Below are 72,089 nucleotides of genomic sequence, written 5' to 3'. Positions count from 1 at the left end.
TTCCCTTTAGTCTGCATCGTAGTAGTTCTCGAGCCACCGTGAGCGTGGCCTTCATGTTCGCCTACTCCCGCCGGGTGTGCGGCGCCGTGGCCGCGGCATGGCTTGAGGCCCTTGCTGCTGATCGTACCTGCCGCGAGGTAAGGGCAGGCGGTGCTTGGCCGCGTCGCCCGAGCCCTGCAGTGTTGTGCGGAGCGCGGGCTACCTGAGGTGCGGGGTTGAGGTCACCTTGGGCAGGCGGCACGATGTGGGTGGGCCGCGCCGCCCAGCGGTCGTCATTGGCCGTCGGGTCGCCGGACATGGAGACAATGAAGCGACGGAACACAGAATGGTGGAAGAAAGATTCCGGCGCACCCCTACCTGGCGTGCCAAATGTATATGGGGTTCTGGCAAAACCCTTAAGGTTTGAACTCTGGGATGCACGCGAAGATCTTTCGCCTACCGATCCACGTCCAAATGCCTCACTAAGGATCTAAGCTACGCCTCGTCACATTCCAAATGCCTCACTAAGGATCCATGGCATATGCTACACCACGGCCGAGAACACGTGCCCACGTTACGCCATCTGGGAATAGTGTCGCACTTCAGAACTAGAACCGTCAATAAATTTTGAGCTTGCGCCTCGTCACATTCCAAATTACTACTACTACCACGCTATATTTAATTGCAAACCTGTTCACACCAATCACAACCTAAACGGTTTCCCACTTAGGAGTGTATTAGTACTCGGTTATAAATACTACTATGCCAAGATGACTGCACATTCCTCCTCAACTCCTCATCCACAAAACCAAACAAGTCATTCAGCATCCTTCCCTTGTGTCTGCCATGGCCAGCGTGAGTTCTGGGTCGAGAGATTACCACCAAGGAAAGGCGAGCATGGAAGCAGAAGCACGAGAGATGCCCCGCCTCGCTGCAAAAGCAGCCAACATGTGCCGCCACGCGGAAGTAGTAGCACAGAGGTCCTGCCGCACCGCCGAAGCAGCACAGAGGTCCCGCCGCGCCGTCGATGCAGCAGACTAGTCCGGCCGCGCCACGGAAGCAGCAGAGATGTCCCGTCGCGCCGTGAATACAGCAGAGATGTCCCGTCGCGCCGCAGCGGCCTAGGAAAATGTCTCGCGGGCAGGCGACGACTCTTACAGGCGCATGCATGCGATCGTCCATAGCCAGATGGATTAGATCTCCGGCTGGGCGAGGTTGCGGGATGACATGAAAGCCTCATTTGAACAGTCTACCGGCATCATCCGGCAACTAAGGGAGGGCAATGAGAGGCTCCGGGCCGAGCGCAACCTGCTGAGGGCGAAGATCGTCCGAAGTGCAGACCAGCAGGAGGAGACTAGTGCCTTGTTGAAGAGGACCGACATCATCGTCAAGAAACTTATGGACGAGAATGACATGCTCCACATCGAGCGCCAAAGGCTGGTGAAGGAATCCGTGGATTCTCTCAAGCAGCGTCTTGAGGACACGAAAGAGCTCATCACCGCTCGCCGCGGAGACTAGTTCCCGCGGCCTGCAACAACGCATCAAGAAAGTAGAGATCAGCGAGCCAGATCGTTGTCTTCCTTCTTCTTTTGCCCTTGTATATTTCGGGCATAGCCGCATGTGGCTTTTTTAATTATCTTCCTAATTATGTAAGACAATTATTATCCACTATCGTTGTCCTTATATATCCATCAGTCTTGTTATAAGTCGCAGTAGATGCTATATAGGTCCGTTGGATCTTACAGCAAAATCCGTGCTTTCGGATTTTCTTTTTTCTCTCTTAAATCTCAGTCGAGTGAGACATAGCCACGCCATTAAACAGACGCTCGGGCGCCATTAATGGAGACCTTGGGAGAGAGGTGGATGGCAGATGGAGGTCACAGGGCTCTCCTCACGATAAGCACGCGCAGGGGTCTGATTGCACGCCTCTCGCACTCAAATAGCTACCCTGCACGGCACCTCCTAGCTAATAAAAAAGGGGGCGCGTGGCGGCACGTAAATGTAAATAGAACGCCCACAGTTTCAATAATACTTGTGTTTCCAAGTGTAACGTGACAGCACTTGTTCCAAAATGACTTTGTTGATTGTTAATGTGTGCGCCTTCGCAAATGGACTGCAAAATTACCACAGCATGTTGGTGCCATGTCATCGCACCAAGCCAAGTTTCATTATTTTCATGCGTGTTTAGATTTATAGGAATTAAAAAACTAAGTTTCTCAATGTTTCCAGCCCAGCCACGACGCCCAGAATTTTGAATTTCATTCCCATTTCTTGCATGGAACCTAGAAATTTACCCGAGGACACACATGTGATTTTTCAACCAACTTTGGTGCACTGGAGCATGTGCTTGTATTTCAAATTTGAATTATGCACACAAAGGTGACACGTTCCCTCTCAGAACCACGAGCCTTCTTGAGAGAAGCTCCGGTTTGCAAGAAGCTTATACCAAAATTTGTTCCTTTTTGGCCAATTTTTTTACCACACCATGGTACTACCATGACATGTTTCATGATTTTCACACGTGTTTTGGATTTACAAGAATTTTAAAACCAAGTTTCTCAATGTTCTCGGCCGAGCCACGATGCCCAGATGTTTGAATTTTATTCCCATTTCTTGCATGGGACCTAGAAATTCACCCGAGGACAAAGATGTGATTTTTTAACCAACTTTGGTGCATAGGAGCATGTGCTTGTAGTTCAAATTTGAATTATGCACATTAAATGACCAGAAACTCAATTAATGTATAAAAAGGCCAACTGGAATAATTCCAAAATTTAACAGGGCACTCACGTAGTTCTATGTTGCCTTTGTAAAGAAACTCAAGGGGGGCAGCGTATATCGTTTCGCACTCAAAGGTGGCATGTTCCCTCTTAGAACCACGAGCCTTCTTGGGAGAAGCTTTGGTTTGCAAGAAGCTTATACCAAAATTTGTTCCTATTCGGCCTATTTTTTTACCACGGCATGGTAGTACCATGACATCACACCATGCCAAGTTTCATGATTTTCAGACGTGTTTTGGATTTACAAGAATTTTAAAACCAAGTTTCTCAATGTTCTCGGCCGAGCCACGATACCTAGATCTTTGAATTTTATTTATATTTCTTGCATGGGACCTAGAAATTCACCCGAGGACACAGATGTGATTTTTCAACCAACTTTGGTGCACAAGAACATGTGCTTGTAGTTCAAATTTTAATTATGCACATTAAATGACCAAAAACTCAATTAATGTATAAAAAATGACAAACGAACCCGAAATAATTCCAAAATTTAACAGGGCACTCAGGTAGTTCTATGTTGCCTTTGTAAAGAAACTCAAGGGGGCAGCGTATATCGTTTTGCACTCAAAGGTGGCACGTTCCCTCTTAGAACCATGAGCTTTCTTGAAAGAAGCTTATGGGGATGTTTGGATGGCAGCCCCAAGCTGCCCTTCTAGAATTTTGGTCGTTGACCACAGGTTGGGCCAGTGTTTGGATCGCAGCAAAGTTTTTGGCTCACAGCCAACTTTTTGGCCAGCCGTTGTGATTCCGCACTAGCATGTGGGGGAGTTCTTGGCGGCTATTTCCTTCGCCAAAATTTTGGCATGCCGTCGTTTTGGTCGGGCTGGTGTGGGCATATCCAAACGGCCCATATACCAAAACTAGTTCCAAATCGGCCCAATTTTTTACCACAACATGTTAGTGCCATGACATGACACCATGTCAAGTTTCATGATTTCTAGGCGAGTTTTGGATTTACATGGATTTAAAATCCAAGTTTCTCGATGTTCTCGGTCGAGTCACGACGCCCAGATGTTTGAATTTCATTCTCATTTCTTCCATGGGAACTAGAAATTCAACCAAGGACACACATGTGATTTTTCAACCAACTTTGGTGCACCGGAGCATGTGCCTGCAGTTCAAATTTGGATTATGCACATTAAAAGTCCAGAAACTCAATTAATGTATAAAAAGGCCCAACGAACCCGAAATAATTCCAAAATTTAATAGGGCACCATATAGTTCTATGTTGCCTCTATAAAGAAAATCAGGGGGGAGGCAGTGTATATCGTTTCGCACAGAAAGGTGACACATTCCCTCTCGGAACCACGAGTCTTGTTGAGAGAATCTCCGGTTTTGCAAGAAGCTTATACCAAAACTTGTCCCAATTCAGCCAAAAATTATACATATGAAAACAGGGTTTAGATTATCCCGAACATCTCACTACCTAGACCAATGTACTATGATTTGAATTCAACATAAAATGGATACAGATATTTGAATTGGAGATCATATGGTACATGTAGTTCATAGTGAAATATGATTACTGCTATATGCATGTTTTTTGTTAGATAATATTTAAACGATTGTATAACTTGACAACAATCGTATTCAAATAAGGAAAATTGATTCAAATTTAGTCCATATGGTAGACGACAATATATATGTTCACAGGGTGGAGTAAAATGTTCATATATGATGGAAGATCAAAATGTATGACTACATCAATTATAAACCACAAGGTCACCTAACGATATATTCGAATTCAACATAACGTGGATTCAAAAATTGAAATTCGAGATCCTGGCATTTGTAATCATATAAAAAGGGACATTACTCTTTCTTTTGGTGGGAATTGATTTGTTTTTTGTTGTTGTTGAGGGAAGTGCGAATCGATTTGGTACTATACAGGGCAATCTTGTTCTCCCGATTTTTTTACATTTTTCTTGTAGTTTTTTCAATGGCATCTATAGCAATATAGTAAAAGGGGACATGACTCTCTTGTGTCTTGTATGAATTGTTTTTTTACACGTTAAGTTTGTTCTGAGGAACAAGGAATCCGCACCTTGTTATCCCAAAATTTTCAAGCTCGAGTATCTTTTGTCTCACCTGCTTTGAAACTCCCGCCTCTTCAACCCGCGTCGCGCCTTGTTATCCCAAAAATTCGACGCGCACGAAAACTCCCTCCTCATCCAAAATCGGTCCCGCAGCCCAGACACGCAAAATCCCCCTTCTACCCCTCAGCCGGAAATGAAGCTCGATGTCACGGTGTCAAAACCAATGGGGGTACGTTGGTAACTTACCCTACATTTCAGACAAGTGCGTCCCTAAGCCATGGATCCCCCCTCCCTTTCCCTTAGTTCCCCCCATTCGTACACCGAGGCCGCCAAAACCCGCGAAACCCCACGCTCCTCCGTCGACCTCCCGACCGTCGCCCAGCCGGAGACTCTTCCCGACTACATCGTCCACCGCAACAGCTCATCGTCCCTCATCCACCGCACTAGATGAGGATCCGACGTCGATCTTGTCGTCCTGCCGGATCAGCCGCCCCATCCTCCACCTCCAAGGAGCTGCCCGATGTTCGCCTCATCTATCGCGCCACCTCCATCCCCATAGCGCCATCTTGACCTGCCCCACCGGAACCGCATCACCCTCACCAATTCCTCCGATGAAGCCGAGGCCAACTCGACGCCACCAAGGAGGTTCTGCACTCACCGCTACATTTTATCTTTTATTCAATCTCACGGGGCTGCTAGTGCTCGATACCGAGCAGCCATGGCGGGTCTCCATCGACGGCGCCGTCGCCGGCCACATCATCCACGGCGTCTCTCCCCCATGTCGTTGCTTCCTCGGCAGCGACTTCCACACTGGCACTAGCTGCAGCTGCTCCGGCTCTCACTCGCGCTGCGGCTCTGTTCTTGCTGTTGGTCGCGCTACTGCACTGCTCTTGCTTTCGTTCATGCTGCTGCTTTGCTCTGCTATTGTCGTTGGTCGCGCTGCTACTCCGCTCTTTCTCTAGTTCGTGTTGCTGCTCTGCTCTTGCTCTCGCTCGTGCTACTGCTGCTGCTGCACGACCTCCGACAGCTACAAGAGTTGCTGCTTTAGCACTTGCTCGCGATGCTACTGCATGACTTGCTCTCTGCTAGTGTGTTCCCTGCTCGAGCGGCTGCTGATTTAGATCACTGCTTCTCTGCTACTAGTGCTTGAATGCCCTAAACATCTATTGCAATGCTCTGCTACTAGTTCAACCAGTTTCGACAGTAAAATTCAGTATCGACTGTAAAGTTCAGTTTCTTCAGTTAAGTTCAGAGTGAACAGTACTTACAGCATCTGTTGGAGCGCCCGTGGCGCGGCTGATGCGTTTTACATCTAGCACTTTTTGGTGATGTATTTTACATCATCTATTGCAGATGATATTAGAGTCCCACTTCAGATTAACATTGTCTGTCTTGTCCTGCTTCAGCCTCGCCATCGTACACCTCACTGGAGCTGCTCCAACGACGGAACCGCCCATCACAGCAGAGCAGTACCCCCGGCACCGTTTCCAGATGCCTCAGATCTTCTTCCCCGCCTCCGACAGTCACACCAGCATCACCATCCTCCATGTACAACCCAATGATGCTGAGGTCCACAAGGCGATGCCAAAGAGGTTATACACTCGTCACATCACTTTGTTACTCTGCATTCATGTCGATCCTTCAGGGATCCTTTGCTATGGAACTACTATGGTACTACTATTCATGCATTTGGTTAGAAGGAGTGGAGCAAAGCAAAATTGTAGGATTGTTTTCCTTTGGTGTCTCTTTCGAAGAAAAAACGTAGGAATTTTAATATTCACTTGGACATCCTTTTCAAATTAATATGCATGAAGAACATAACTAATTGCATTACTGGCATAATAAGATTCTTAGTTTTTTCATTTTCACGTGGTTTGACTTTAATTTGACCACGTTTCTCCATTCCTATGTTCTTCCAATTCATGTGAACCAGACACCCAAGTTGACTGAAATCCTATGTTTCCAAATGTTCTGTTTTGCACGTGCATTCCTATCCTATTCCTGTGTTTTCCCTGTCCCTGCTTTTATAGAATCCTCCAATTCTAAGGAGCCCTTACAAATTTACTTCATTTTCAGACAGGCGTCAAAGAAAACTCTGTGTGTTATGTCCTGCTCCTCCGTGCCGTCATCCACCCCACCTGAGGTGCACTATCGACAGAAGCATTCACTGCAGCAGAGATCCCCCTGCAGACTTTCTTTCGCCGCCTCAGATCATCTTCCCCGTTGCCGGCAGCCACACCAACTGCATTATCATCATCGACTGAGCAGATGAACATGAGGACTACATAGTTCCGCAAGAGAGATCGCAGTCTTTCATGTTTGCTTACGTTATACATCGGTTATTATTACCTGCTACTTTATCATTCAAACTTGAGTTTTAAAATGCCCGTGGGTCTCATATCGAGGCAGCAACAAATAGTATCTGTCTACTATCTGGTTCATCTGGGGTCTTCTATGTGGTTCATGTTGGGTGGGCAACAAACAATAGATGATCCATTGTCTATCTTTTTAAACTGGAGCTATAATCTACCTGCTATCATTAGTTTTGGATCCATCCACTCGTTTGCTACCATCAGTCTTGATTTTTGCATGCACCCCTTAGGCCTTACAAAATCTAACTATTTTTTATTATGCATGTCAGATATTGTACACAATCGTACTGAACATGTAGAGAAAAAGAGAAGACCATTGCGTGGGAATATAATGTCATGCAGACGCCGCTCCATGGTGGGCGAAGTGGGCCCCCCTCCTGCATTTCCAGATTGTATTCCAGAGGAAGATAACTGTTCAGATGGGGATTCATAAGGAGTTGACCATTCATGTTTACCACCTGAGGTGTTTGCTCTAACCTGGCATGCTGATGTTGGTCATATCATGCATATGGCGCCTCGCACTGCTTACAGTATACATCTTATATGTCATCGGCTTATTTTAGATTTGCTTTGTGTGAATGCCACCTGTTTGGTTTCTATATCATACTCCCACCGTTCCTAAATATTTGTCTTTTGGGAGATTTCAACAAGTGACTACATACGAAGCAAAATGAGTGAATCTACATTCTAAAATATGTCTATATACATCCGTATGTGGTAGTCCATTTGAAATCTCTAAAAAGACAAATATTTAGGAACGGAGGGAGTATATGGGAATTATGCAATGCCATCTTCTTTAGCCAGGCATCATATACGTGAATCATGCAATGCCATCCTGTTTAGTCAGTCATCATATATGTGAATTGTATCGTGCCATATTTTTTTCATAATGTATTCCATTCGTCAACAATGTTTATACATTCATCTACTCTTCCTGTGCATCATCCATTTGAGTCGGTCATGGGAAAATCTAGAGTGAAAACAAGGTCTTCTGAGCAGTCAGTGCTACCTGTCGATGCAGATTTCTTGCTGGTTACAGATAGCTCCTCAGAGGAGGATTCAGAGACAGATGACCAGTCGTATCCCCCCCCCCCGAGGTGCATGCTCTAACTTGGCAGGGTTATATTGCTCATATCATGCATATGGTGTCTTGCATTGCCATGCCATCTGCTTAGATTAGACATGCTTTGTGTGAATGCCTCCTGTTTGCTTTCTATATCAGATATGTGAATTATGCAATGCCATGTTTTTCAGCCAGTTATCATATATGTGAATTATGCACCGCCATGTAGCCAGGCATCATATATGTGAATTATCTCATGCCATCTTTTTTTCATTACGTATTCCATTTGTCGACAATCTGTGTATATTGAACTACTCTTCATGTGTATCAGCCATTTGAGCCGGTTATGGAAAAATCTGGAGTGAAAACAAGGTCTTCAGAGCAGGCAATGGTACCTGTTGAAGCATATATCTCGATGGTTACAGGGAGCTCCTCAGAGGAGGATTCAGAGACAGATGACCAGTCCTATATCCCACCTGAGGTGTATGCTCTAAGTTGCAATGTTTATATTTCTCATATCATGCATATGGTGTCTTGCATTGCTTAGTTTAGACATCATATGCACAATATTGAATTCCATCTGCTTAGTTTAGAGATCATACATGCGAGTGCCAGCTGCTTAGTATATGAATCAATTATGTCAATTATATCATGCCATCCTGTATACTTAGACAACATGTATGTGAATTATTTCATCCCAACCTATTTTAGAAAGACATCATATAGTTTTGTCATGTCATCCTGTTTAGATACTCATCATATGTTGAATTATGCCATTATATCCTGTTAAGTTATCCATCATATATCTGAAACTGTGTCATGCTATCCTGTTTAGTTAGGCATCATATATGTGAAATTGTGTCATGTTGTCCTGTTTGGTTAGACAACATATATGTGAATTACCACATCTGTCTATCATACAATGTCTGTACGTTCAATTTCTTTTCTTGTTTATCAGCCATTTGAATTGGAGGGGGTGATGGCAGTATCTAAGGGAGCAAAAACCCGTTCTTCACAAAAGACAGTGCTACCCGTCGATGCAGATAGAACCATGGTTGTACTGGCCCACAAACTAGCCCCACCACACATAATCGAGACTCTTCCAGATTGCACACTTACACCGTTGGGCAGAGAACCAGCTACAACCCATCTAACCGCAACCCCAGCGGATAGTAACCCACTTCTAGTTGACAAAGCACCATGTCCACCACAGAGTACCCCCACACGAGCAGTTTGTAAAGCAACTGCAGTGCCCAAAGCACGAAGACCACCACAGCTAACCCAAACTCCACGTTTAAAGCAGAAGAGCAACTGTTCTCAAGTCAGATTCCGTAGCTATGGTCCATACTCCTTTGCTGTTGCATCACTGTATTTACTCATACAAACTACTTTCGAATTTGAAGGATCCAATTGAAACTCCAATGGCGCAACAGGTATGTTTTAAACCCATTTCTTTAACTAGATTGCTGTTCTAACTTCTTGATCTATGTTGATTTCAGTTTAAGTTGTATAAACATTTATGTTCTCATGTGATGCACATTACAAGTGTTGCCAATGCTGTGTAGTTTCTCACACTTATATTATGTCTATGTTGCTATGTCTTAAAAATATATGAGTTGAACTATGTCTCTATCTTGATTAGGCAACATAAACTAGAATGATATGGACAATACAGTGACCATAGTACATAGATATATGTTTGTTTCATGTTTTTATCATGTCCACCTTACTATTGAACCGGTTTACCAAAATGAGTTTCGTATACTACATGCTAAACATGTGATGTGTCTGCTTGTTTCTCTTGTAGTATGCAAACAAAATATTAGAGAAGAGAACCCCACTATGCAATGGTAGAGAAAGTAATGCAGATAAGGTTCAAGATAGTGAGACAACCCTATTGGTCTCCAAGAAAGGTGATAAAAATGATCTTGTAGATAGTGAGAAAACCCCGGCCCACAGTCATGCATTGATGTAGTGTTCGAGTTACTGGCCAGTACCGCTGGCACAAGCTCTTCGAACTCGCTGCCTGAATCACTTCGGCTTCTTCAGTCTCAGCTACAGGCTGAAAGGCATCAGTCAGTTGTGATGCGGCAAGAAGCCGAAGGATTGAGGAAGTCCTTGCAGAATTCAGATGCGTACTTTCTTGTGCAACAGCGAGCGCTGGAGGATTTAAGCGCCAAACAAGAGAAAGTTAATAAGCTTGCTAAGCATCTTCCCAGCATTATGGGTACCCAGGATATTGTTTCTTGAGCTCTTCTAAAGTGGTTTCAGTTCTGTACTTGTTTTGCTGCGGCATTTATATGCTGCTTTGTTCCCTATATTTGCACTGGTGGCGAACTTTGATGCCCAGTGGATGTAATATGTGTAATAGCCGTGATAGCCTAGAGTAAGTTGCTTTCTTATTTATTTCCTTGTTTTCTTGTTTATTTGTTTGCTTGTAGTCAGTGCGTTCTTTTTCCGCGGTTTGCTAGTGGTCGCAATAACCTATTTTTTAAAACTAGACCACAATAACCATGGGCTACATATTTACTGTAGTGACACTAGGCCTCCTACCAGCCGTAGAAACAATGAGCCTTCTATGGGACGTAGACACAATGGGCCTTCTACGGGTCGTATCATCAATGGGCCTTATATGGGTCGTATGATCGATTGGCCAAACATGGGCCAATAACAGACCGCATTATGGCTGTAAACGGGCTACAGTTGGAATCGTCCGTTCATGGGCCGACCATAATGGGTCATCATTAATAGGCCATATTTGATGACGCTATGAAAACGGCCCAACATATTAACGGGCCACAAACAGGCTGACTGTAACAACAGGCTGAATTTGGCCCACAAGCAGAAAATGACAGTAACGGGCCGTAAGTAACCAAATGCTGGAAATGAGCCCAAGAATAAATGGGCCCTGAGAAGGCCAAAAGATAACATGGGCTGAAAACGGCCCAATGGAATAATGGGTCGTTAATGGGTATAAAGTGATACATTGTTCATTACAGGCCAGTTCCACCACGGGTCGTTAATGGGCCAAGAGTTACAAAGGGCCTCATATGGGCCGAAAGACGACATGGGCCATACATGGGTCGGAAGTTAAAACGGGCTGGAATCATATTGGACGGCCCAGATGATGCTACTGGGCCTAATTCGGATTGGCCGTAACGGGCCCTGTGTTAGCGGGTTGTAAATGGGCTATATGCGAACAGGCCGTTAACAGGCTTTCCGTGGGCTGGCCTACCACCTTTTGACCAAGTCAAATGGGTCGGCCTTTTCACAGGAATGGGCCTCTATTGGGCCGTGCCATGTGTTGACGTATCATACGCGCCTTCGGTCCAATGAGTGGATGACATCTGTCCCAACGGTGAGCCGACACGTGTTTCCTCTAGCCAATGATGATTTTACACATGGAAAATCCCCATTGGTCGGGGCTGTTAACGGGTTATTGGATCCAAAACCGGACCCGATAGCTTAACATTTTCCGTTACGGTGGATGCCACGTGTCGGTTACCCTTGACGAAAGCACTTCTATGACGCGCGATTTATCGTCATGGAAGTGGACACTTCCATGATGATAATTCTGGTACTGTCATGGAACACTTCTACGATAGCACATGTATGACTATCTTGATTTTTTCAAAAAATTGCCATGGATGTACATGGATGACAGAAATGCGACCTACTGTGACAAACACGTATCATCACGGAAGTGTATTTTTTTGTAGTGAGGACATATGTGGAAATGAGAAAGTGATTGAGGGTTTTGGAGCATATCACTAAGCATTTTGAGCAAGTAAGCCATTAAGCAACACCTCATCCCCTTTTAATAGTATTGGCTTTCCTATGGACTCAATGTGATCTTGGATCACTAAAATGAAAATGTAGAGTCTTGAGCTTGTTGCCAATATATGTCCTTTGCATTTTGAGGGGTCCACATCTCTAGTCCATGCCATGCCAATCATTGAACTTTATGAAATGATCATCTTGAAATAGCATTAGTTCAATGAACTATATGTTGTTAAGAATTACCAAAACCACCAAGGGATTAGTTGCACTTTCACTTTGTCTACATCATGTCATCTTGCTTAAGGCGTTACTCTATTTTTATGAACTTAATACCCTAGATGCATGCTAGACTGTCGATGGGTGGAGTAATAGTAGGAGATGCAGGCAGGAGTCAGTCTACTTGTCTTGGATGTGATGCCTATATACATGATCATTGCCTTGAATATCATCATACCTATGCACTTTTCTATCAATTGCCCAATAGTAATTTGTTTACCCAATGTATGCTATGTGTTCGAGAGAGAAGCCTCTAGTGAAAACTATGGCCCCCGGGTCTACTTTTATCATATATATAATCCAAAAATACCTTGCTATAATTTTTTAGTTTTATTTTATTTTGTACTTTATTTTACTATCTAACACTATCAAAATTAATCCTTGCAAATAAAAATTTCAAGGGGATTGACAACCCTCTTGCCAGCATTGGGTGCAAGTATTTGCTTTTGCATCTGTAGGTGTTGTTCATGTTGCTTTGTGTGATTCTTCTACCGGATTGATACCTTGGTTCTCACTAAGGGAAATACTTATCTCTATTGTGTTGCATATGCTCTCCTCTTCGGGGAAAATCCAAATGCAACTCACAAGTAGCAAACTCTACCAACATACTCTATTTCCACTTGTAGTGCTGAGTCCATGTCTCACGCTCGTATATTAAGTGAAGTTAAAAATGCTGAAGCGAGAAAATGTGCGATGCAATTTCTTTGTTTGGCACCGGGGTGTTCATGATTTGTACTTATGTTAGGAACACGGAGTCATGACATGCTTACATAATTCGATGAGTAGGGGTAACATTCATTAAGCATTTTATAGCTCAAAGAGTAATGATTGTTTTCTAGCATTCATGGATATTATTATGTTGAAATTAATTACTTCATTATTTCTCAATATTCATACCGTGAAAGAGATTACATGATAAGACATGTTAGGTAGCATTCAACATCAAAAATTTCCGTTTTTATTGTTTACCTGCCAGTAACACATCACAACTCCAATAAACAAGGAAACTCCTCCACCTGAGGCCACCAGGATAAGGTACACACTATAATAGCAATACATAGCTCCAACAAATGAACGCCAGGATTAAATATTGTTGCCCAAAAAGAAAGTGTCAGAGCTTCGAGGTGAAGCCTTTAACAAATGAAGCAGGACACCATTTCAGATAGTTAACTGACATTGTCTGTTTCCCATGAAACACAGTCACCTATTTGCTGCAGCAACAAATAAAATTCTTGTATATGTGCCTATTTATTCTTTGAATGATATGAATTGTTCACTCATTTTGATCAACAAAATATTAGTTATATGTAAGAAAACATACTCACTAAAAACTTATGTTAAATTTGAATTCAATGGTATAATTTTTGTAGCATGTAATCTGCATCTTGTTGGTCAAACTAATGATATGGAATATGAGTGTATCTTATCAACTGGAAGGCATGTAGTAAGTGAAGGAAATATGCCCTAGAGGCAATAATAAAGTTGTTATTTATATTTCCTTATATCATGATAAATGTTTATTATTCATGCTAGAATTGTATTAACCGGAAACTTAGTACATGTGTGAATACATAGACAATACATAGTGTCCCTAGTATGCCTCTACTTGACTAGCTCGTTAATCAAAGATGGTTATGTTTCCTTACCATAGACATGTGTTGTCATTTGATAAACGGGATCACATCATTATAGAATGATGTGATGGACAAGACCCATCCTTTAGCTTAGCATTATGATCGTTACAGTTTTATTGCTACTGCTTTCTTCATGACTTATACATGTTCCTCTGACTATGAGATTATGCAACTCCCGAATACCGGAGGAACACCTTGTGTGTTATCAAACATCACAACATAACTGGGTGATTATAAATATGCTCTACAAGTGTCTCCGAAGGTGTTTATTGGGTTGGCATAGATGAAGATTAGGATTTGTCACTCCGTGTTTCGGAGAGGTATCTCTGGGCCCTCTCGGTAATGCTCATCATTATAAGCCTTGCAAGCAATGTGACTAATGAGTCAGTTATGGGATGAAGCATTACGGAACGAGTAAAGAGACTTTATGGTAACGAGATTGAACTAGGTATGATGATATCGACGATCGAATCTCGGGCAAGTAACATACCGATGACAAAGGGAACAAGGTATGTTGTTGTGCGGTTTGACCAATAAAGATCTTCGTAGAATATGTAGGAGCCAATATGAGCATCCAGGTTCCGCTATTGGTTATTGATCGGAGATGTGTCTCGATCATGTCTACATAGTTCTCGAACCCGTAGGGTCCGCACGCTTAACGTTTGATGACAATTTGTATTAAGAGTTATGTGTTTTTGATGACCGAAGTTTGTTCGGAGTCCCGGATGAGATCACGGACATGACGAGGAGTCCCAAAATGGTCGAGACATAAAGATTGATATATTGGAAGGTTATGTTCGGACACCGGAAAGGTTTCAGATAGGTTCGGGCATTTTCTGGAGTACCGGGAGGTTACCGGAACCCCCCGGGAGAGTATTGGGTCTTCATGGGCCTTAGTGGGAATAGGAGGCCGGCGGACAGGAGGTGGTGCACGCCCCTTAGCCAAACCAAATTGGACTAGGGGAGGGGCGCGACCCCCTTTCCTTCTCCCTCTCTCTTTCCCTTCCCCCTTCTCCTACTCCAGAAAGGAAGGGGAATCCTACTAGGACTGGGAGTCCTAGTAGGACTCCCCCCTTTGGTGAGCCCCTCTAGGCCGGCCGCCTCCTCCCTCCCTCCTTTATATATGGGGGCAGGGGAGCACCCCAAAGCATAACAGACAATCTCTTAGCCATGTGGGGTGCCCCCATCCACAGTTTAACACCTCGGTCATACTGTCGTAGTGCTTAGGAGAAGCCCTGTGCTGGTAACTTCATCAACACCATCACCACACCGTCGTGCTCATGACACTCTCCCTTGACCCTCTACTGGATCAAGAGATCGAGGGACGTCATCATGCTGAGCGTGTGCTGAACACGGAGGTGTCGTACGTTCGGTACTTGGATCGGTTGGATCGTGAAGACGTTCGACTACATCAACCGCGTTACTAAACGCTTCCGCTTTTGGTCTACGAGGGTACGTGGACACACGCTCACGTCTCGTTGCTATGCATCTCCTAGATAGATCTTGCGTGATCGTAGGAAAATTTTTGAATTACTATGTTCCCCAACAGTGGCATCTGAGTCAGGTTTATGCAAAGATATTATATGCACGAGTAGAACACAATGAGTTTTGGGCGATAATATTCATACTACTTACCACCAACGTCTTAGTTTCATTTGGCGGTATTGTTGGATGAAGCGGCCCGGACCGACATTACATGACCGCGTTCATGAGACTTGTTCTACCAACGTGCTTTGCACATAGGTGGCTGGCGGGTGTCTGTTTCTCCAACTTTAGTTGAATCGAGTTTGACTACGGCTGATCCTTGTTGAAGGTTAAAATTGATACGTCTCCGTCGTATATATAATTTTTGATTGTTCCATGCCAATATTCTACAACTTTTACATACTTTTGGCAACTTTTTATACTATTTTTGGGACTAACATATTGATCCAGTGCCCAGTGCCAGTTCTTGTTTGTTGCATGTTTTTGTTTCGCAGAAAATCCATATCAAACGGAGTCCAAACGCGGTAAAAACTTCCGAAGATTTTTTTTGGAATATATGTGATTTTTGGGTAAAAGAATCAACACGAGACGATGCCCGAGGAGTCCATGAGGCAGGGGCACGCCCCATGGGGTAGGGCACGCCATGGGCCCTCATGGACACTCCGTAAGGCGGTTGGTGCCCTTCTTTCGCTGCAAGAAAGCCAATATCCGGATAAAAATCATGTCCAAAGTACAGCCCAATCGGAGTTATGGATCTCCGGGAATTTAAGAAATGGTGAAAGGGCAGAATCAGGGAGCGCAGAAACAGAAGGAAACAGAGAGAGAGAGAGAGAGAGAGAGAGAGAGAGAGAGAGAGAGAGAGATCCAACCTCGGAGGGGCTCTCGCCCCTCCGCCGCCATGGAGGCCATGGACCAGAGGGGAAACCCTTCTCCCATCTAGGGGGAAGGTTAAGGAAGAAGAAGAAGAAGAAGAAGAAGAAGAAGAAGAAGAAGAAGAAGAAGAAAAAGAAGAAGAAGAAGAAGAAGAAGAAGAAGAAGAAGAAGAAGAAGGGGGGCTCTCTCCCCCTCTCTCTCTCTCGGTGGCGCTGGAACGCCGGCGGGGCCATCATTGTGACAAAGATCTACACCAACAACTTCACCACGTCATCACCAACTCTCTCCCCCTCTATGCAGCGGTGTAACACCTCTTCTCCACGCTGTAATCTCTACTTGAACATGGTGCTCAACGCTATATATTATTTCCCAATGATGTATGGCTATCATATGATGTTTGAGTAGATCCGTTTTGTCCTATGGGTTAATTGATGATCGTGATTGGTTTGAGTTGCATGTTTTATTATTGGTGTTATCCTATAGTGCTCTCCGTGTCGCACAAGCATGAGGGATCCCCGCTATAGGGTTTGCAATATGTTCATGATTTTCTTATGGTGGGTGGCGTGAGTGACAGAAGCACAGACCCGAGTAAGTAGGTTGTTTGCAAATGGGAATAAAGAGGACTTGATACTTTAATGCTATGGTTGGGTTTTACCTTAATGATCTTTATTAGTTGCGGATGCTTGCTAGAGTTACAATCATAAGTGCATATGATCCAAGAAGAGAAAGTATGTTAGCTTATGCCTCTCCCTCATATAAAATTGCAATAATGATTACCGGTCTAGTTATCGGTTGCCTAGGGACAAATAACTTTCTCGTGACAAAAAGCTCTCTACTAAAAGTAACTTAGTTGTGTCTTCATCTAAACAGCCCCTACTTTTTGTTTACGTGCTCCGTATTATCTTACTAACCTATCCAACAACACCTACGAAGTACTTCTAGTTTCATACTTGTTCTAGGTAAAGCGAACGTAAAGCATGCATAGAGTCGTATCGGTGATCGATAGTAATATTTGTTCGACCTTTAGCTCCTCGTTGGGTTCGACACTCTTACTTATCGAAAGAGGATACAACAGATCCCCTATACTTGTGGGTAATCATAAAACAACACACTTGACGAAAAATCGTTGTGGTTTTGATGCGTAGGTAAGAATGGCTCTTGCTAGAATCCCGTAGCAGCCACGTAAAACTTGCAACAACAAAGTAGAGGACATCTAACTTGTTTTTGCAGGGCTTGTTGTGATGTGATATGGTCAAGACATGATGTGATATAAATTGTTGTATGAGATGATCATGTTTTGTAACAGAGTTATCGACAACTGGCAGGAGCCATATGGTTGTCGCTTTATTGTATGAAATGCAATCGCCATGTAATTGCTTTACTTTATCACTAAGCGGTAGTGATAGTCGTAGTAGCAATAGTTGACGAGACGACAACAATGCTACAATGGAGATCAAGGTGTCAAGCCGGTGACAATGGAGATCATGACGATGCTTCGGTGATAGAGATCATGAGCACAAGATGGTGATGGCCATATCATGTCACATATTTTGATTGCATGTGATGTTTATCTTTTATGCATCTTATTTTGCTTAGTACGGCAGTAGCATCATAAGATGATCCCTTACTAAATTTCAAGGTATAAGTGTTCTCCCTGAGTATGCACCGTTGCTACAGTTCGTTGTGCTGAGACACCACATGATGATCGGGTGTCATAAGATCTACTTCACATACAACGGCTACAAGCCAGTTTTGCACGTGCAGAATACGCGGGTTAAACTTGACGAGCGTAGCATATGCAGATATGGCCTCAGAACACCGAGACCGAAAGGTCGAACGTGAATCATATAGTAGATATGATCAACATAGTGATGTTCACCATTGAAAACTACTCCATCTCACGTGATGATCGGGCATGGTTTAGTTGATTTGGATCATGTGATCATTTAGATGACTAGAGGAATGTCTATCTAAGTGGGAGTTCTTAAGTAATATGATTAATTGAACTTTAATTTATCATGAACTTAGTCATGATAGTTTTTGCATGTCTATGTTATTATAGATCAATGGCCCGTGCTACCATTCCCTTGAATTTTAATGCATTCCTAGAGAAAGCTAAGTTGAAAGATGATGGCAGCAATTACACGGACTGGGTCTGTAACTTGAGGATTATCCTCATTATTGCACAGAAGAATTACGTCCTCGAAGCACCGCTAGGTGCAAGGCCTGCTACAGGAGCAACTGTGGACGTTATGAACGTCTGGCAGAGCAAAGCTGATGACTACTCGATAGTTCCGTGTGCCATGCTTTACGACTTAGAATCGGGACTTCAAAGACGTTTTGAACGTCATGGAGCATATGAGATGTTCCAAGAGTTGAAGTTAATATTTCAAGCAAATGCCCGAGTTGGGAGATATGAACTCTCCAACAAGTTCTATAGCTGCAAAATGGAGGAGAATAATTCTGTCAGTGAACACATGCTCAGAATGTATGGGTACCATAACCACTTGACTCAGCTAGGAGTTAATCTTCCTGATGATAGTGTCATTGACAGAGTTCTTCAATCACTGCCACCAAGCTATAAAGGCTTCGTGATGAACTATAATATGCAAGGCATGACGAAAAAGATTCCCAAGCTCTTCGCAATGCTATAGGCTATGGAGGTAGAAATCAAGAAGGAGCATCAAGTGCTGATGGTTAACAAGACCACCAGTTTCAATAAAAAGGGCAAAGGAAGAAGGGAACTTCAAGAAGAATAGCAAGCAAGTTGCTACTCCCGGGAAGAAGCCCAAGTCATGGACCTAAGCCTGAAACTGAGTGCTTCTACTGCAAAGGGACTGGTCACGAGAAGCGAAACTGCCCCAAGTATTTGGCGGATAAGAAGGATGGCAAAGTGAAAGGTATATTTGATATACATGTTATTGATGTATACCTTACTAATGCTCGTAGTAGCGCCTGGGTATTTGATACTGGTTCTGTTGCTCATATTTGCAACTCAAAACAGGGGCTATGGATTAAACGAAGATTGGCTAAGGACGAGGTGACGATGCGCGTAAGAAATGGTTCCAAGGTCGATGTGATCGTCGTCGGGACGCTACCTCTACATCTACCTTCAGGATTAGTTTTAGACCTAAATAATTGTTATTTGGTGTCAGCGTTGAGCATGAACATTATACTCGGATCTTATTTGATGTGAGACGGTTATTCATTTAAATCAGAGAATAATGGTTGTTCTATTTATATGAGTAATATCTTTTATGGTCATGCACCCTTGTTGAGTGGTCTATTTTTATTGAATCTCGATCATGGAGATACACATGTTCATAATATTGAAGCCAAAAGATGCAAAGTTGATAATGATAGTGTAACTTATTTGTGGCACTGCCGTTTAGGTCATATTGGTGTAAAGCACATGAAGAAACTCCGTGCTGATGGGATTTTGGAATCAGTTGATTATGAATCACTTGGTGCTTGCGAACCATGCCTCATGGGCAAGATGACTAAAACTCCGTTCTCCGGAGCAATGGAACGAGCTACCGACTTATTGGAAATAATACATACCGATGTATGCGGTCCAATGAGTGTTGAGGCTCGTCGCGGGTATCGTTATTTCTTACCTCCACAGATGATTTGAGCAGATATGGGTATATCTACTTAATGAAACATAAGTCTGAAACATTTGAAAAGTTTAAAGAATTTCAGAGTGAAGTGGAAAATCATCATAACAAGAAAATAAAGTTTCTACAATCTGATCATGGAGGCAAATATTTGAGTTACGAGTTTGGTCTTCATTTGAAAAAATGTGGAATAGTTTTGCAACTCACGCCACCTGGAACACCACGGCGTAATGGTGTGTCCGAACGTCGTAATCATACTTTATTGGATATGGTGTGATCTATGATGTCTCTTACTGATTTACCGCTATCGTTTTTTGGTTATGCTTTCGAGACGGTTGCATTCACGTTAAATAGGGTACCATAGAAATCCGTTGAGTCGACACCATATAAACTATGGTTTGGCAAGAAACCCAAGTTGTCGTTTCTTAAAGTTTGGGGTTGCGATGCTTATGTGAAAAAGCTTCAATCTGATAAGCTCGAACCCAAATCGGAGAAGTGCGTCTTCATAGGATACCCAATGGAAACTGTTGGGTACACCAAATATCACAGATCCGAAGGCAAGATATTCGTTGCTAAGAATGGATCCTTTCTAGAGAAGGAGTTTCTCTCGAAAGAAGTGACTGGGAGGAAAGTAGAACTTGATGAGGTAATTGTACCTTCTCCCGAATTGGAAAGTAGTTCTTCACAGAAATCAGTTCCAGTGATTCCTACACCAATTAGTGAGGAAGCTAATGATGATGATCATGAAACTTCAGATCAAGTTACTACCGAACCTCGTAGGTCTTCCAGAGTACGATCCGCACCAAAGTGGTACGGTAATCCTGTTCTGGAAGACACGTTACTAGACCATGATGAACCTAGAACTATGAGGAAGCGATGATGAGCCCAGATTTTCGTGAAATGGCTTGAGGCCATGAAATCTGTGATGGGATCCATGTATGAGAACAAAGTATGGACTTTGGTGGACTTGCCCGATGATCGGCAAGCCATAGAAAATAAATGGATCTTCAAGAAGAAGACTAACGTTGACGGTAATGTTACTGTCTAAAAATCTCGACTTGTTGCGAAAGGTTTTTGACAAGTTCAAGGAGTTGACTACGATGAGACCTTCTCACCAGTAGCAATGCTTAAGTCTGTCCGAATCATGTTAGCAATTGCTGCATTTTATGATTATGAAATTTGGCAAATGGATGTCAAAACTACATTCCTTAATGGATTTCTTAAAGAAGAGTTGTATATGATGCAACCAAAAGGTTTTGTCGATCTGAAAGGTGCTAACAAAGTATGCAAGCTCCAGTGATCCATTTATGGACTAGTGCAAGCCTCTCGGAGTTGGAATATATGCTTTGATAGTGTGATCAAAGCATATGGTTTTATACAGACTTTTGGAGAAGCCTGTATTTACAGGAAAGTGAGTGGGAGCTCTGTAGCACTTTTAATATTATATGTGGATGACATATTGTTGATTGGAAATGATACAGAATTTCTGGATAGCATAAAAGGATACTTAAATAAGAAATGAAAGACCTCGATGAAGCTGCTTACATATTCGGCATCAAGATCTATACAGATAGATCAAAACGCTTAATTGGACTTTCACAAAGCACATACCTTGATAAAGTTTTGAAGAAGTTCAAAATGGATCAGTCAAAGAAAGGGTTATTGCATGTGTTACAAGGTGTGAAGTTCAGTCAGACTCAACGGCCGACCACTGCAGAAGATAGAGAGAAAATGAAAGTCATTCCCTATGCCTCGGCCATAGGTTATATCATATGCAATCCTGTGTACCAGACCTGATGTGTGCCTTGCTATAAGTATTGCAGGAAAGCACCAAAGTAATCTAGGAGTGGAGCACTGGACAACAGTCAAGAACATCCTAAAATACCTGAAAAGGACTAAGGATATGTTTCTCATTTATGGAGGTGACAAAGAGCTTGTCGTAAATGGTTACATCGATGCAAGCTTTGATATTGATCGGGATGACTCTAAGTCGCAATCTGGATACATATTTATATTGAATGGTGGAGCTGTCAGTTGGTGCAGTTCCAAGCAGAGCGTCATGGCGGGATCTACATGTGAAGCGGTGTACATAGCTGCTTTGGAAGCAGCAAATGAAGGAGTCTGGATGAAGGAGTTCATATCCGATCTAGGTGTTATACCTAGTGCATCGGGTCCAATGAAAATCTTTTGTGACAATACTGGTGCAATTGCCTTGGCAAAGGAATCCAGATTCCACAAGAGAACCAAACACATCAAGAGACGCTTCAATTCCATTTGTCATCAAGTCACGGAGGGAGACATAGAGATTTGCAAGATACATACGGATCTGAATGTTGCATGCGCGTTGACTAAGCCTCTTCCACGAGCAAAACATGATCAGCACCAAGACTCCATGGGTGTTAGAATCATTACTTTGTAATCTACATTATTGACTCTAGTGCAAGTGGGAGACTGAAGGAAATATGCCCTAGAGGCAATAATAAAGTTGTTATTTATATTTCCTTATATCATGATAAATGTTTATTATTCATGCTAGGATTGTATTAACCGGAAACATAGTACATGTGTGAATACATAGACAATACATAGTGTCCCTAGTATGCCTCTACTTGACTAGCTCGTTAATCAAACATGGTTATGTTTCCTAACCATAGACATGTGTTGTCATTTGATACATGGGATCACATCATTAGAGAATGATGTGATGGACAAGACCCATTCGTTAGCTTAGCATTATGATTGTTACAATTTTATTGCTACTGCTTTCTTCATGACTTATACATGTTCCTCTGACTATGAGATTCTGCAACTCCCGAATACCAGAGGAACACCTTGTGTGCTATCAAACGTCACAACGTAAATGGGTGATTATAAAGATGCTCTATAGGTGTCTCCGAAGGTGTTTGTTGGGTTGGCATAGATCAAGATTAGGATTTGTCGCTCCATGTTTCAGAGAGGTATCACTGGACCCTCTCGGTAATGCTCATCACTATAAGCCTTGCAAGCAATGTGACTAATGAGTTATTTATGGGATGAAGCATTACATAATGAGTAAAGATACTTGTCGGTAACGAGATTGAACTAGGTATGATGATACCGACGGTCGAATCTTGGGCAAGTAACATACCGACGACAAAGGGAACAACGTATGTTGTTGTGCGGTTTGACCGATAAAGATCTTCGTAGAATATGTAGGAACCAATATGAGCATCCAGGTTCCGCTATTGGTTATTGATCGGAGATGTGTCTCGATCATGTCTACATAGTTCTCGAACCCATAGGGTTCGCACGCTTAACGTTCCATGACATTTTGTATTAAGAGTTGTGTGTTTTTTATGACCGAAGTTTGTTCGGAGTCCCGGATGAGATCACGGACATGACGAGGAGTCTCAAAATGGTCAAGACATAAAGATTGATATATTCGAAGGTTATGTTCGGACACCGGAAAGGTTTCGGATAGGTTCGGACATTTTCCGGAGTACCGGGAGGTTACCGAAACCCCCCAGGAGAGTATTGGACCTTCATGGGCCTTAGTGGGAATAGGAGGCCGGCGACCAGGAGGTGGAGCACGCCCCCTCCCCCTAGCCAAACCGAATTGGACTAGGGGAGGGGGCGTGCCCCCCCCCCCTTTCCTTCTCCCTCTCTCTTTCCCTTCCCCTTCTCCTACTCTGGAAAGGAAGGGGAATCCTAGTAGGACTCCCCCCCTTTGGTGAGCCCCTCTAGGCCGGCCGCCTCCTCCCTCCCTCCTTTATATACGGGGGTAGGGGGCACCCCCAAAGCACAATAGTCAATCTCTTAGCCGTGTGCGGTGCCCCCCTCCACAGTTTAACACCTCAGTCATATCGTCATAGTGCTTAGGCGAAGCCCTGCGCTGGTAACTTCATCAATACAGTCGCCACGCCATCGTGCTGACGGAACTCTCCCTCGGCCCTCTACTAGATCAAGAGCCCGAAGGACGTCATCCTGCTGAACGTGTGCTGAACACGGAGGTGATGTACGTTCGGTACTTGGATCGGTTGGATCATGAAGACGTTCGACTACATCAACCACGTTACTAAACGCTTCCGCTTTCGATCTACGAGGGTACGTGGACACACTCTCTCGTCTCGTTGTTATGCATCTCCTAGATAGATCTTGTGTGATCATAGAATTTTTTTTAATTACAACGTTCCCCAACGGTAAGTTGATGTGATGACATGCTTCTTAGTATTATAATGGACCCCTCAAGCTCCAGCAAAATGGGTGGCTTCTCTATGTTGCTTCAGAATATTTGGATGGAAACGAAACTGTCGTATTCCTCGTGAACTTGTGTTACTTATATTACCAGGAGGTGGCCAATTTGGCTTCTTTATAGTTGGGCCAATTTAGCTTTTGAAGATGAAGAGATGATTACTATGGTTACTACCCCTATGTCGGCTTGACACATAACTATCTTCTAGGAGGATAGGGATTGGTTTTCTTTATAACTTTGTTTGGCTAGGTTTTGCTCAAAAACATGTGAATTTGTATGTGCATTTTTTTGTAAAATCATTAGATATTGTTTATTTAGTTATTAAAAATGTGGAATGTCGGGAATTAAATTTTTGGATCCCGCCATCTTAAATGCTATCTCGACCACCACATGAGCAAATTAGCCAAACCAGCTCTCAGCTCATCGGGCTAGCGGCGTGGGTGAATTGGGACCGTGGTGCACCGATATATCCAACCATGATTACCCTATTTAGAAATGTTCAAACGAATCCAAAGACAAAAATAATGGATGTAGACACAACATATATCTACCAAGTTACTTCCTTCATTCCGAATTATTTGGAAGTTTAGTTTTATCATAAGTCAAATCTTTTAGTGTTTGACCAAGGAGTCTATAGAAAGAAAAATCAGCATCTATATTACTCAATTTGTTTCGTTTTTTCATCGTAAAGTATATTTTCATACTATGTATAATTGATATTGTAAATATTCGCACATTTTTTTAAAAAAACATGGTCAAATATAGAGGTAAGTTTCTATAAAAACTTGCTCAAATATAGAGCAGTTTGACTTATTACAAAGCTTGATACTTCCAATAATCTGGAATTGAGGAGGCACAAGGTTTCAATTTGAATGCTAGCATATTTAAATTGACATGTGAATTTTAACCATTTTGCTTCCTTGTTTTTTTCTGATGTTATGTTGGGTGTGCAGTTTAAAATTTAGGTCACATGAATCGCATGATAGATATATGGTCTGCTTGTAACCCACAAGAAAAATCAAATACTTATTTTAGAACAAATTTCAAATACCAGCAAGAATGACAATCCATATCAGAAATAGTAAAAAACACTTCCACACATTACTGCGTTGGTTGGCCTCGTAGCACCAACATTTTTCATTTTGTATATTTTTTACCATTCTTTGTTTTTTGTTGATGTTGCGGTTTATTTTCTCTTTATTATTTCAGCATCTTTTAAGAAATATTTTACTTTTCCTTATTTCATTTTTTTCTTTCTTTATTTTCTTATTTGTTTTCCATTTGAATATTTTCTTTATGGTTGTTTTCTTTTGATTCGTCTATATTTTTGGGTTTGCTTCTATTTCTTTGTTCTCTTGGGTAAATTGACGTATATGGACATTTACTCTGTATACAATAATTCTTTTTAGATTTTTATTTAAATATAAATGTTTATTTTCACATCAATATTTTTCTTTCGATGCCTCAAGAATTTTTTTCCAACTAGATAACTGGTTCTTTGATGAATTAGTTTTTATAAAAAAATTGCTTGAACATATTTAGTTACATGAGTAAAAAATCCTCACAACACGTCAACATATGTTTTTCCATTGATAACACATTTTTACAAAAAGTGGATGCACATCTTCCATTTCGCGGCACGTGAACATGCTTTTGACCTTTATTTTTTACATAGATAAGTGAAATTAATATAATTTTAAGATTTATATAAAAACTAAAAGTATATTATTATTAATGGGCCACTTATTTGTCGGCTTAGATAGGAATGGCTGCTGTTGCGTAGTCTGTTGTTCATTGAGAGCTTGTAAAGCGCGAGAGCTATTTCTCGCTTTAAGCGAGTGTCTAGCCCCATCTCACTGAAGCGAATTCCACATTGAGAGCTCCTATAAAGCGTGAGAGCTATTTCTCGCTATAAGCGAGTGTCTAGAACCATCTCGCTGAAGCGAATTCCCGCGCTGTAGCCAGTGGGCCGGCCTGTTTGTGTATGATTAAAAGAAAAGAAGAAGTAAATTCGATCTTGAGAGCTCCTGTAAAGCGCGAGAGCTATTTCTCGCTTTAAGCGAGTGTCTAGCCCCATCTTGCTGAAGCGAATTCCCACGCTGTAGCCAGTGGGTCGGCCTGTTCGTGTACGATTAAAAGAAAAAGACGGCTTGTTCGTGTACAATTAAAAGAAAAAGAAGAAGAAAATTGGAGGAACCAGGATTTAATCCCTGGTCTGCTACACCGCACACAACACTGTTAGCCACGAGGCCAGCTTCGCCCTTATTTATGATACTAGGCCGCGATCTACTTGAAGCTATTCGAGCCCTTATTTTGTGTTTTGTTTTGTTTCTTTTAATTATTTTTCTTCTCAATTTTTTTATTCTTGCTTGCATTTTGTTTCTTAATTATTTTTTGTTTTCATGCATTTCTGTTTGTTCTTCATTTTTGTTTGTTTTATTTTTTTCTCCATTTGTTGTTGTTTTTTTTGTTTTTTCTTATGATTGTTTTCGTTTTCTCTCTACATTTTCGTATATGTCAAAAATATTTTTTAGTAAGTGATTAACATTTTTGTATACATGATGAACGTTGTACGAACGCTTATTCAACATATTTAAAATACTTGTTCAATGGTTTAAACTTACTCAACATTTTTGAAATATTGTTCAACATCTTGCAAGTACTCTCTCAATATTTTGCAAATACTCGTTCAACATTTTCTAATACATATTAAACATTTTTAAATACTTGTTTAACATTTAATACTTATTCAACATTTTAAAATACTTGATCAACATTTTAATAATTATTTCAACATTTCTTAAATACTCGTTCAACATTTATCAAATACAAGTTCAACATTTTATATACATGATCAACATTTTTTGAAATAGATGTTTAACATTTTTCAAATACTTGTTGAACATTTTTCAAATACTCATTCAAAATTTCCAAATACTTGTTCAACATTATTATATACATGATCAAATTCTCAAATACTTGTTCAATATTTGTTTTTCAAATACTTGTTCAACGTATTTTAAATATTTATTCAACATTTTGAAAGTATTTTTTCAACATTTTCAAATACTTGGTCAACATTTTTTCATATGGTTTCTAAAGAGTCTTTTGTGTGTGTGTGTGTGTGTGTGTGTGTGTGTGTGTGTGTGTGTGTGTGTGTGTGTGTATTTATACATTAATATATATATATCACCAGCCCGTGGACCAGCCCAACTGGCATACCCTTCAGGGAGGGGTGGTGCCTATTTCGCATAATTCAAGAAATAGGGTTTGGGAGCTCCTATTGAGCGCTGCAGGCGCCCGTTCGCGTCACCGGCGCCTGCACGGACGCAAAGTGAGCCGGCCCAGCAACCTGCTGAAAAGCAAAAGGTGAAGAAAAACTATAACGTTTATTCAGGGAGAAGCAGGAATCGACCCACACGAGCTAACCACTGCACCAACGTTGGTCAGTTGATTACGTGAGGAAAACAGTTATCTTTGTTCATTCAGTACAAACATTAAACATATACTATTATATACCCACTATAAAATATATTTGAATAAAGAAATCATAAATGTGAAAACGCATTCACGAATTCAAAAAGAAAAGTTCGCAAAAATAGAAATTGTTCATGAATTCGAAAAAATTTCATAGAATTTCAAAAAAAGTTCATAGAATTTGAAAAAGCTCATCAAATTTGAAAAAAGTTTCTTTAGAATTGAAAAAAGTTCGTTGAATTTGAAAAAGTTCACGGTATTTAAAAAAATCATCAAGTTTGCAAAAAAGTTCATCTAATTTGAAAAAAGTTCACCTAATTTGAAAAAAGTTCATGAATTTGAAAAAAGTTCATCGAATTTCAGAAAAAAGTTCATTGAATTTCAGAAAAAGTTCATCAAATTTGAAAAAGTTCATCAAATTTGAAAAAAGTTCATCAAATTTGAAAAAAGTTCATCGTTTTTGAAAAAAGTTCAGCATTTTTGAAAAAGTTCATGGAATTTGAGAAAACAGTTCATCGTTTTTTTAACAAAAAATTTATAAAATAAAAGAAAAGAAACTCGAATAAAATCGTCCTCGACTATGAGCAGCGAAACAGTGAAAACCCGGTTTTGGGAAGCTTCTAGAAGCTTCCCAAAACCAGGGGATCCCTGACTGAAGAGTGAAAGGAAAAAAGACGCTTAGAGAGCATAAGTCCTTCATTGGCCTAGTGGTTACGCTTGATGCCTCGAAGGAGCTGGTTGCGGGTTCGATCTCTGGCGGATGCATCATTTTTTGAATGTTTTATGAGCGGTAGAGAAAAAACACAAACGGGCCGAGCAAAAGCTACCGCGCCTGCCCGGTTTGCAGAAAACAAAGGAACCGGCGCCTGCAGCGCTAAATAGGATATGCCATAGGGGTGCCCCCTGTAAAGCCGGGACCTCCTGTAAGCCACTCGTTGCGGCAAAAAGTTGGAACTTCGCACAGGGAAACTCACCTGGGCCGGCCCATTTGCAGTGAACGGGGTGACCTGGAGGCGGCTCGAACACGCGACCTGGAGGCGGCTCGCACACTGCGCTAGCCACTCGAACAGGCAAGTCACTGTGTCACATTAGCAGCGCGACACTAAAAGAAGTAAACGATCGCGGCAAATTCAAACGTCAGGCAACACAAATTCGCATAAACACAAATCTGTATGAGAGATCGAACCTAGGTCCTCTTTCTTGTGCACAGCGTCGCTGACCACCTTCATTACTGAACTATAAGCCTAAACATGAATTTCTTTTTGACAAAAGTAAATATTTTTAAATGAAAATTTTCTAATTTAAGAAAAAAATTGTAAAAAGTTCAACAATTTGCGAAATCCAGACATTTTGTGAAAAAAGGAACAAATTTCGAAGGGAGAACATTTTTTAATTACGAACACATTTTTTTAAATGATTTTTTTTCAAAAAACAAGAAAATTTAATAATGCACTTTTTATTGAAACCACGAACAAATTTATCAAAATGCGCACATTTTATGAAATTCCCTGAAATTTTTATGAATTCATGAAAACATGGCTTTTTTTATTCGTGAACATATTTGGAAAGTGAAAATTCCCGAACATTTTCTAAATTTGTGAAAAACAATTCAAAGGCGAACATTTTTTGAGATCCTCGGAACAATTTGTTATTTTGTGAACAAATTTTGAAAACATGTACATTTTCTGAATTTGCGAACAAATTTTGAAAGTGGGAACATCTTTTGGAATTCCCAAACATTTTCTGAATTTGCGAACAAAAATTCATATGAAACATTTTTTAAAATTTGAAAGTAGAAAACAAATATTAAAAATATAATTCTTTGTAATTGGTGAACAAAATTTCAAAACTGGAACATTTTAGAAAAAACGAACAATTTTGAAAATGCTAACATTTTTTAAAATTTCTGATGATTTGTTGAAAATAAAATGTAAAAATGAAAGTAAAAATGAAATAATAAATGAAGGAAAAGGATATTCGAAATAAATAAAAGAAAAGAAAAACGAAAAGAAAAAAGAAACAGAAAAAAAACGAGAAAGAAACAGAAAAAGACATTAAAACCGGTTCAGGAAGCTTCCCTTACCTTCTAGATGGTTCCTCAAACCAGAAAAAACCGACTAGAAGCTCCTAGAGTGTTTCGCAAAACCGATCGGTGCTGTAGCGCGTTCCTTACTAGCGAATCGAGGACAATCTGCCGCATTCTGCGGCAGATAGGATTTTCCTTTTTTTGAGAATCAGATAGGATTTTCCTGTAAAGCCTCTCAGGCGCCAGTTTACATTTGTAGCGCCTCAAGTCGCCTTTAATGCCCGGCCCACTTACCTCTAGGTTTTGTACTCGCCTGTTTTTTCATCTCTGGTGACTGGTGAAACATTGACTCTTGAAAAAACATGAATATGAAATAATTCCCAAAAATTATTAATAAGTTACATGTTAAAAACTCAAGAATTTGGGAAAGGCTTTTAAATTTTTTAATAAATATAGTCAAAATAATAGTTTGAAAATTCAATTATTAAAAAAACAATTTGAATTAGAACAAATTCGTGAATAAAAAATGTAAATTTGATTTTTCTTGAAATTATAGCAAAAAATCAGGAATTTCAAATAAAATAAAATGAAAATGAAAAACCTAAAATAGAAAAAATGTACCAAAAAGCTTGCAGAAGATTTCCAGAAACCTGGTTGTGAAGGTTCCCAAAACTAGGAAAAAACTCCTGCGAAACTGCCTTAGATGGGTCGGCCCACTAGATTGAAGGGAATGGGCTCCCTGTCAAGATAGAACTAAAAGTGAGTCTTAAGGCGCCAAATTGGATATGCATTGTTAGCCGTCGGAAAAGCTAAATATCACAGTGGATGTAGCGCTCTCACGTAATTTCTGTCACGACTAGAGATTTTTCTTCCGGTTTTTGCTAGACCAGCTAATTTTTCTTGATGTACCTATTTGTCCTATGAAACCGCGGGTATTTTGGTCTCTTTTTTTCACTCCTTTTTTGAATTTATATCGTTTTATCTTTTGCTTCATTTTTTAGTACCCAAAGAAAATTTATAGAAAGTAGTAATATATCTATGTTTATATTTATTTATGTAATGAGAATATTTGAAACACATATCAAATATATTTTTAATACATGACAAACATTTTCTAAATTTTTTTTGAAATAATACCAACTGTATCCATGTTTACTAATTGTGAACTTGTTATAATCTTTACCTTAATAATAAAGCAAATTGGGTTTCTTTCGTCCGTCATGGCATTTTTCAGAGAATTCAACCCGCAGCCCTGGCTTAAGTTAAAACGAGTCGTTTTTTCATATTTTACACAAAATTCCATGTGTTTTGTTGAAATTAACCCGCAGTCCGGATTTAACTCACACCCGAACCGTCATTTTACATTTTTCGAAAACCCTCCTGATGTTTTAGGTAATTCATCCGCGGATCATATTTTAAATCAAACAATGTTTTTTTTTAAATCATCCATATCTTTTAAACCGTAACTCCGATTTGAACATGTTATATATGAAATTTGATTACAAAAATATGTAGAATATGAATATAAGATTATTTTCACCTGTTAAGTATTTTTAAATATTATTTTGGAATATATTTAAGTCAAATAAATAATTTTTTAAATTATCCGTATCTTTTAAACCGTAACTTCGAATTTAACATATTATATATGAAATTTTATTAAAAAAATATGTGGAGTCTAAATATGATGTTAATTTTACCTGTTAAATACTTTTTAAAAATCATTTTGGGAGCAAACTTATAATTTATAGCGTAAAATCCGTTTTCCTTTCGTACCGGCGGCAACCCGGATTTCAAATAAACACCCCACTATAACAATATAGGGAAAAGAAAATATCGATAACTATACATGCATACCTCTGAAAAATGTCGCACGGGAAAACAACAGATTTCTCATCGCGAGAGTGAGAGAAAGCGAGAGAGAGAGAGAGAGAGAGAGAGAGAGAGAGAGAGAGAGAGAGAGAGACCTTAGGATTAAACATATTCAAACACGTTTTTTTTATTTTGTGTGAACACCGAGGCCATCGCCAGCGAGGGTGAGAAGGAGGATAAGCGGCAACACAAATATGATGCCTCGCAAAAATAAAGGAGATGGACCTATTGTGGTCTTGGGTGATGGTTGTTGGGCTAAGAGTGTGTGTTATGTTTTCTCTCTCGTTGCAACGCACGGGCTCTTTTGGTAGTACATGAAAAACATTTTGGAATAACACCAAATAAATAAATGCATAATAAATATTTCTTCAATAAACTTTGAGAATTTTTAATAGATGTTGGGTATCTTTAATAGACGATCAATATTTTTAAGCACACGGTGAACATTCATATAAAATTAGTATAACAAAAAATACAATTCCAATTGTAAAAAATTTAGAAATATATTTTTAAACTGAAAGAAAACTCAGTTTGTTTTAATTCCATGATTAAAAGATAAAAGTGAAATGTAAAATACAAACAAAAAAAGGAAAATAAACATATCGTACTAGCGTGCTATTGCATACTACTGACTGGATTGCGCCAACCAACATATTATCTTTGGTGGCGACAAGCGGCACAATGTATGTATGCAATTTGTGCATATGAGAGAGTTTTGATGAATTTTTTTCCACGGTTCAATGGGACAAGAGTTTGACTGTGTGCGCTTTGTTTTTCATTAGACCTGGTTTTCAAATCTAAACATCTCATTACCGTGTGGCCAATTCACAAACTGTTTTCACTATTGTGTTTCTCACATGAGAACTTTGAAAATAGATTCCATGTTGATAGGTTTCGACGAACCTTTTTACCCAATGTGTACTTTCTATTGTGGTAAACTTGTACTCCTCTGTGTGTATTGCATATCGTGTTCACAACTGATAATCTTCAAGTGCATGGAGTATGTAGCACTTTTCAAAGTGGAGCCCAAAAGAAAACAAAGGTAGAATTTGTAATCTCCCAATGTCTATCTGCCAATGAATCTATTACAACCCTATAGACATGGAACGTTTGCTTTACCTAGACTATATAAGTAAATGGTACTTTGCAGGTATAAAGGAGATAGTTTGCAAGATATTGAAGTACTACTAAATAAAAGTTAGTTATTGTAATCTAAAAGCACAATAAAATAAAAGATAACAAGTGTGGAGTAGAGGTGGTAGATGTTGCGGAATTATCCCTAGGTAATCGGCTACAATATTGGACCAGTAATCATACATTGCAGTTTTATATGTGAGAAAGGCCTATATTAACCTGCAACAAAATCCATTGATAACATGTACTTATGATTATAACCATTAACAAACATGCGCAACAACTAAGAATTTATTAAGATAAAAGCCAATCATAGCATTAAGATTGATGGCTCCCTTTTATCTCATGCATCAACTCCTATACTCAGACTCGGTACTATCTGTCACTCCAGCCGCCCTATGCATAGTTATCTCAACATACCGTTAACTCTAAAGTATGGTCCACATACGCGCGCGCTCATATGTTGGGCATCAAAGAATAGCAACATATCATAACATAGAATTCAAATCAATCATAATAGATAACCAATCACATAGGACAAAACGATCTACTAATTAAGACATAACAAAAGTTTAACAAACCATTTGTCTGCATTTACCTCTGAATGATTGGACAAAATGATTATGCTAATTAATACGTAGTCACTAGGTGACTCCCACGCAGATAGGTTGTTTCCTCCTTCTGTCGGCGCCGCCGCCGGCCCGCCTAGCATCTGATGGCTTTGGGTCGGAGAGGTGCGGAGGACTTTGGCTCTCCATCGACGGGAAGCACTCCACTCTTGTTTTTTGTTTTGTTCAATGTCTTGGTTGGGTTGTGCGGCGGCGGCGATACCCCCTAGTAGGAATAATGACTCCCACGTCCTATGCCCGTCTAGATGGTGTGTCTATAATGTCGGAGGATGTGTGGAGGTGTACCTCCGTCGAATCTCATGAGGTTTGATCGGCGTTGGTCTTTTGTGGATCTGTGTTGATCTAGTCTTCGTTTGTGTGTTTACAAGTTTGATCTTCTACTTACCTTCTCTTCATCGGCGACGGTTATTGGTCTGACGCGCTAGTCCGACCTATGGGGTTTTAGCACAACGACTTTCTGACCTTCTAATACAACAAGATTTGCTTCGCTCCGGTAAGAGAGAGGCGATGACGATGACGCTCTTTGGACTCGCTAGATCAACGACAGCTTTTCAAGATTCTCAAAATTTGACTTGATGAATGATGCGACAAAATGAGTAGGACAAGAAGAGAGTAAAAGGGTAGATATTGTATTGTAATCTAGGACGGCGAGACGCTCGGATCGCTTCCTTCAGTAGGCTGCTAAGCACATGCTTTGGCCTCTTTCCTTGAAGATTAAGTTGCACCCTGGCAATCTTGCCCTGAAAACCTGCTACGCCAGTACACAGAGTGTACTGTACTTGTATACATACATGCATGTATGTAGCACAGGAGCTACGTACGTAGGTACTCCCTCCGTCCGGAAATACTTGTCATCAAAATAAATGAAAATCCAACACTAGTAGGCATCGACAAATTCTTCTACAACATGCCATGGGAAACCATCTTCCCCCTGACCATGCTTATGGCTGCCTCCACCGCCTGCTCCGACCATTGCCCGCTGCTGCTGTTTGACGCGGCCGGACCTCGAAGGCGCAAGTGCTTCAAGTTCGAGTCCTTCTGGCCGCGCTTCCCGCGCTTTGAAGAAACGGTGATAGCGGCCTGGGCACGGCCGGTGGCTGCCTCATGTGCGTTCACCCGTCTCCACGTCAAGCTCGCCCGTACGGCCAAGGATCTTCGCATCTGGAGCCAAGGTCTCTTCGGTGATGCAAGAGTGCAGTTCCATATGGCCTGTGAGGTCATCTTGCGCCTCGACGTGGCCCAGGAAAGGCGCCAGCTCTCTCCAGCAGAGCGCGATCTGCGCAAAAGCCTCAAGCTCAGATTGTTGGGACTGGCAGCAATCGAGAGATGCAGGAAGCGGCAGGCCTCCAGGCTCACCTAGCTGCGCTCCGGAGATGCCCCAACAAAGTTCTTCATGGCAAAAATCTGCTCACGGAAAAGAAACAACTTCATTCACTCTCTGAAGGTCAATGATTCAGTCGCTACGGCACACAACGAAAAAGAAGCAGCAATTCACAACCACTTCGCCAGCATACTGGGGACTACAAAGCAACGATCGTCTACGATCAACTGGGAGCAAATTCACATGCAAACAATTCAAAGTGCTGGCTTGGACAACCCTTTTTCAGAGGAAGAGGTGTGGGCGGCCATTCAGGCGTCCCGGCAGAGAAATCCCCTGGACCGGACGGCTTCAACGGCACCTTCTTCAGATCAAACTGGCAGATAATCAGTCATGCAGGTCTTCACACAGTTCTACAACCTGGCGGGCAACAATTTTGGCTTGCTCAACTCGGCAATCGTAGCCCTAATCCCCAAGAAAGACGGCGCCAACGACATCAACGACTACCATCCGATTAGCCTGATTCACTCCATCGCCAAGCTAGTCTCCAAGGTGCTTTCGATCAGGCTAGCCCCGATCGTCCAACGCATCATTTCGCCGGCCCAGACAGCTTTTCTGAAAACTAGATGCTTACACGACAGTTTCGTCTACGTCCAAAATTGCGTCAAAGCTCTACACCGAAAAAAGACGCCGGCTGTGCTTCTTAAGTTAGATATCTCTAGGGCCTTCGATAATGTATCATGGGAGTACCTTCTTGAGCTAATGGTGAAACTAGGGTTTAGCGCGAGGTGGAGGGATTGGATCACCATACTGCTCGCCACATCATCGTCGGCCTTCCTCCTCAACGGCGTCCCTGGACAAGCCATCATGCATCGATGTGGCCTGCGGCAGGGCGACCCCCTGTCGCCGCTTTTGTTCATCCTTGCGATCGATCCCATCCATCGACTTCTTAAAGCGGCCGAGGAAGAGCTCCACATTACGCCGGTGCTAGGCAGGGAGATCAAATTTAGGGTTAGCCTATACGCGGACGACGCCGTCATCTTCGCAAACCCCATTAGGGAAGAGATTGACTACCTTATGGATTTGCTCGAGAGCTTCGGAGACGCCACGGGCCTGAAGATAAACAACATCAAGTCAACGGCAACTCCGATCTGCTGTCAAGACATTGATCTCAGCATGGTACTCCAGTCTTTTGGAGGACCGATCATGCAATTCCCGATCAAATACCTCGGGCTTCCTCTCACAACTGGACGACTTAGGCTAGTGCACCTTCAGTTCATCCTCGATAGAATTAGGGCTAGATTAGCAGGCTGGAAAGGGAAAATGCTCTCCATGGCCGGGCGCAGGGTGCTCGTCCAATGCGTCATCACAGCAGTGCCAACGTTTGCCCTGACAGCTCTGAAAATCCCAGTAAAGCTGTTGAAAGAGATAGACAAGTGTAGACGTCGATTCCTCTGGGGCCACGATCAGGAGCTCACCGGCGGCAGCTGCAAGGTGAACTGGGCGCGGGTTTGCTCCCCGATCGAACATGGTGGTCTTGGCATCCTCGATCTGACCAAGTTCAGCCGCGCCCTCCGCCTACGCTGGCTCTGGCACGCATGGAAAAGCCCGGAGCGCCCATGGGCAGGAACAGAGCTGCCATGTGATGCCTCCGACCATGCCCTTTTTAGTGCGGCCACTTCGGTTTCTATTGGCAATGGCAAGACGGCCAGCTTCTGGCACTCGGCTTGGATCGATTCATCTCCGCTGAAGCTGCTCCACCCAAACATCTTCAAGCACTCCAGAAGGAAGAACAGATCGGTGGCACAGGCACTACTCGAGGACCGTTGGGTCTCTGACCTTGCGCACGGCGACGCTAGCTCTATAGCACAGGAGGTGCTCGCTTTGCACCGCCGGCTGCAGTCGTACCACCTCCAGGAAGACAGCCACGACCAGATCGCCTGGAAGATGGAGGCATCCGGGATGTACACGACGCGCTCAGCCCCCTGTTCAAGAATTCATCCGATTAACCAGTTAACTTGCCGATTAATCCCTACTCGTAGGGTCACCGAGTAGCCTATAAACCGATAAATCGTCCGGTTAATTGATTAAATGGCCAATTAACTTGCCGATTAGCCGATTAATCCCCTACTCACCAGCCAACCGAGCAGCTACCAGTTAACGATTTCCTCAACAATGGCTCGGCCTACCGCGCCCAATTCCAGGGCTCCGTGCAGACTCAGTTTCGTGAGCTCATATGGAGCACCAATGCGCCTGCAAAGCTCAAGATATTCGCCTGGCTGCTACACCAAAACCGGCTATGGTGCAATGACAGGTTGCAGCGCCGAGGATGGACAAACAATTATTTCTGCCAGCTTTGCCACCGCAACCTAGAAAGCTCGGAGCACTTGTTCTGGCATTGCCCCATTGCAAAGGAAACCTGGAATTCTATTGCAACATGGACGGGCTGCCGCGCGCTAAGGCAGGAAGCATGGATCGGCAACGCAGGATCCCTGGACAGGTTCAGAGCTATGACTAAAGCAACGTCGCCTGCTCATAGGAAAGCAATCAAGTCACTGGCAATCCTTGCCCTTTGGCACATATGGCAGGAGAGAAATCACTGCACGTTTAGGGCAAAAGAAGCCAAGGTGGAGGACATCATCAACGCGATCAGGAGAGGACTAAGCCTCTGGCAACAGGCCGGCATCAAGTCGGTTCAGAGCCCCTTCGGGGATCAGTTGGGAGAGTAGGCTAGCGTCTTGTGCCTGGGGGCACTCTTTTTCTGTCATTCTTCTTCTTACTTTCCTTGATCTTCGGATCCCCACCTTATCGATTTGTCATCTGCTCCATGCTTATGTTCAATGAAACACCAGCCTTGGCTGGTCCTTTAAAAAAAAAGATGAAAATGAATGTATCTAGAACTAAAATACATCTAGATGCATCTATTTCAATGACAAGTATTTCTGGACGGAGGGAGTAAGAGTATCAGGCAACTGACATAAAGCTCGATCTACTCATGCACCTATGCACGCAAAGGACAGTATAATCTTTTCCGCTTCAAGCGAGCGGCGTTGACAAGCGACATTTAATTACCAAGTAAGCTAGATATATAGAAGCCAACTCGATCGATCGATCGGCCTATAAATTGCATAGGAACCATGCATACAAACGTACCCATTCAACTCGGTCAATCATCAGCAACAAAAACACTATAGTAACTAGTGACAGCGTGAGGGCGTTCGCAATGGCGACGCGTCTGGGAGTCGTGCTGGCTTTAGCGGCCGTCGTCCTTCTGGCCGCCGCGGGGGCCGCCACCGCGCAATCCAAGCCACGGGCGCCCAATGCCCAGGGGCCGAAGCCCAAGCCCAAGCCGATAAGCGTCAAGTGCAGTGAGAGTCTCAGGGTGAACCCCTACTGCTCCAACCAGAAGATGAACTGCCCAGCCATCTGCCCCCAGTCCTGCTACGTCGACTGCAAATCATGCAAACCCGTCTGCGGTGAGCACTTCGTGTCTTAACTGTGCAGGTACAACTATAGTGACGTTGATTTTGTTGGTTAATGGTTTTGGTTCGTGCCTTCGTGCAGTCTGCAACACCCCGGGGGCGTGCGGCGACCCGCGGTTCATAGGTGGTGACGGCAACGCCTTCTACTTCCACGGACGCAGGGACGCCGACTTCTGCGTCGTCTCCGACCGTGACCTTCACATCAACGCGCACTTCATCGGCAAGAGCGGCCACAGCGGCATGTCACGGGACTTCACCTGGATCCAGGCCATCGCCGTGCTCTTCGACGGCCACCGCCTCTACCTCGGCGCCAGGAAGACCGGCACCTGGGACGACGCCGTCGAGCACCTCGAGATCATCCTGGACGGCGAGCCGGTGTATCTCCCCGCCGACCTGGTCGAAGGCGCCAAGTGGACCTCCAGCCGCGTCCCCGAGCTGTCCGTGACCCGCACCAAGGCGGCCAACGGCGTGCTCATCACCCTCGACGGAAAGTTCAGCGTCAGGGCCAACGCCGTGCCCATCACCAAGGAAGAATCGAGGGTGCACCGCTACGGCGTCACCGCCGATGACTGCCTCGCGCATCTCGAGCTGGCGTTCAAGTTCGACGCGCTCACCGACGACGTCCACGGTGTGGTCGGACAGACGTACCGCTCCGACTACGCCAACCATTTCGACGTGAGGGCATCCATGCCCACCATGGGAGGAGATGCCACCTTCACCACCTCCAGCATGTTCGCCGCCGACTGCAGCGTGGCGCGCTATGGAGTCAGCCGTGGAAACGACGGCGCCGCGGTGCTATCTGAGCTCGCTGGTGTCACCTGTGCCAGTGGCATGGACGGCAAGGGTGTGGTGTGCAAGAAGTAAAACGCTTCCTGCATGCATATGGGTACTGGCCGTGCATGTCTGCATGCATGCATGGTTGACAAGTACACCAAGAAATAAGCAAAGAACATAAACTGATGTGCTTGGAACTTGTAACTTTATCAAGAAATACTATGTGCCGTTTGCATTATCTGTTGCACTGGCGTGGAACTGTGGATGAAGTTCCACCACGGAGTGGTTACGCGCGTGAATCGGTAAGGCGCCAGTCGGCAGCTACTGCACACTAGTTGAGTGCCCGTGGCAGTCCGTGCGTTGCTATGGGCTTTTAAAATAGTTTGCAAAAGTTATATGTTAACTTTCTAAGGTCTCGCCCCACCGTAGATCCAAACCTCCGCCACTGATTCCACCCCGTCTAGGCCGCCGCCTGCCGCCGCGCCGCCCCGACCCCGCTCGCCTCCTCTTCGGCCGCCTCCGCCTCCGGTCCATCCTCCGCCCGGCCCCGCTCCGTCCGCCTCCTCTCCGGCCCTGCTCCGTCCGCCTCCTCTCTGGTCCGTCCGTCGCCCCGCTCCGTCAGCCTCCGCCCCACGCCGCACGTCGCCTCCCCGCTCCCCGCTCGGCCGCTGCCGCTCCCCGATGGCGCCGAAGAAGACGCCGAAGGGCAAGTCCGGTTTCTTCGATGCCGGGTAGCGTTGGTGGCTCGACACGTATCCCACCGCCGATGAGGCCGCGCATGCCTACGACGTGGTGGTGTGGCGTGCCGGATGGTCGAAGACGGACCTAAACTTCCCGGAGGTCGAGTCCCAGGCGGTGGCGGAGTGGCTCGTGCCGCAGGGCATCCGGATGGAGGAGATGTCGGCTAAGAAGGCGAAGAAGAGACCGGCGGTTGTCGCTCCCGGCGAGAGCAACGAGGCGACGATGGCTTGGTTTGCACGAGAGCACCCGCAGTACGTCCTGGCCGAGCTAGAGCACCACTGGAAGCGCGACACCGAGGCGAAAAAGAAGGGAGTGAAGAAGGAGGACGAGGCCGGCCCCTCGACTGTGATCCCTATCGAGTCATCGGATGAGGACTGGGGTGACACCGAGGAGGAGGACGTGGGGTGCCGACCCGACCAAGGACGAGTTCTGGGAGCGATTCCGCAGCTCCGACGACGAGGAGTAGTTTCATGTAGTAGTTCGAATAAGTAGTAGTTGAATTTGTGTATGAAATAATGTTGAATTTCATGTTTGAACTATGTTGAGATGAAGTAGTAGCTGGCCATTTTAATCTTCGTTTTGGACCATCTGTTGAAGTTGCTCTTTATTTTACATCCCCGTTTTGGAGCATCTGTTGGAGTTGAGCCTTTTTTGAGATGTAAAAAGCACTTTTTGGTGCTTCAAAATTGCACCATCACCGATTTGAACCACCAAAATTTAGACCATTTATTGGAGATGCTCTTAGCCGGAGATTAGAACCACCAGATCTCATCGCAACAACCGAACTTGTTATAGTCACGTTTTATTCTATCTAGTCCACAGAAATAGGAACAACCGAACGGGTTCGATAAGCAGATGGCTCAACTAAAAAAAAGTGGATGGCTAATGAGAAAAATCTTTAGATTTCTCTTCCTTCTTTTCTCTAAGTGGCTAAGATTAACTCCAAGCACGACCCCAGATGATCCGCTTCTAACCGTTTCGGTCGAAACAGGCAGATGCAACGGCCTAACGTGCGCTTGCATATGCAAAATCTGTACACTTAGTGTCTGCATGGACGAATTTCAGGCTCAAATTTGCATCTGGTTTGCATCCACACGAACATGATTCGGACGCTCGTTCGTCTGCTCACTGTCTGCATTGAGACCCGCTTTTGACCATCCACCTACCGCCGACCCTCGTATTAAATTGCAACGCGCGTGTCTAGCCCCGCAAGTTAGTGTGAGTTTGAGGTCCTGGTGCATCCTATTTAAGTCAAAGTAGAGGGGGCCGCCATATCAGTGCAGTCCTTCTCTTGCCCCCAGTCGCCCCAACAAGCCACAAACCCTAACCGTATGGGCTTCCACGACAAGTTCAGTCGCGATGGCAAGCATTACCCCGAGGCATCCTCCTCGAGGTGAGCGCGGGTGGCGAACTTCACAATTGCTCCTCCGCGGTCGCCACGCGAGCCTCGGCCACCACGGTTGCGCCTCTACCTCCCCGTTCACCGCTACCGGTATCACTGGCAACATCGCATCTCGGTGCCATGGCCTGATGTCAACTTGATGCCAGTCTAGCATCTCAACCCCGACAGGGTGCCACTGATCACGTCTGGATGAGATCTGGTGGCGTCGTGCTGAGCTTGTGCGAAGTTGCGCTCACCCAGATTACGCGGTGGACTCCCCGTACCGAGATTCCTCCCGTTGCACCGCCGGGGGTCGTGAAGGAGGAAGCCACACTTGGCCGCCCTCGAGGAAGCCAACCGCCGCCATATCAAGGAGTCTGAACTCTTGGAGGAGTCATACTGGCCCGACATGGCGCGATCGATGGGCCGATAGCGTTGCCGGCGTTGGGGCCAATGCACTGCCGATGCCTCCCATGCCAGGCGTAGAGGCCACCGCCTCCACCACCTCCTCCAGCTGAGGTCCAAACGTACATGTGGACGTCCAGTGTGCCCGTGTATGTGGCCACTCCGCCTGTTTGGCTGGGCGTGACGAAGGAGTGCCAACACCTCCTGGAGTGGGAGTCACGAGCAATGGCAGCCGAGCGCAAGCACATGATGTAGGTGGAACGCCAGCTAGAGCTTGACGTGGAGGCCGAGCGCCGCGAGCTTGAGGAGGAGGCGGCCCAGAGGGCGGCGACGACTCAGGCGTCCCAGCAGGCGAAGGCTCCGGATGCGTACCAGGAAGCCTTTCCATGGGCGCAGGCGCCAGAGTACGTCGACCTCACCAACGAGGACGACGACTTCTAGATGCACCCTAGATCCGCGGACCACCGTCTTTTTTTGTTCTTTATTATTAATGTAAGTGGACTTTGGGGACATTTAAGTTATTAACTTTATCTACTTCAATTTTATTTTCGATTTTGACTTTCTTTTGGTCGCAAATTTGGAGATGCGTCGGCTACGTTGATGCACAAAACCACATTCTGGCTATTAACCGGTCTGTTTTCACGACCCAAATAAACAAAATCCCGACAAAACGGACGTCTGTTTGTTGTCGTGCGCGGTAGAGTTGGCCTAAGTCTTAGGCAGTTTTGGCGTTGAATCGTTGTTGTCCCTTGGATCTGGAATGGACGTTGGATGTATAGGCGCATATTACACAAGGCAAGTCACCTGATCTCAGTACACCGCAGCCACTGCTCTCATTTTCTCCCCTCACAGCCGCTCCTCTCTCTCACTCTCAGGCTCTCAGCCACTCCTCTCCATGGCGCCCCCCTTCCCCCCAAGTCGTTTCGCCCCTCCTCTTCCCGCCACGGCGTTGACCGACCCCTCCTCTCCCCACCTCGATAGCGAGCTCACGCGGCCGACGGTATGGCATGCTGTGTAGCAAGATCCGGTCGGTCGGTGCAGAAGGGTTCGCCGCGCTCATTCGTGCCGGACACACAACTGGCCCATCTGGATGTGGACGGGACGACCTCGAGCACAGTGGTGCGGCGCGACGAGGAAGAGAGACGGCGCCCTCGTCGTCGGCCCCGGTCTTCTACCCAGCTGAGCACCGGAGCATAATCGCGCTGCCGCGTGGTCGATCTGCATGACGAGGCCATTCCAGGCTGATTCTCGGTGCGAAGGTGCGCATATTGTTGCACGGAGGGCGACCACACCGGCGACACGACCTTCTGCTCACCGTACCGCTGCACACCATGCCTATAGTAAACGTGCACGTGCAACCCACGTAACATAATCAATAATAAAAATATCTATTTTAAATTTCTAAATCCGTAAAATTTAATGTTCACATACCAGAAGATGACATGTATGATTACCGGATTTTAAATAGTTTTACAAGATTTTCAAAATCATCAAATGAGCACGACTGAAAAATTCTGTGTGAAATCCTTGTGACAAGACGTGATGATAAATAAAAAAGAATTAGACCTTACCTAAAAAAAAATCAGACCCACGTAGATGAATTAGACACACCCGTTAAAATTAGGCTCACTCTCAGACTCTCCACCGCCCCCGCGGGGTACGCCCAAGTCTCCACGCCATTCCCCATTCTCCTGGTCGCCAGCTCCCCCTTTCCACCTCGTAGGTAGCTCCTCCCCTTCGTCCCCACAGCCGGCGCGAGGTCCGCACGCCCCTTCTCGTTGATCCGGTCCCCGAAGTCCCCGAGGAGGCACTCGAGCTCGGCATGCTCGCGAGCGACCCAGTGCAAGGGGCCATCTGAGGCGGAAGCGGTGGCCCGGGATTCGTCTCATCCGCATCGGCGGCCGCGGCCATCCAGCGCTGGCGTTGCCCGAGCACGGAGCAGGCCCCAACTCCTCACCAGCTGGAGCGGTTCGGGTGCTCCGCTTTCACCGGCGAGCTGCCCCTGCCTGCCCCCAGATGCGCGTCGGCCCGCGGAGGGGGAGGGGTCGAAGAAGCAAGCGCTAGTAGGGGAGGAGACGGAGAGGAGGCGGAATGAGGTTCTAGATGGTTCTGGCGGTGCGAATCACCGCAGGCGTCGCGCCCATTGTCGCCTTTGCCCGCTGCGAGAACTCCCGCTCCGCGCGCCAATGGCAGCCGGTAAGCCCACGCGTAACTACAAAATTTCAGAATTTGGTTCTACTAACTATAATTTTTTTTCCTGTGAGTTATAGTATGTGGTTGTACTAACTAAATTTCTTACTATGAGTTGTACTGACCTGCAGCCGGTAACTTAGTTGGTTACAGAGGGAGTACAAAATTGCAGATATAGCTTAACTCAACTGAGTGTAATATTTCTTCCTATCAGTAGCAGCAATGATATCTTTTGTTATGAATATAGACCAGATTTAAGATCTGATGCTTACATTACCATTAAGCATATGTAGTGAACTCTTTTCTCCATGTAGTTGGTACTGTAAGCTCTTTTCTCTAACTTGTTCCTATTTTACCTTTTTCGTAGCGAGATACAGTGGTACATACAAAAGTCTGAACTGAAATGGACAGTTGTAGTTCTCATTGCAGAGTGGTACTCCCTCTGTAAAGTGTTCTTATATTTCTTTGTGGGGGAAGTATTTGTTTGCTTTACATTGTCAAAAAAAGAACTGTTTGCTTTACAAGGTTTTAGGGTTCCTTTTAGGTTATGTTGTCAAAATTATAGCTTAATCTGTTGATGGATCTCCTGTATTGAAGTATGATATGGATCTATGGTATTTCTCCTCTGCAGGGACCAAGGGATATTTGAAATTGGCAAGGAAAAGAAAACTTCAGATGTGAACACCTCTGTTAAGTATTATTTTTATTTCACTATTACTAATGTGTCGCCTGATAGCTCGATCTCTTCCATACATACATACATGGTTATTTCAGTCATGTGATGTATTTGTCTCGTAAAGTCAGTGCCCGTCAATACTTTCTTTCGCTAGTCAAGTTTTCATCTGATAGATCTGATAGATAGATGGAAACATAAGTTTTCATTCATAAATAGTAAGTAATTTGTCTCTGAATTTTGACAGTGCAGACTACTTCTTTTCATACGTATGCAGCTTTACCTCGCCTCATAATTTGAGTTTATTTGTTTGACTGATGCTATTTGTAAAATTCTAATTGCGCTTACGGATAATGCCCCCTGATTTTGCTTTCTGCCTAGACTAACTCTGTCTACAACCTCTTGCATGTATTTTTCCCCCATGTTTATCTAAAATGGTTTTTGGCCCTTTATTTTTAAATAACCAAACAACTTTCTTATACTTATAAATAGTACTGGAGCTCATGGCCTTGCTTAAGAAAAACCATCTATAATTGCTAAGTTTATAATAATAGGTGAGCTACTGTGTCTCGGGCATACAATGCAAACTTGCAGACCATAAGCTAGATACGCAATGATTTTTTTCTTACTATTACCATGTTTTTTCAATTTATCAAGCTCCAGCCCAAATATCTGATAGTATTTGGCCTACAGTTAGTGTACTAATTAATTGGATATTTGAGTAGTATTGTCAACAGTAATAACTTTTACATGTTTGCATTACTTCCAAGAGTAACAGCAGGCGTTTAGGACACCTTTAGGAGATCTACTAATCTCTAATCATGCTACTCAAGGATAGGAACCGTAGGCTTCTCTATACATTTTTTCACTGTCCTTTATTGGTGGTTCTATGATGTAGTCCAAATGAAACCAATTGCATGTATTGAGAAATAGAGTATAGCTAGATAAAGGTAAAACAGAACTTGACGTGGTTTTCCACTGACCTGAACAATAAAATAGACCACATATCTGGGAAGCAGATTAATATGGGACAGCTTATTAAGGGGCCCGAGCTTGTATAGTAGTATACGGGGCTGTATTAGTGATAGTAGAAATGATTTCCTCTAATTTAGCATTTGTACCAAGGCCGCCAGTATTTTCACTGCATTTCAGAAATACAAACTACAAATTTTGCAATGGTGCCAAAAATAATTATTTCATGAGCTGCTTCCTATTTTACCCAATATGAAAACATAAGCTACATGTTGCAACATGATGGAGAAGAGGCAACACAGGAACCTGTTTACCATTTTTTTTGCCAAGGTCTTGTCTGTAAATGGAGACATCTATATTTGTTTCTGAATGATATGCTTTAATCACATGCCTTCTTCTCTTCCTTAGGAAAATCAGAGGTCTACCAATTTATGTATATAGTGGGTGGTTTTTTTGGTAACTTAACTTGAGCAACCTAATTTTGAAACATAATTTGAGAGACATAAATACAAACACTGTTAAAATCAAGGGCTTACCTGTGAGTTCAGAACCAGCAATCAGTTGATTGTTAACAGTCAATATGTATGATTATTTTTCTAAATGTTTTTCTTTTCCTTTCGTGTGAAGGTATGCGATGATCGGCATTCTGAGCTAATCCCTTGTTTGGATAGGAATTTGATTATCAGATAAGCTTGAAGATGGATTTAAAACTGATGGAGCATCATGAGCATCATTGCCCTACTTAGGAGAGACGCTTTAATTGCTTGATTCCACCGCCACATGGCTATAAGGTCAGCAGACTATCCTTTCTTTCATTTTTTTGGCCATCTCCTCACCTTAATTTGATTATGTCTCTGAGCTACAAAGTTGCTGGAGTTGGGTCCTACACACACCATATGAACATATATCTTCAAGCTGAACCACTTAATTTAGTGATTATACATTATGTGGTCAAGATGTCTTCTTCATGTAGATTTAGATTTGATCTGGCCACAAGAAATGGTTAGAATTTTGTGCATACGACATCAACTGAGCAGTTAAAATATGTGGACACTTTACAATCAAGTGAACATTGGCATATGAAAAACTTCTGCTCCTTCGCTTCAATGGTTATATAATTGCCTAAGTACACGAGGTAGTGCTTGGTTGTATGGCACAAATTAAAATATACTCCCTCTGTACAGAACTATAAGACGTTTAGTGATAAAAAATGTCTTATACGCACTAAACCCTACCTCGTTTCCCACATCGATATGGGTAGATTCTAGAGCTACTGGAACAACAGAAAAGCCATAAGCTGTTTAAATATGTGAAGATGAACCCCTGTAAGCACAAATTAGTTCATATCAAAGACGGATCGGGTAATACCATTCGAACTTTTTGGTACATCTGTGGCATAAACCAGTGTGAGATTACTGGGTGCCAGCAATGAAGCATCATTATGCATGAATGAGATTGCTGAGTTGTCTGCATCATGTCAAAATAACAAATCTTGGACAGAACGAGGCAGTTTACTGCTAACAGAATTTAATACAAACCAGAAAAACCACAAAGAGCCATTATACAGAAAACAATCTTACCTGATATCGACAGGGGAGGCAGATTTTCTTGTTGGATAAGCAGATCTTTTTTCTTCCGATAAGCAGCTCTCCTCTGGGCGTTTTTCTACTCTCTCTTTTCGTGTGTTAAGCTTTTGCTGCGATCTTCTACACGTTTTTGCCTAGTTTGTTTGGTGTCAGTCAAGATAGCTCCTGGTGTCATTCAGGACATACTCAGAAGCCAGAAAAAAAAACAGAACCTGACATCAAATGATTACAGAATATGTACAATATGATTACCTTGTAGGCCTTTGCCATGAATGACACCAGATGTGACCGCAGTTGAAGGAGGAAATGTTGCATCATTATGCGAGAATGATGTATAACTGGAGCTAGTTGGGTTGTCTGGTTAAACAACGTTGTGAAAACATACTTAGAACTTCATGGTTCAAACACGAATGCATGTATGAGACCGATGTGTCGTCTGCATCATGTAAAAATAACAAACCAGAAATCCCACAAAGCTTCACAATGTATGAAGGAAAATGGACCAAACCTGTCCAAACGCTTCTGAATACATATATTATCATTGATGACGTTGCAAAATATCACAAGTGTACCTGACATCGCATTGGAAGGTGGATCAACATTAGTGATATGACGGAGAGCATGGCAGGGAACATTTCGCACATCATCTTATAGTTTGGTCGTGCCCTCCTTTTTCTTCCGATAAGATGCCCGCCTCTGTGCGTTTATAAGCTCCCTTTTTTTCTTTATCATGTTTCGTGCTAGCTAATTCTTCATCATTTAAAGGAACCACATGTGAGAGTAGTCGAATCATGAAAATTATGAATATCATGTGATAAGGATGGTTAGCGGGATGTAGCTGCGTTGGATTGGCTCAACGCACGGGCTTTTCGTCGTATTCTACAATTAGTTATTAAACAAACTTACCATATATCGTAAGTGAAGGTTGATCTTCATATCGGACCTTGACCGTACACTCATCTTTTTTCTTCCGATAATCAGCTCGCGTGCGGGTATTCACGTGCTCCCTTGCATTATCACTCAAAACAACTCATGTTGTCTGGTGCTCGGATGTTGAAGTAGACACTGGACATTCCCTCGCACTCGCATCAAGCCCTACCTGATTCCCCTCATACGTATGATCAGATTCTGTAGGTAAGTCCTCGTCTGGTTGATGTTCACTTGCCTTGCTTTTTGAATTCCCCATACATACCAAAGTAATGGCTGCTCCCTGACACGAAAAGACCATTGCTTGATGTATGTAGCAAAACAACGCATTGCCTTTTTTCTTGCTTTTCAGAAGACAAGGAACAGGACACAGTTAAAATTTCTGTGCTTGCCATGTTAAAATTCCTTCTGTAGTCTTTTTTATCAGATTGACTATGTATTTGGTACTGCCCATTTGATTTCAAGAGAAGTCCTATTGTACAGGAGTTGGAAGACAAAAGTACTGATCCAACCATGGAAGGGGTGGAAGGTAAAGCCATTCTGAGGGATATATGAACAGCAAAGAACTTATTAACCTTTTTTTATAAAACTTGATGATGAATCTATAATACCTAAATAGTTCATCCCCACTATCCTATTTCTCTTGACATGCAGGCTATCCACATCACTATTCAACATGCAACCAACCACCTCACTCGAGTCATTAGCGCTTCCCTTGCAGTTGGAGGCTACAACGCTATACTGCATCGGTGTAGCCTCATCCAAGCTCCTGTACATGGCGAGATAACTCCGCAACATGGAGCGCCCTGTCGGATGAATCCCTCATGGCACCCATCACCGGCACGCCACCTTTGCTATGGCCTGCGTGTCAGATGCGTCTTTCCAACGCTGAAGCTTTGCCTCCAATCTCTCGTATACCCCACTGTCCAGCGTGTATGGCTTTATTCATTTGCCTGTCTTCAACCATGTCCTGCAAGGCAGACTCATGGTACGTACAGCTGGCCAACGTAACAAGGATTCAGCCTTGCCTCTTTCTTTCACTTTTACATAATCTTTATTTTATGTCTTTGATAAAACGTGGAGGCTAGCTACTTGCTCATATAGCTTAACTGCTCCATGGGGTCTATGTTTAGATCATCTATATGGAGTCAGTATGAATTACCGAATCTGATTTTCGACACACGTTTGGTGAACGACAGTGCAATTTTGCAGCTGAATTGAATCATTACAACATCAAAAGAGACAAAAGTCACATGCTGCAGAAAATGTGACTTCGAATTTCATGGCATGACACTAGGAAAGTTTTCTTTATTATATGCGCATCTTAACGTAGCTATTAGCACTAAATTCTTTTAGATGCATTCATGTTTCCATGTTGGATAATACAGCTGATCGTCATGCACTAACACATTATTATATTGTGTTTTGTTATATCTTCTAGGATATGGATTTTCGGTATTCCTGGATGCATGCATGTTCACGGGGTGATGCAGCTACCAGCAATCCACGTCGTCCCTCTATCGACACGCCCACTACTAGACACGGCCGCATCTGTTTTGTGTTGTCACATCATCACTAGAACTTGATGATTGCACAAATTGTTTGTGGGAACAATGAAGCATGCACCTTTAGTATTACGGTTTTTTTACGATGAAGCTAGGTGTTGTCGTCCTTCTTTCAAGATCTGGTAGAATGGTAGTAACATATATATCGTTATGTGTCTTCTCTTCTATGTTTTAAATGTTTGTAATTTGTACGATGCATTCAATCGCTTTTGGCCCAATGTGAGTTCATTCACTCTTGCATCTATGCTTGGTAGATTACGTGCATATTCAATTGATCTTTTGAAAGAAATTTCAATTCATATTTCAGTTTTTGCAGAAGGGGTCCATAGGAAAATAAACTATCGCAATCTTATAAAAGGTCTGTCTTTTTCACAAGTTCCATATATCTTTTCCAACCTCATATACTATCAGTTAAGTATTTTAGATTATCTTTTGGAGGAGGTGCGTCTTTTCCTTTCAGGAAATGATGTTGGTTCAAGACATTCCTGCCTCCTGTTTGTTATGTTTATCTGTTCCATGATACCAAATCAGGAATCAACAAATGTTTGGATAATCCAGATGTTGGAAGCAAGAATAAAGAATTTAAATTCACAAGATGCATGTGGTATGTGTTTTCTGACCAGACATAGAATTGGTATGGTATGCTCATTTTCTATTTGCCTGAATATTTATACACTTACTGACTTACACATTGTATATGGGTATCGGTAGAAATCGAATTGCAACGGTTTTATTTTATTTTCCTTATAGAAATCTAGAGAAAAAGACCAAAGAAGTAAAGTTGTTTTTTAACCTATGTGACTGATCAACAAACCTCTTATATCTCAATGTAGGTGTATCTAAAATCTGACAAAAACAATATGGTATATACAACAGATGTCAAAAATATATTTTCTTATTTGTTTACACACAAGCTCATTCACGAATGTCATTCATAGGTCTGTTCTCTGTATTTGTTTTGCGTTTTCTCCTTACAAGTTACCACCTTCAGAGATTTGTTGTGTGTCTAATTTTACTAAACCTTTTTGTGCACGCGCGCACGCACGCACACACACACACATAAGCTCTTAGTGATTAAGTTTCTTGGGTCTCGGAGTACAATTAATCAGATTAGTGTTGCATTACCTCCCATTTTGTGTTGTTGTGTCGGATGCCGGTATTGTCCTACTAAACATAATTTTATGGTCAAAGTACACCTCATTGTTTGTACCTAATAGGTTGTCAAGAACATATCATCTTTAGTACACCGTGACAATCCTTCTTAATAGGTTTCAATAATTAGCTTATTTTGTTCATGCATAAATCCCGCAGCAACGCGCGGAGTGTTATCTAGTTGGTTACTATAGTCCCGTCAAAATAATTACCATATGTGAAGAATATTTGAAAGACGGAGGGGGGGGGGGGGGGGTATTTAATTTGGAAGCGAGCTTATTTGACGATGGTTTTTTCTCCCAACCTGGCAAGGTATTTTACTACCTATATTAATAACTGGAAGGTGTGATTTTGCTGTACATATTTAACCAATAGTTTGTAGGTTCAACTTGGTACTGATTGCCATACCTACACTGTTGGATCCTATGCCCAATTTGCGACTGGAACATAAAACAGTGATGCAGATTTTGTGATAGATCTGGAAAGGCCTTTCCCAAGGTATGCAAACATGTATCATTGTTTCATTGGAAATGGTATAACAATGGAAATAATATGTGCGAACCAATCTCTGCAACGAACAATAGTGCATATATTCACTGTTGTATCATAATAGCACCCTTTCCATTCTGGTGCGATAAATATAGGTTCTTAGCATGTTGTTACTTTCTGTCATGGACACTTGTCTCTTTGTCATAACGTGGATACAGTGTGATGCCTATGGGAAGAAGTGGTGCTTTGAACATGCGATGGCTGTATCAGGTACACTAAATGCAGAAAAGTCTAGAATATTTGAACATGCAATGGCTGTATGATATGTGTATAAACTGAGTATAAACTATGTATAAACTTCAAATAATACCTCAACGGGGATCAACGCCGGCTCAGGGTATCGGTGTGCGGCTCCAGAAAGGGATCATCGTCGGATCCTGGACGTGATCGGCGGCGGGTCCTCAAAGGGATGAGCGCTGGATCAGGGGACAGCATGCGGCTCCTGAAGGGGATCGTCGCCGAATCGTGAACTTGATCGGCGGCGGGTCCTAATCGGGATCGGCGCCGTCTCCTGAAGAGGATCGTTCGATGGAGGGCGGCGACGAAGGGATGGAGGAGGCGGCGAACAAGGGCCAGAGAATTGTGCGTGCGAGTGGTTCTCTCTCGAGGGCGGGCGGAGGCCTCGCTTGTAGTACACTAGATCGGCAGCGCGCCTTGACGCGAGGGTGCCGGTTCTAACGATGTGGTCAAGCAAGTATAATCATGGTTTAGCGTACGTATTCAAATAGGATAACAAAATAAAAGAAAGAAGAAACATTCACTTCTAATAAAAGACATCGAGTCACGTGACCACGAAAGGTAACCACTTCCATTAAGTTCAGTACTAAGAGCACGAACATGAGAGAGCAATGTCCTAATCTGAAACAAAGTTTGCAGCACATCCATATATAAGCAAGGCAGCTACCCAACATAGGCTAAAGTTATACCAAAACTTCACTGCAAAGGTAACATCTAAAAAAGGTGGTTAGTAAACCATCAAGATTCATCACACGATATTGGCAAACTTCATACCAAAGCATACTTGTTGTAACAAATATACAAATATACTCAAAACAACTTCTCGGAGTATTAGTGCATTTCATAAAACAATGCTATGAAGGGGGACATCCACGATACAACATACATGTTGGTCCTCAACTTTCATTTCTACTCCCTCCGTTCTATTTTGGAACCAAGGGAGTATCTAAGTATATTGGAATTCCAAAGAGTGGTCTTTAGGGCGTCGTGCCCTGTCCAGCACCATGGTCCAGTGCTCAGATCCAAACCATAGAGTAGGTTACAGTGATCATGGTCCAGGTGGTGTCGAGTAGAAAAAACCACAATATATTACACGTGAAAGAACATGCCATTCTTGTACATAAGTGAACCCCTAACAAAGCAATGTCCTAGATCATCTTCACACACCTATGAGATTCCAGGTTGTAGCCTTAAAGATAAGTGTAGACAAACCCTGTCAATAGTAATACATGGGATGCAAGAGTAGAGAACATTCACTGTACACAAAGCCACACCATTCTGTCATAGAAGTAGGGAGACAGAGCACTAAAACAAAGAAGAGTACAGTTTCCTTTCACCAACGGATGAACTTTGCAATTGACACTCAAAAGGGGATGAAAGCAATGGGAATTTTTCTTCTAAGACTGCCACAAATCATTATGAATCATGGGCATGTGTCCTGCACACACACATGATGCATTTTTTATTATTACCATGCATTACTGCCTACTCCTCTATATATCATTAAGAACAGGTCACTAATTCCTTTGTATGGTTGACACTAAGATAAAGTCACATGTTCAAATTCCATTAACCTAATAAGGCAGTAATTCAAACAGTCTGTCGAAGCCTTTCCAAAGAAGGCCCCTAAAAGATAATCAGCCAAACTATATGTACTGAACATAAGAACTTATTCCAGAGATATGTTAACAACACATTATGAAAGATTACACCTCCACAAAGCAAATCAGGGACGGCAAATCCACGAATGTCCATCCCCACTTCCTACAATTACGCAAAATAAAATCTAAGGTAAGAACATCACTGAACTCTAATTGAAAACTGAATTTTGCTCTGAACCATAGCAGCATGCACTTGAAAAAGTAAAGAATGTGAACTGGAGCTAAACCTATATAATCATACAGTGGTATTTTCCTGAAAATTTAATCATAAAAAAGAGAGAAAAGAAAAATCAGCGGATAAAAAGGCAATCAGCGTGTCGAATCACATCATTATATGAACAGGCACAAAGGTCAAACAGTAAGTCCGAGGAAGCCCGAGATGATGGTACCATATACATATTGTATACGAATATACCTTCGTCGCCGGTGTATATTGGATCGCCGCTCCGTGCCCCTTTCATGATGTTATTATATATCGGATGCTTAGTTGTTACTGCAGCTGTAGCATGAGCGAAAGCTCGTTAGTATTCTTATACTCATACGGCATTATATTTTTAACTGAACAGTGTGCGAACAACTAACCATGGAGTCAATTAAAGTTACAGAACTAAAACTACACATGTACCCCAAAATCCAACTATCCATGTGAAATTGGAGAGAAGTAACCAACTGTTTTTTGTTGTCTTATATTTCTCATGACAGAGCCTGGGTGATTTTGTAACCAGTACAGTAACTGTAACCCACGTGCATACCAATGAGCATGATATGTGTCATGCACTATTTTGACAAACATGACAGAAAAAAATCCTTTACATCTACTGTTAACTTGATTCAGTTTCAAATGTAATGCTGGTTCATACAACCAGAGAAGCCTTGCTTATTAGCCAATTTAAGCCTTGCTTATTAGCCAATTTGAGAATCAGCTTCCTATAAGGCTATAAGTACCAATGAGGTAGGAAAAGAACAATATCTACCTTTTTTATAAAACCAGAGAAGCAGTGGACCAGCGACTGGAGATGAAGAGCCCTCATGGTAGTTTACAAAACCAATGAGGCAGACTTTTCCACAATTATACAAGTTCGGATTAAGTCAAAGCCCTCCAGAATGGTAATGCACCAACTGCAGCACCATCAGTGTTAAGCATTTTAGTAAAATGATAAAAATGCCGGAAGCTTATATACCGGAGGCTCAGAAGGATAATTAGAGGTAAAATGTGCATCAAAGAAGAAGAGGCCATCATGGTAGGGTGTTCCCTTAGGGCCAATAATCGCAGCCCTAAGAAGATCCATTCTATCTTCAGCAATACAGGCAAAGATAGAAGCTACAAAAAAGAGTAGTTTTCACAATTTATACTTCTGATTTGAGAAAATATACTGAGAAGGTGCAATAAAGAAGCCATATTTTGCTCAACTTCATAATATCAATCTGTTTGCTAGTGCTAAGTCAAATGAGAATTAGCTAAATCTCAGTAGACCAAACTTAGCTGCCGATTAGCCATAGGATTTAATTCTTTATCCAGATCTAAATTTCATTTATGTATCATTTTGGTGTTATTTCCCCCACCGTTGGATGAAAGATCCTAGGGCTCCCAGCATTTACTGAGCAGTAGAAATCAAATATGCTATTTAAGCCTCACTATTTACTCAGTACAAGATACGCAAAACCGATACCAGACAAATCTAAGTATAAGTCTAGATCTAATAGATTTCAGAACTCACTCCAAAATCTTAAGATTTTACAGAGATAATAAGCGAAGAGCATAAAGTAGAATGCCTCTTTCCAGAGCAAGCTTTAAACTGACAGTTCTATATGTATCATAGTTACAGTGTGGATCAGTTTATGGCGTAGATTTTTTATTTGCCTCTGCCTATTATATCTTGCGAGACAGAGAAAAAAATGAGACGCCTAACAAATCAAGCAAGGCAACAAAGACGTATATTGAAACCTAGCACATGTATCCTGAAGGGAACCGCTAGCCAAACATATACTCATATATAGTGCTCTGTAAGCTCAAAAGTACTAATATTTCAGAGCAAACCATATACTTACGTCGCCACAAGCAAGCAAAAACAATCTTTGTTGTTCGACTGCATCTGAACTTCAGAAGCCAAATAATATAGGAAATAAACAATTCAAGGACTAAAATGAGGGTACTCTTCGATTCCTATTGTGGAGCGAGCGGTAGATTTCTTAGTTTGGTAATCTGATTTGGTAGTGCTTATACATCAAAAATTTGTTTATCAACAGAAAAACTATGTGATGCATTATTTACACACACAAATATTTTTGTATAGGGTCGGAAATACATTTCAGCATCCAAAGCAATAAGAGAGAAATAATCTCAGTATAATTAGTACAGAGCAACAATATCTGAACTTCTTGTCAGTCAAAAGTAATAATATATGGAGATCATCTATCTTGCATGTGGCGCAACATTAAATTTAGCAGATCTCACAAACCAGACATGAATGTACTGAGTATAAAGGACATACCAGAACCATATATGAAGTAGAAAGGAAGACGCTTGAGTGACAAATGGATTCGAGCTAGGCACATTTCAACTTTCTGTAGTTAAGCTGGAAAAACACCATAGTTGTTCACCATTTATCATCAATGGAAAGCAACCATATGCAATGCAGGAATCATAATCATATTTGTTCATATCCATAGACAAATACAAAGCAGGAAAATATCAAAGGAAAGCAACCGTATGAAATGCATATCACAAGACACGTCATTCCGGTCAAGTGGATTCCAGGGGACCCCCATTGTGCAAAATGATAAGAATCGAGCTTGACATTTGAGAGAGAGGGAGAGAAGGAGAAATGGACCTGTAGATCATCAGCAGTATGATGTCCTTGACGGCGCCATCTGGTACATGGTGGTGGCGGCTTGTACTCTTCCTAGTCAGTACCTCACCAGGTAAGGCAAGTCATCATGACCTTGTCCGGCTCCAGCGGCGACTTGCAAGCCAAGAAAATGGAAAGAGCAGAGGTCACACACACAGAGGCTTTGTAACGGTTATTGAATAGAGTTAGTTCTAATTAGGTGGCTTTGTGATGGTTATTGATTAGAGTTATTTCTAATTAGGAGGCTTTGTAACGGTTATTGATTAGAGTTATTTCTAATTAGGAAAAACACTGAACCAGTCTAGATTTTTTTTCAAAACTGTATTTTTAAGAGGAAAAGGAAGATCACTCAACATAGTAAATACTACCTGGTGCTTCTGCCGAAGGAAGGAGGCACGCATGGCAAGCAGAAGCTCCATGGCCTGCTCCAATGGCAAGCAGCACGCGGTGTCAGCCCCGTTCAGAGCACAGGTCGAGCAGTAGTAGCAGCGACAATTTGATGGCCACCTTGATGCACTTCTCGCAGAGGACATGGTCACAACTCGTTGGTCCATCTTGTTCAGGGACACGGGGAGGTGAAGGTCAGCCCCCTTTGGAGCAGCATTGGCAGTCCATCGACCACTCGCGCGTGATGTTCTGCTGTGAAGGTGGCGATTCCATTTCTGTTCACCAAATACATGGAAAGATATTTATGCACTGCAGCGCTTCAATAATGCATAGCAAATATATATCCAACCTCTACATTTTTCGTTATAATGCATGTAAAACCATTAAAAAGAATAGCATGCAAGTAAAAGAGGGACGAATCAAGAGAAAGAATAATGCATGTATTGAGAATCATACATAATTACCACTGCAAAAACAGAAAAAAATGGTATACTAACTACTACTTATTGGAAGCAAAACAGAGTAGAGAGCAGAAATACATACAACAGAAATCTGATAAGAATAATAAACCGGAAAACCTAACCAATCCGATCCTAACAGTACATTCAAGATCCTAAAACATAAAGGATCACTGTCAGATTGTGCAGAAGTTTTAAAGTTTCTAGACGTATCGTATACACAAAGAGCATAACGTGTGTTTGTATGAAATATGAACATCCAAGAGAAAGTAAGAATTTTGAAAACATTAGGAACTTGTTCCAGCATGAAACAACCGATGTATTATTATATTTTCTAGGTAACCAATGTGGAGCACGATATAAACCGGATAAAACAATACTCATAGTTCCCTTGGGCAGGATGGGAATTAATAGCTTGGCCTGGACTGTAACCTGGTGGATTGACAGCCCCTTGGGCAGGCTGCAGCTTTCTTAATACAGTAACAGAGCATATGTGCAACCATGAACAGAACTGACAGCCTCTTGTCCAACTTATCAAAACAGGCAATATACAATTTCCTTTGACCCAAACAAAGAGGGAGATGATCTGTAGAACCTACTGATTGAGTAGTTAACATCAGTGTTTAATAGTAAGTGGATAAAGGGTGGCAGTAAAGTATGTTTGTTTCTTGCGGAAAACAATACACTGAAATCCTAAATTTGAGTCGCTCATTTGAATCTTGAATTTTTGTCCCTCTACCTTCAGCAGTACGTCAAAATTATAAATTTGTGAATTTATTGGATATGCGTTGTAGAAAACTATCTAATGAAAAATGGACATACCCACAAAGGGAAAATGGAGGAAGAAACAATAGTCAAGAGAAGTACAATATGTGCATCTTCTGCTTGAAATTTCTCAGTCAGCACGACATCTTCTGATTTAAATCTAGCAGGTTCAGAACTACACTTTTTTTGTGACAGAATGCATACTCCTAAAAATACCATTATGTGCAAAATTTACATCCTAACATAGAGGGGGCACACATTTATGGTTGTTTGTAAGTCTTGTGGAGAGTAATCATGCCAAGCTCAGACCTCATCTTCGTGTGCGCAAGACTGATGACTGCATATATGAGATTCTTGACATTGTAGGATTCCATGTAGTGATCAGTAATCTAGAATATGATCTGCCAAGACTCTAAATGAACTCCATACTGTCATATCTCTCGTATTGTATTGTAGAAGTATAAAGTAGATAAAGACACATTATCACTTCAAGACTAATCAGTTGCCATATAGGAGACTGCATCAAGTGCAATTATAATAGTTCACGCTGCACAAGGCAATCACTTTGGAAGCAGATCAGAAGATTCAGCATAATTAAACTGAACATTCTACACTATGCACACATAATACAAGCAATTTTGTACTGACAGTAAGTTCCAATGACGAGAGCATCGCATAATATGGATATAGGGAGGGTTAGTTTATACCTTGGTGGATCCACGAGAGGAAGTGAAGACATCATCAATGCCGGCGAACTGCAGCACCTTCTGGGGGACGCGGGCGGCCACGATTTCAGACCCCCAGGGGGCGGGCACCTGAGCTGCCGGCCAAATCCTTCCTCCGCCTGAAATTCCTCCACTTTGCTGCTGATTCCACGCTGCAAGAAGAACAACCAGAAGTAGGGAGGAAAGAAACCCGGTCAGAACCCAATCCTGCGCAGAAAGAACAAGAAATCCATGGCGGGAAGCGAAGGAAACAGAGGGGAATGGAGCTAACCACGGGAACATCGGAACGGATCCAACCACGGGAACATCCCCACGGCACCTAATTCTAATCAACAAAAAGGCAGCCACCAGCTAATTCTAACCAAAGCAAAGAGGATGGATTCGATTTGGGGGTTCTTCCACCAATCCATCTATCTATCTACAGATTGCCTCTCCTCCCCTGGATTTGATTCGGTTGGGTTCCTCTTCTCCCCGAGCGGAGGGGAGAGGATAAGGGGGAAGAAGGGGAGGCACGCACCGTACTGACGATGGGACGGTATGGGGCTGGTCGTTCTTGTTCCCCCAGTAGCCCCTCCTGACGGGCACGATGGAGAGCTTGGCGAGGATGATGCCGCCGCGGTTGGCCGTGGCCGCCTCCTTGGCGCACTTGACGCCGAGGCCGACGTGGCCGTTGAGTGGCGGGGGCGGACGGAGACGGCGTGGAAGGGCAGCCCCGGCGGACGCGCCCCCGCGGCGAGGTGGTGGGTTGGTGCGGGAACGCGCGTGGCAGCCGTGGACGGGGAGGATGGCCAGCGGGGAGCGGCGTCTAGGGTTGGGGAATGGCACGAGGGGAGGAGGAGGAGGTCAGGTAGCAGCGGAGAAGGAGGCACTGGTGGCGGCGCCCGTCGTCGTCGCCGGGGAGCACGGCGGCGAGCGCCCTGAGCGCCAGCGCGGCCTGGTCGGCGGGGATCTACAGCGCCTCCGCGAACATGGTGGTGGGAGAGGAAGGGGAGGAGATGCGGGAGCGCCGCGGCGGCTGCACGAGAGCGAGGGAGGGAGGGAGGCGACTATGGGAGGAGAGGAAGCGAGCGAGGGAGGAGGCGGCGGGGCGGCACGACAGGGAGGCCGGAGGAAGGAGGAGAGGGCGACGCGGTCGCGGGAGAAGGAGGCGGCGGCTAGGCCGGCCTCGTCGCGCGCGGCCCCCATCTCTCTAGATGGGCGGCGTGAGGCCGGGGATGGGTGCCCGGGCGAGCGGCGGCGGCGGCGCTGGCGGCAGGGCAGGGAGGCGGGCGCGGGAGGGGAGAGGAGGCGGTGGCGAGGCGGGAGGAGAGGAGGCGCGCGGGAGGGAGGGGAACGAGAGAGAGGGGGAGAGGAGGCGCGCGGCAGGGGGAGGGGAGCCGTCTAGGGTTGCCTCCACTGGAGCCGGCCCTTTTATATCCCCGGCGAGTGAAATGACCAGAATACCCCGGTGGGGGCATGATATTTACATTTTGCTGCCATTACTATTCATTCCAGCAGTGTCAGCTCCAGATCCGACGGCCCAGGCTTCTCCAGATCTCGATCGGACGGCCAAAAACACATCAAGCGGCCTGATCCAACGGCCAGGAAGCCCAAATCGCTGAGGAGGCGGAAGGAGAGCTTCTATTCTTATTTCTGGATTTCTGGATGCGTGCGATTGGTTTTGGTTTTTTTTCGATGGTTAATTTTCGTATATTTTTTTCGTCTGCTTTTCTTGGGTGCGACGGGAGGTCAGCCATTGGTCTGCGTGGGGGGATCGCTACAAGGTTTTTTTTGGTTCGACGCGGCTCACTGTGAGGTGGGAGGAGGTATGAAAAAAAACCAAGGAAAGATGGGACGAAAATTAACCGATGAACGGAGACTACGAACTGAGATATTACGAGTAGAGATACCAGTGATAACTGCACAATGGGCAGTCATTAATATGGCATACAGAGCCCCTCAGGGGCCCAAATTACCAATGACGGGCCCAAACTTAGCCTGCTCGTGTTACTGATAAGGCAGGCCAAAAATGACCCACCTAGAGCCCATAGCCGCCTATGCCTATAAAACATCCATCCAGCCATCCTTGACTCTAAACCCCACCACTCACTGATCTCCAATGTCGCCGCTATCACGGAACCATACAAGTCCAGGATCCAGAAAGTTAGATGCCTTTACCAGGCCAAGTTAGCACACTCGCCTAACCTGTAAACCGGGATGACACAATAAAGCCATATGAATAGGCCAAGTTAGGGTCTTCCCATACATGGCAGATTTGGATGCCCTTACGGAGTTTGGTTCACTCGCACTATGACTTGGTCAAGCTGATGAAGTAGATTATTATTCAAGTTCATTTCTATTATCCTGGTTCCGTTATGTTACACATTCTTTCCAAATCCAAACCATAGTAAGTATCCACGTACCATTAAGGAGAAAACATTTCTTGATCATGAGAGTATAATATTCATGCCATTTTCCATGCAAAATAGTGGGCATTTTAATTTTCTTATCAAAATAGTGGGCATTTTAATTTAGTGTCCTTTTATTTTATTCTATTTCATTTTATTTTCATTTTCCCTTTTATGTCCTTTTTATTGTTTTCAATTTCATTTTCTATTTTTGTACCCTTCTTCAATGAAGTACCTTTTAAACATTTTTTTCCAAAAATACACAAATAGTTTTATAAAAAAACTTGAAAACATTTTCAGAATAATTTATTTTATTTTCAAATGCTTTCACATTTTCAAGAGTTGAAATAACATTTTAAAAATGCACAGACCATTTTAAATATGTGTGAACACATTATCAAAGTACATGAATAATGTTTTAATGTCGTAAATTTTAAAATTACACGTATATTATAAAAAAATATAGGAACACTTTATTATTAATATGGAAATTTTTATGATAAGCAAACACTTTCAGTTACGTGAAAATGTTCTAAAAACACAACACTTTTAATCCAAATCGTTTAATATGTAAGGAAAAATATAACATATCTAAATGTGCATAAATATTTATTTATTATATGTTGGAATTTTTTTTATTACACAAACATTTTAGTTTTTTGTTATAGTATATTTAAGAAACTGGAAATATGTGCATGTATTGAATGAGGCGCACCCATTATGGCCCATTTCGTGGGTAACTGCCTAAAAACACAGTGTATAACAGCGCCCAAATTTTCTACTTCCTCCGTAAACTAATATAAGAGCGTTTAGATCACTAAAGTAGTGATCTAAACACTCTTATATTAGTTTACAAAGGAAGTATCTCTCATTCACTTACAGTCCTTGATAACTTGGCCCCGAAAATTGACCTCGAGGAGAAAAGCCCACACTTTATAAGCCTACCCTTTATTTTATTTTTACTTTATATGCCTTCTTTAGATTACCTCACCACTTATAGAGACCATCTACTAGACGCCTTTAGCGGGGAGCGACTAATTAACGAGCGCTCCTTCGGGAGCCTCGCAACAATCAGCGCCACTTGGTGCACTCTCAGCAATTCGCCACGTGTCGCGCTCTGGGCGCTCCTTTTGAATTTTGTTTTTTTATTTTTCCGCACACGTTTTTGGCTTTTTAAACGGTTTTTTTTTGTTTTTTTTACATTTTGTTTTTTCACCGGTCTTCCCTAGCGTTTCGACAAAAAAAAATTCAAACAAATTTTTTTTCCGCAAAAAAACGCATTTTTTCACGAGAATCATGGTTTTGCTTTCGCGAGAGGCACAGTTGTGCTTTCACGAGAGGCACGGCCGTGCCTCTCGGAAACCAAAAAAACACGTTTTCTATTTTTTTCTTTCACGAGAGGCATGATTTTGATTCCGCGAGAGGTGGCCGTGCCTCGTGGAAAAGAAAAAAAACACGTTTTCTGTTTTTTTCTCTTTCGCGAGAAGCACGGTTTTGCTTTCGCGAGAGGCACGCTTGTGCTTTCGCGAGAGTCATGGTCGTGCCTCCAGGGAAACGGGAAAAAACATTTTCTGTTTTTTTTCCTTCGCAAGAGGCATGGTTGTGATTTCGTCAGAGGCATGGCCGTGCCTCTTTCGAAAAGGGAAAAAAACCGTGCTCATGGTTCGGTTTTTTTGTCTATTTTTTTTTGAAATAAAAGTCCGTCAAAACCTATCAACATGGGATCTAGTTTTGAAGATCTCGACGCGTGGAATCCAAGGGCGAAAGCGGTTCGAGATTTGAACGCACGGTTTAAAAGATAAAAAGTTTTGAATAAATGGATCTACGAAAAAAAATGAAAATTCCCAGGTTGCGACAAGTGGAGCACATGCAGCGCGCCACTTGTCGCAACCAAGGTGGAGTAATCTATGCAAAGAGTACTCTTTAATTAGTGATTTCGCCTTTAGCGCCAAATACTCGAGGCTATGCACAGGTTTGACCGTACATGGCTGGCCCAATCTGGCGATGGGCGGTGCACTCCTTTGACTATTTTCTTAGTTTTCTACTTGGTTTTTCTCTGAAGAAACTCATCGTTGAGCTGCTTATGAACTTAAGTATTTTAAAAACAATTAAAATAAATAATTATTTAAAAATGTTTAGTATATGTTTAAAAAGGTTCATTGAGTATTTCAAAATATTATTCACCAGATATACAAAATTGTTACGTATTTAAAAGGCGTCTGTTGTATATTGAAAATAATATTGCATAAAACAATTAAAAAAGAAAGAAAGGAAAAGTGTGAAAGAAAAAGCTCAAAAGGAAAACCTGGAGAAAAACTAAATGCAGAAGAGATCAGGAAAGAAAATAAGTAAAAAATAGAATTAAAAACAAGTAAGATGAAAAGGAAGAAAAAATAGCTGAAACCAGACAAAACAAAAAGATGGAAGTAAAATTAAAAAAAATCTCAATAAACCCGTCTAGAGTGCTTTGTAAAACCAAACACAAACTTGGCCGCCAATACCTTGTCAATGTAGGTGATTTTGCACCTATGTGAGACAACAAGTGTCAAATAGGAATTACCCATTTTATTTGTCTATAATTTTTTTATTTTATCGAGAGAATACATCCAAGCTTTATAGATCAACCAGGAGTAATTAATAATTTTTTTGAGGAATCAAAGGTAGCTCTAGTCTATGTCCTCAATATATAAGTTTCATCTTCGATTTCCTTACGCACTAGACCTAAAGAAAACAAATGTTTACTGTGATCACTAAGGGATCATGAGGATTGCCCAATCAAACATGTCTTCCCGGACTGAGAGAGACACCAAATCTAGCTAACTTATGAGCATCGACATTTAAGTCTCTTGATTTATTAATAAAATTACAAGAAATAAAAGTTTTTGCATGATCTCTGATCTCCTTAGTGATTCTTCGTACCTTCCTGCCCCACCATACTGGATGTGGCCAACAAGCCGTTTGCAATCTGATGCAACAAAAGGGTGACAGATTACTTTTTTTGAGTGATAAACCAACTTTATTAATTTGGAGTATGGTTTACAGGAATAACAAAAGGGTCATGGGGACTCCTCAACCACAAATGGCGCACAACATCTAAAGAAGATGAAAATTTAGCTAAATTATGTGCATCAAAATTTAAGTGACGTCCTTCAAAAATGAACTCTCAGCTAATGAAGGCCTTCGATCGCTCTATAATCTTCTTTATGATAGCGTTGTAAGCTCCTTCAGTTCCTTCCTTTATCTCCCCCACTACTGTTTTGCAATCACATGCAATGATGACTTGATTCAGAGATAAATCAACCGCTAGGGCTAGAGCTTCGTGGCAAGCAAGCGCCTCCAATGTAGGTGGATCACTTATATCTTCAAAAGTCATAGCTTATGAGCCCAAGTGAAAGGATGGATATAGTTGACTAGAGGGGGGGGGGGGTGAATAGGCAACTAACAATTTTTAGCTTTTCTTTAACAAATTAAACTATGCATCAAAGTAGGTTGTTTAGATATGCAACTAGGTGAGCAACCTATATGATGCAACAACAACAAGCACACAAGAAAGCAAGGGATACAACACAATATAAGCTTGCACAAGTAAAGGTGAGAGATAACCAAGAGTGGAGTCGGTGGAGACGAGGATGTGCTACTGAAGTTCCTTCCCTTTGAGAGGAAGTACGTCTCCGTTGGAGCGGTGTGGAGGCACAATGATCCCCGGGAAGCCACTAGGGCCACCGTATTCTCCTCACGCCCTCACATAATGTGAGATGCCGTGATTCCACTATTGGTTCCCTTGGAGGCGGCGACCGAACCTTTACAAACAAGGTTGGGGCAATCTCCACAACTTAATTGGAGGCTCCCAACGACACCACGAAGCTTCACCAAAATGGAATATGGCTCCGCGGTGACCTCAACCGTCTAGGGTGCTCAAACACCCATGAGTAACAAGATTCGCAAGGGATTAGTGGGGGGAATCAAATTTCTCTTGGTGGAAGTGTAGATCATGGCCTTCTCAACCAACCCCTAGAGAATCAACAAGTTTGATTGACTAGGAAGAGAGATCGGGCGAAAATGGAGCTTTGAGCAACAATGGAGCTTGCGGATGGAAGAGGTAGTCAACTAGGAGAACAAGAACCCCTTATATAGTGAGAGGAAAGATCCAACTGTTACCCACTTACTCAGCTCGCGACATGTGGTACTACCGCACAGGCCTGCGGTACTACCGCAAGGCACTACGATACTACCACTTGCACGGCAGGAGCCAGATGAACCCCTGTTGCGTTAAAGCAACGAGCGGTAGAACCGCCGGAGCGGTACTACCGCGTGTCCTTGCGGTACTATCGCAAGGTAGGGTTTGTCTAGGCTGAGAAGGCACAGACTAATAAAATTACATTTGTGGCTACTTCCGCTAAGTTTCGATCTGTGCAAAAATCCGACACGGTACTACCACATGCGGGGAGCGGTACTACCGCGTAGGGCGCGGATGTAAAAAATTACATCCGCCCCTACTTCCGCGCGTATTACTGTGCTGGGCTAGAGGCCATGGTACTACCGCGCCTGAGGAGCGGTACTACAGCATTGTGCAGTACTACCGCATCCCTCACCGGTACTACTGTGGGCCACTACGGTACTACTGCTCCCTTGAGTAGTACTACCGCATGCCATAGTACAATACCACTTGGAGTCCTTCATTTTGTAAAGACACGGATAAACGGTCGGTGCTCCAAAGAAGCAAAGGAAAGGTGGTGCAAAGGAACAGACGTGTACGTGTTGATTCCACCCTAACCTTTCTGACGCGGACCCCCTCTTAATAGTACAGCTTTCCTACGACTCAAATCCACCAAAAAGAAACGTAGAGAAACACCGTCTTCACTTTGGCTCCGAGGGGCACCAAATCGTCTTGTGCCTATACATGAGATTCTTGAAATGCTTAATACACACGATTAGTCCGCAAATGCATTATCATCAATCACCAAAACCACATAGGGAGAAATATGCCCTTATAATCTCCCCCTTTGTTGGATTGATGACAATACAGGATTTGCACATAAGGATACAAAAACGAACATAAGCAAACCCAACATCTACAAAATATAGACAGCCCCCCTAGATGTGTGCACTCTATATATATGCTTTGGACTGCACGACACACATACTAGTATCAACACTCCCCCTATATTTTATAGACAAGACATTCCTTGTAACAATATATAAATGACACTATGCATGGAGGCAAGGTAATGAATATGAGCATAAAGTAAAGGGCACAAGATAGCATAGGCTCACAAACTACTAAGCATAATAGATAATAAGATAAGCTTAAGTGCATATGTCTTACACCATATGATAGTCTCCGGGACACACACGAACGCAAACGCAAACCAACAAACAAAAGCAACATGAACGAAGGTCCAACCAAATGAAAACAAAGAGACACGAAAGCAAATCCTACACTCTCTCCCCCTTTGGCATCGAGACACCAAAAAGGCAGAGAGGACACCTATGACACAGGTGGTAGCATCCTCTGTAGAGATCACCCAACACGCTCCTCATCGGTCTCGGCAGCGGGAATGGACTCCTCCTCTGACTCGGTCCACTGATAGCCCTGCTTGGTCATCCAGTCAGCCTCAGGAGTGATGTTCTTCTCCGACCCGCTCTCCACGATCTCGCCGAACGTCTTCAACATCCTCTTGTCGCGTTGGCGACTCTCCTTGGAAGCAACATGGGTCCTGTACTGCCCCTTGGCTTGCATGCAGAATAGGGTCTTCATCTTTACCTTCAGCTTCTTAGCCCAAGAAGGCTCAGTAGATGGAGGAGCATACCCCGCAGAACTGTCCTCAGCTCCTCCTCCTCAACCTCGTCCTCATCAACATTCATCCTAGCAGCCTCAGCCTCAGCCCTGGTAGTGGTATTGGCCAACTTGTTCTTTTGATGCAGCTTGATAGGCTCGTGGTGAACCCAGTTTGGAGCAGAAAAGTCTTCCTCCAGATAGAGCTTCTCCCATGTCTTCGAGATCAAGAGGTGCAGGTATGGACCATAGATGGGAACTTTGCAATTGTAGACCGCTAGAGCTCAACCCACATGATATGAGAGATGTCCAGTGGTTGGGTAGCATGATGGTGCACCTCCTCACACAAAAGCATCATATCCACGAGATAAGCATGCACCTTATCCTTGTCACCAACGCGCGGAAAGAGAGTATTGCGGAAGATCCGGTGCATGACATCGAGGAAAGGGTTGAGCACCCAAGACTGCGTGCCATTGGCTAACTTCTTCTCCACAAGGAACGGTTGAAGCTTGTTCTTGTTGGTGGACTCTGGGTTGCCGTGAGGGCGGGCACCAACGGGCACATCGAGCCCTCATCACGAACATGCAACATCTCCATGAATTCCTTCCAAGTAGCAGACAACCTCTTCCCATTGGTCATCCAAGTCATAGTCCGCTCCCCATTCATGTGGAAGTGGACGGAAGCAAAGAACTGTGCCATGAGCTCCAGATCAAAGTCCATGTGGAATGTGATAAAGTCTTCAATGCCAAACTGCTCCACCAAGTCCAATGCCTCACCAAAGTATTCCCTGTCCTTCCTCATATGATTCATATCAATCCACTGCATTGGAACATAGATGTTGTGCTTGGACTTGATCACATCGATGTAGATGAGATTCTGCTCCTTGGTCCAGAACAACTCATTCCCTCTGACATTCTCACGAGGGTTCACATAGGGGTTAATCCTCCTTCGAATGATGAACTCGGCTTGAGGTATCTTGTCCATGCCAAGAGTTGGCTCCTTGAGCTTGTTGGCAGTCTTCTTGACATTGCGTTGATGGACATTGGAGCCCTCAGGTGCTTCTTGATCGCAAAGCCTCTTAGAGCTCGTGTCGCGGCTTGGATTCGAGCGACGGACATTGGAGCCACCACCTATGACACACAACACAAAGCACACGAGAAGAACGAGAAGAGTCATTGCAAAGACCAAGGCCAAAAAACGAAACAAGTAGAAATAAGATTGAGTAGTCGTAACACGGTAGTTCGGATGTCAACGGTAGTACCACACCATGAGGAGGACGTAAAAATTTACATCTGTCTAGCCACGGTAGTACGGCGCCGGGATGGCACAATAGTACCATGCCTGGAGCAGAAGTGAACTTTTACTTCCGCGCGCCGAGCGGTAGTACCGTACGAGGTGGATCTTGTCAGAACGGTAGTACCGCACGGGAGGCGCGATAGTACCAGACAGATTTAAATCTGGCAAGAACGGATCTAGACACATCCGCAAATTTGGATCGGTACTACGGTTGATCAAAATTACCGCATTACAACATACCAAATAGCATCTCTACAACACTAGCACTCTCCTACACCCTCCTCTTGCAATGACTTAGCCAAAAATCTGAAGAACAACATATGCATCTCCTAAAGGCTAGAAGAAAAACTATGAGGCAAAGAGAGAAGGACTAAGGGAGAAACCTTGTTCCATGGCAAGAGGGCGAGGTGGGGATCGATCCCACCGGTCGGAATGCAAGGAGAGCAGCCGGATACGGAGATCGGGCGAGGTCCTCCGGCGCCGTTTTTGGGCAGGAGAGAGAGAGAGAGACGAAGTGGGGAAAATGAGTTGAATGGGTATGGGGGAGTTGGAACTCCTCCTGCCTGCTCTTGACCCCCACCCACTCGCGACGGCGCGGTAGTATCATGGGTCATCGCGGTAGTACTGCCCGGGCGGAAGTACTGCACGCAGGGCGGTAGTACTGCTCTTCTAGCGGTAGGGAAAAATTACTGCCACGATGGAAGCGGTAGTACCGTGCCTTAGATGCACTTGTGCACGCACAGGGAACCCATCTCCTGCGGTAGTACCGTGGCTTGGCATGTTTCGACAAAACAGAAAAACACAACCTTTGCAAAGCAACCGAACAAGCAAACGGGCACACACACTAGGCAACTCAAACACAAACACGGCTCAAAAAGAAGGCAAAAGACAACGAGTACCAAACACGGGACAAAACCTCTCTAGAGGAGAGGGCGGTGGCCGGAGCCACCTATGTTTGAGTCAATTGGTATGGCACTGCGAAGAATTATCCTTGGGCCCATGACCAAAACTCGTCTTTGAAGCACAAGTACCATCAAGAATGGTTAATGTGAAAGAGTTGATCAATTTATGCATAATGGGGGGAGGGAGAGTTCATTGAGAGAACAACACTCCCCCTGTGACCATGCCTACACCTAAACAAGATATCAAGATGAGTATCGTGGGGTGTGCAAGGGTTCAAGTCACATTGCTCGAATCAATGGTATTTATCTCATGCCTTAACTCGCGAAATCTTGCTTCATCCAGGGCTTCGTGAAAATATCTGCAAGGTTATCATGAGTGTTGACATATTTGAGCTGGATCTCCACTCGCCTAATGTGATCCCGGATGAAGTGATACCGAATCTCAATATGCTTCGTCTTGAAGTGTTCACTACAAAAAAATACACTTCCGTGATGATACGTGTTTGTCACAGTTGGTCACATTTTCTATCATGCATGTACATCCATGACGATTTTATGACAAAATCAAGATATTCATACCTGTGCTGTCGTAGAATTGTTCCATGACATTACCAAAATTATCATCACAGAAGTGTCCACTTTCATGATGATAAATCGCGCGTCATAGAAGTGCTTTCGTCAAGGGTGACCGACATGTGGCATCCACCGTAACGACTCACCATTAAGCTACTGGGTCCGATTTTGGATCCGATAACCCGTTAATAGCCCGGACCAATGGGGATTTTCCACGTGTAAAATTCTCATTGGCGAGAGGAAACACGTGTTGGCTCACCGTTGGGACAGATGTCATCCACTCATTGGACATGAGGCACCTATGATACGTCTACACGTGGCACGACCCAATAGAGGCCCATTCCGGTGAAAAGGCCAGCCCGTTTGACTTGGTCAAAAGGTAACGGGCCGGCCCACGGAAAACTTGTTAACGACATGTTCGTATATAGCCCATTTATGGCCCGCTAATTCCCGGCCCGTTACGGCCTATCGGAATTAAGCCCAGTAACTTATCCTGGGCCGTCCAATATGATTCCAGCCCGTTGTAACTTTCGGCCCATGTATGGCCCATGATGTCTTTCGTCCCATATGAGGCCCTCTGTAACTCCCGACCCATTAAAGGCCCGAGATGAAACTGGCCCATAATGAATAGTGTATCGCTTTATACCCATTAACGGCCCATTATTCCGTCGGCCTTCTAAGGGCCCATTTATTCTTGGGTCATTTCTAGAATTCGGTTAGTTATGGTCCGTTACTGGTCTGTTTTGTTTGTGGGCCAAATTCAGCCCGTGGTTACAGTTGGCCCGTTTGTGGCCCGTTAACCCGTTGGGCTTTTTTCATAGCGTTATCAAATACGGCCTATTAACGACTCGTTATGGTCCATGAATAGTACGACCCATGTTTTGCGAAATGATTATACGCCCCGTAGAAGGCCCATGGATCCTACGGCCCGTAGAAGACCAATGGATCCTACGGCCCATAGAAGGCCCATGGATGATACAGCCCGTACAAAGTCCATGGATCCTACGGCCCATAGAAGGCCCATGGATCCTACGGCCCGTAGAAGGCCCACGGATCCTACGACCCGTAGGAGGCCCATGGATCCTACGACACGTAGAAGGCCCATGGATCCTACGGCCCGCAGGAGGCCCATGGTTACAACAGTCCATGTGTTGCTATGATTATTGTGGCCTAGTCACCAAAAATAGGTTATTGTGGCCACTAGAAAAACATGGAAAAAGAACTGCAGTGACTACAAGCAAACAACTAAATAAGACAATAAGGAAATAAATAAGCAAGCAACTAACGCTAGCCTATTACAACTATTACACATATTACATCCACTCGGCATCAAAGTTCGCCACCAGTGCAAATAAACGAGGCAGCAAAACAAGTCCATAACTGAAACAACTTCAGAAGAGCTCAAGAAATGTTATCCTGAGTATCCACCATGCTGGTGAAGTCTACTACACAACCTTCTTCTTGTAGACGTTGTTGGGCCTGCAAGTGCACAGGTTTGTAGGACAGTAGCAAATTTCCCTCAAGTGGATGACCTAAGGTTTATCAATCTATGGGAGGCGTAGGATGAAGATGGTCTCTCTCAAACAACCCTGCAACCAAATAACAAAGAGTCTCTTGTGTCCCCAACACACCCAATACAATGGTAAATTGTATAGGTGCACTAGTTCGGCGAAGAGATGGTGATACAAGTGCAATATGGATGGTAGATAAAGGTATTTGTAATCTGAAATTATAAAAACAGCAAGGTAACTAATGATAAAAGTGAGCGTAAACGGTATTGCAATGGTAGGAAACAAGGCCTAAGGTTCATACTTTCACTGGTGCAAGTTCTCTCAACAATAGTAACATAGATAGATCATATAACAATCCCTCAACATGCAACAAAGAGTCACTCCAAAGCCACTAATAGCGGAGAACAAATGAAGAGATTATGGTAGGGTACGAAACCACCTCAAAGTTATTCTTTTGGATCAATCTATTCAAGAGTTCATACTAGAATAACACCTTAAGACACAAATCAACCAAAACCCTAATGTTACCTAGATACTCCATTGTCACCTCAAGTATCCGTGGGCATGATTATACGATATGCATCACACAAACTCAGATTCATCTATTCAACCAACACAAAGTACTTCAAAGAGTGCCCCAAAGTTTCTACCGGAGAGTCAAGACAAAAACGTGTGCCAACCCCTATGCATAGGTTCATGGGCGGAACCCGCAAGTTGATCACCAAAACATACATCAAGTGGATCACGTGATATCCCATTGTCACCACAGATACGCACGGCAAGACATACATCAAGTGTTCTCAAATCATTAAAGACTCAATCCGATAAGATAACTTCAAGAGGAAAACTCAATTCATCACAAGAGAGTAGAGGGGGGGAGAAACATCATAAGATCCAACTATAATAGCAAAGCTCGCGATACATCAAGATCGTGCCATAGAGGGCCTCCTCGTCATGGAGAGCGCCGGGATGATGAAGATGGCCACCGGTGAGGGATCCCCCCTCCGGCAGGGTGCCAGAACAGGGCCCCGATTGACTTTTGGTGGCTACAGAGGCTTGCAGCGGCGGAACTCCCGATCTATCTTCGTTATCGATGTTTTTAGGGTATATGGGATTATATAGGTGAAAGAAGTCAGTCGGGGGGAGGGGGTGCTCGAGGGGCCCAGGAGACAGGGGGCGCGCCCAGTAGGGGGGGGGCGCCCTCCTATCTCCTGGCCTCCTCGAGGCTCTTCTGACATGAACTCCAAGTCTCCTGGATGATATTCTTCCCAAAAATCACGCTCCCGAAGGTTTCATTCCGTTTGGACTTCGTTTGATATTCCTTTTCTTCGAAACACTGAAACAGGCAATAAAACAACAATATGGACTGGGCCTCCAGTTAATAGGTTAGTCCCAAAAGTAATATAAAAGTGTATAATAAAGGCCATAATCATCCAAAACAGATAATATAATAGCATGAATGTTTCATAAATTATAGATACGTTGGAGATGTATCAGCATCCCCAATCTTAATTCATGCTCGTCCTCGAGTAGGTAAATGATAAAAGAAAGAATTTATGAAGTGTGAATGCTAGCAGGTGCAC

General features: G+C 43.3%; 2 protein-coding genes and 1 long non-coding RNA gene across 4 annotated transcripts; 2 read left to right on the top strand and 1 right to left on the bottom strand.

Annotated features, from left to right (window-relative positions):
- Window positions 1-37,737: 37,737 nt before the first annotated feature.
- LOC123041925 (uncharacterized) lies at window positions 37,738-39,076 on the top strand. Its single transcript, XM_044464477.1, has 2 exons — window positions 37,738-38,058; window positions 38,147-39,076. The coding sequence occupies exons 1-2, from the start codon at window positions 37,806-37,808 to the stop codon at window positions 38,926-38,928; spliced, it is 1,035 nt and encodes a 344-aa protein (XP_044320412.1). The 5' UTR covers window positions 37,738-37,805; the 3' UTR covers window positions 38,929-39,076.
- A 3,932-nt stretch (window positions 39,077-43,008) lies between these two features.
- LOC123046530 (uncharacterized) lies at window positions 43,009-51,297 on the top strand. 2 transcript variants are annotated; one of them, XR_006422402.1, is made up of 7 exons: window positions 43,009-43,561; window positions 44,187-45,991; window positions 47,768-47,920; window positions 48,197-48,242; window positions 48,368-48,701; window positions 49,155-50,742; window positions 50,813-51,297. It is a non-coding gene; the product is annotated as an uncharacterized lncRNA (long non-coding RNA). The 2 variants fall into 2 exon arrangements; XR_006422403.1 differs by having other exon boundaries at window positions 49,155-49,882; window positions 50,813-51,251.
- A 987-nt stretch (window positions 51,298-52,284) lies between these two features.
- Window positions 52,285-59,246, bottom strand: LOC123039371 (serine/arginine repetitive matrix protein 1). The gene is made up of 8 exons (XM_044462568.1): window positions 59,190-59,246; window positions 58,579-59,107; window positions 58,044-58,213; window positions 55,709-56,388; window positions 55,370-55,453; window positions 53,852-53,996; window positions 53,293-53,376; window positions 52,285-52,980 (listed from the first exon to the last, which is right to left on the bottom strand). The coding sequence occupies exons 1-4, from the start codon at window positions 59,244-59,246 to the stop codon at window positions 56,002-56,004; spliced, it is 1,143 nt and encodes a 380-aa protein (XP_044318503.1). The 3' UTR covers window positions 52,285-52,980; window positions 53,293-53,376; window positions 53,852-53,996; window positions 55,370-55,453; window positions 55,709-56,001.
- Between the last annotated feature and the right edge of the window lie 12,843 nt (window positions 59,247-72,089).

This window comes from Triticum aestivum, chromosome 2B (assembly GCF_018294505.1).
Source record: "Triticum aestivum cultivar Chinese Spring chromosome 2B, IWGSC CS RefSeq v2.1, whole genome shotgun sequence".
Classification (NCBI taxonomy): domain Eukaryota; kingdom Viridiplantae; phylum Streptophyta; class Magnoliopsida; order Poales; family Poaceae; genus Triticum; species Triticum aestivum.
This window is presented reverse-complemented; position numbering and strand designations above follow the sequence as displayed.

Bases quoted from the DNA above. Each gene is read 5' to 3' on its own strand.
- LOC123039371 (XM_044462568.1), bottom strand. From the start codon at position 59,246: ATGGGGGCCGCGCGCGACGAGGCCGGCCTAGCCGCCGCCTCCTTCTCC. The intron at 58,214-58,578 runs GTGCGTGCCTCC...TTCTTCTTGCAG, and splicing joins ACCGTCCCATCGTCAGTACG to CGTGGAATCAGCAGCAAAGT. The intron at 56,389-58,043 runs GTATAAACTAAC...TTTGGTGAACAG, and splicing joins CCTCTCGTGGATCCACCAAG to AAATGGAATCGCCACCTTCA.
- LOC123041925 (XM_044464477.1), top strand. From the start codon at position 37,806: ATGGCGACGCGTCTGGGAGTCGTGCTGGCTTTAGCGGCCGTCGTCCTT. The intron at 38,059-38,146 runs GTGAGCACTTCG...GCCTTCGTGCAG, and splicing joins ATCATGCAAACCCGTCTGCG to TCTGCAACACCCCGGGGGCG.